The 58,123-nt window shown below is 43.4% G+C and overlaps 1 protein-coding gene across 1 annotated transcript; it reads left to right on the top strand.

The window, feature by feature from the left end:
- Window positions 1-15,680: 15,680 nt before the first annotated feature.
- On the top strand, window positions 15,681-48,758 carry LOC117507066 (E3 ubiquitin-protein ligase MARCH9-like). The gene is made up of 4 exons (XM_034166821.1): window positions 15,681-16,356; window positions 27,653-27,808; window positions 33,725-33,917; window positions 47,956-48,758. Exons 1-4 carry the CDS (start codon window positions 16,024-16,026, stop codon window positions 48,279-48,281), a joined length of 1,008 nt encoding a protein of 335 aa, XP_034022712.1. The 5' UTR covers window positions 15,681-16,023; the 3' UTR covers window positions 48,282-48,758.
- The last annotated feature ends 9,365 nt before the right edge of the window (window positions 48,759-58,123 follow it).

The raw sequence follows: 58,123 nt of genomic DNA on the forward strand, positions 1-58,123 counted from the left end.
ACATTGGGACAAAGAGTCACGATTCTTCTTCTGCACTAACTTTTATTCCTGAGTCAAGGCTGGTCCCCATGTGGGCAGTCCTTAGCCTGTCGTGAATCAGTGGCTATGTGATTGGCTGCAAAGTGAAGTAGGCGGGTATAAGTGGGTGTTGTACTTATGTTGTGTTCAAGGCGTTATGTAAGAATTTAATGATGTATTTATATTGCCATGCAACAAATCAGTGTTTCATCATGTCATTCCCATTCTGTTCCAAATAAATGGGAATACTACAGTTATAAAAAGCAGTTATGTTAAGATCAGATTGTAACACCAAACACAAGGACATTTTGGATGTGCATCGGCCATTTTGTAGTATGCATCATGGAACACTCTGACAACATCATGGGGAATTGCATAGTCTCAAGAATTACAACTTTTTGCTCAATAAGCCATGACATAATCGCAGCATGATCATATGTTCCTAAAATAGATACTGTTTCAAGTTACTGTGACAGATGAATGCCTGTATCATGTGACTCTGCAATTCTTCATTATGATGTACCTAATAATGGTTTTGATAAAAATAGTGATTTAAAAATTGTACATACATGTCTGACGAACAAATGTAAACCTGTATTTTGAATAAATAAATAGCTTTAGTGGTAACTTTCTTAACAGATAATACTATGATAAAATTTTGTCAAATACATGTTTTCATAGCGGTATTGGTGCTATGGACAGTGATTTTGAAGTAGACAAGAATATTCCTCATGAATGTTGCATGTAAATGTATATCTATGACTCTTCTATTTGTGTTATTCTGTCCCCCATAGAAGTTAAAGTGGATATGACACCTAAAAAATTAGGTAAAACTGATGTAAATATCAAAAATATACATACAGTATAGTAAGTTGAAAGTGGTTTTAATCATTATCACTGAGAAATAAAGTTTGTACAGCTTCTCAAAAGTGTGTTTCTTAGAAAGCGTGCTGGCAGCGTTCCACTAGTGGTCACGTGATGCCGTGACATCACAGCCTGTAGTGTCCCATCTTTGTCTGTTCAATTGACAACAGGAACAGAGAGACCTCAGCATGGACAGTGACGAGATCGAGAACTTTTCTGACTCCTCTTCAAGTGTGGATTGTTTCTGTGAGTAAATCAAGACTGACTCGGATCCTGAGGATGTCACAGCAGTGATTAGACCCTACAGATTCGAGCTGTATCTTTCGGACGAACATTCAAACCAGGAGCATTCTGGCAGCGAAAATGATGCCAACGTTGCTTATGGCTGAGCCGAAGCAGAGGCAAGAGATGTGCCAATTCTGATTGATTTTGAAAGGCTACAGAATGGTAAGGGAGGCTTTGATTTTTGTTGCTGCTGTTTATAACACTATAATTATAGCATTTTCGATTCTAGCGTCTGTTTACCGCCTTTGTTATTTTTCGGGACCCGCAATAGTGTAGCTACTACTTGCAGACCAGGGTCATTACCTTTGGGTTTTTGCCGTTTTCGAGTGCCAGGCATTGCATTCATCCGTGTTTAGTTACATTATTTTCATGAAAGAATAGGAAATAAACGGAGAAAGTTTTGAAAAAGATCGCCGAAAACATACAAAATTCTAGAAACCTACCTCCAATCTCCACCGTTTCTCTAATGTAGCAGATTTTCTGCGCTTCATAGGCTTTGCCGTGGACATTGATGTGCCGCGGGGAAAGATGCTTGGAACAGCCCCCGGCAACAAAACCTTCTTGTGATGTACATTTATCCCAAGCTGCTCCTTCAAAGCTGGGATGGCGTTGAAACACCCATCTTCAAAATGTGCACAGCACAACAAAGAACACATGGTCGGCCTCCATAGTGTCCCCTTCGTCAGACCTAATCTTGTACAACAAACTTGCTGAACCCACTTTTCGCGGCGATTTTTGTCCTGTGGAAACTTGAAAAGGCTAAAACCTTTCGCCCTTGTGTTTGTGCAATATGCTGCAACACACTGGTCAGGCATATCGACAAACAAGTCCCTGAGAGCTGTGTTTAATCAAAGTTTCCACCGCTAGAAAAAGTGTAAACAACGGCTGCGAAGAGCGCAAGCCGATATGGTCTACAGGCAGTGACGTATTTCAGGTTTGGTGCTTAGGGGGAAGCTGGTCATGGGGTGTGCAGATCTTTCAGTGGCGGGACGTTCAAATGTTGTATATAACGGGAGAACCGCATCCATTTTCCCCAAAATGCTTAGGTTGACCGAATTATATAACCTTTATTACATGTAATAAGACTATGTTGTCTTTAAGTGTTATATCCACTTTAAGGGTTTGTATTTTGCTTGTTTGGTGGGGAACACTGCTGCCTACTGGCCGTTTAGGGGTAGTAGCAGCCTGTTGAGTATTAGAAGGGCGCATTTCCCACCAAGCACCCGTAATGGACCACTACACAAGCCGTGTCTCTAACCTTCTGGCATTTCTTCTCTTTGAGAAAACATAATCTGTAAGTTTTTTCTAGACTTTTACATATGTTAGAGCCTAAGAAAGCGAAGTACATGATCCTTCGTTTGTTCTTGTATATATTTTACCTCTTATTTGGCAGAGGCTTCTCTGTTAGCTTGCCTACACCGCCACGTCAACAGACTGACCCATCAGACCTTGCTGCCCTTCTCTCAGGTCGTGACCTTCTCACAGCAGGGTTAATGGTGTTTGATAATAAGCCAGAAACCTACATAGCACAGAGATCTCTGTTCTACAATGCCACTCAAGACCTAAACCTGAAACACAATGAAGAGCTCGATTTACTCACAAAATGGCTTAGTGGTGAGTCTCTCCAGCACGCCCTGAGAATTAGAGCTGTTCATGTTAATAATCCAGAGGCAGGTCTTCAGCGTTTATGGCAAAAATGAGACAGGAGTTATGGCTCATCAGAAGTTATTGAAGCTTCAATGTTCAAACGCTTAGAGAGTTTTCCCAGAATCACTCCTAAAGACAGCCACCTTCTACAAGAGCTTGCCGATCTCCTTTCAGAGCTTCAAGCTGCAAAAAATGAAGGGTATCTACCAGGCCTTAGCTTTCTGGACACTCCAAGAGGAATAAGCCCAGTCATTGAAAAGCTCCCGTACAGCCTGCAAGAGTCATGGATCAAACAAGGATTCAAGTACAAGAAAAAATACAATGTTCACTATCCACCTTTCTCCTTCTTTGTCCAATTTGTGAATGACTATGCTGAGATGAAGACTGACCCCAGCTTCAGTATACAAAACTGTAACATTACTCACATTAAAGCAGAAAGACCAGCAGTGAGACGAGCAGGCTTCAGAGACCCACAGCAAACAAAACACAGATCAGTGTAAGCAACACCAAGTCTTGTTTTAAAACTTGCCTGGTATAGGTGTATCCCAGCTTAGCCCCTCACAAGAAAAGAAAAATGTATGCGATTTTAGACGATCAGAGCAATGTATCACTGGCTCGTTCCCCTTTTTTCACCATGTTTGGTCTGTGTGGAGAAGCCCTTCCATATACACTAAAAACCTGCTCTGGCACGATGGAAAAAATGGGGCATCGAGCCCATGGCTTCATCATTGAGGGTGTCAATGGAAAGGTGTCTATGATGCTGCCAATACTCACAGAATGTAACCAGAATCCAGACAACGGGGCAAGATACCCACACCAGAAGCTGCTGCTGCTCATCCTCACCTCAGTCACATAGCCTCACAGATACCAGCAATTGATTCATCAGCGGACATTCTCCTCCTCCTAGGTCGGGACATCATTCGAGCTGACAAGGTTCGATGCCAGGTAAATGGCCCGAACTAAGCACCTTATGCCCAACAGCTCGACCTCGGGTGGGGAATCATCAGAGATGTCTGTCTCTCAGGAGCTCACAGACCAACAGTGAACTCCTACAAGACACACATACTTGAAAATGGCCGCCCTAGCTTTCTCTCTCCCTGCGAAAACAGAATCCACACAAAAGAAAGGTTCACAGACCAACCCCCCTTTTGAGACCACACAAGGCAAAGAGGAGCTTGGCAGGCATATCTTTAAACTAACCACAGACGACGACAAGCTGGCACTCTCTCTAGATGATGTCATTCCTCTACATTATGAACAACGAGTTCACTAAAGATGAGGCGAATAATTGGGTGGCCCCTCTCCCCTTTCGTCATCCTCGCCAATGTCTGCCTAACAACAGAGAGCAAGCTCTCAGCCGCCTCATCATTACGCAAGACATTAAATCAGAAACCAGAGATGAAAAAACATTATATGGAGTTCATGAAAAACATCTTTCATAAAGGACATGCAGAAAGAGTTCCTCCCCTCAAACCCCAACAATAATGCTAACTTCCTAGCTTTGGTGTTTACCACCCCCAAAAGCCAGGAAAAATCAGAATAGTCTTTGATTCAAGCTCCCAGTGTGAAAACGTGTCCCTCAGTGAAGTGCTATACAAAGGTCTTGTTGGTGTGTCCCTCTGGTTCAGAGGTGGCTCATATGCTGTGATGGCTGATGTGGAGCAAATGTTCCACAACTTCATGGTCAGAGATGACCATCGGGATTATTTGCGCTTCCTGTGGTTCCACAATCATGACCTAGATGGAGAGGTGGACGAGTTCCGCATGACAGTTCATGTATTTGGAAATTGTCCATCACCTTCAGTCACCATTTATGGTCTCAAAAAAACTGCAGTGGAGGAAGAGAGACAATATGGAGGCCAGGCTGGGCGAATTGGAGGCTCGGCTCCGCACCGTGGAAAATTCTACAGCTAGCCAGGCCCCTGTAGTTGGTGCGGACCAAGGTAGCTTAGCCGCCGTTAGTTCCCCCCTGGCAGACCCCGTGCAGTCGGGAAGGCAGGCTGACTGGGTGACTGTGAGGAGGAAGCGTAGCCCTAAACAGAAGCCCCGTGTACACCGTCAACCCGTTCACATCTCTAACCGTTTTTCCCCACTCGACGATACACTCGCCGAGGATCAAACTCTGGTTATTGGCGACTCTGTTTTGAGAAATGTGAAGTTAGCGACACCAGCAACCATTGTCAATTGTCTTCCGGGGGCCAGAGCAGGCGACATCGAAGGACATTTGAAATTGCTGGCTAAGGCTAAGCGTAAATTTGGTAAGATTGTAATTCACGTCGGCAGTAATGACACTCGGTTACGCCAATCGGAGGTCACTAAAATTAACATTGAATCGGTGTGTAACTTTGCAAAAACAATGTCGGACTCTGTTGTTTTCTCTGGGCCCCTCCCCAATCAGACCGGGAGTGACATGTTTAGCCGCATGTTCTCCTTGAATTGCTGGCTGTCTGAGTGGTGTCCAAAAAATGAGGTGGGCTTCATTGATAATTGGCAAAGCTTCTGGGGAAAACCTGGTCTTGTTAGGAGAGACGGCATCCATCCCACTTTAGAGGGAGCAGCTCTCATTTCTAGAAATCTGGCCAATTTTTTGGGATCCTCCAAACTGTGACTGTCTAGCGTTGGGACCAGGAGGCAGAGCTGTGGTCTTATACACCTCTCTGCAGCTTCTCTCCCCCTGCCATCCCCCTATTACCCCATCCCCGTAGAGACGGTGCCTGCTCCCCGACCCCCAATAACTAGCAAAAATCTATTTAAGCATAAAAATTCAAAAAGAAAAAATAATATAGCACCTTCAATTGCACCACAGACTAAAACAGTTAAATGTGGTCTATTAAACATTAGGTCTCTTTCTTCTAAGTCCCTGTTGGTAAATGATATAATAATTGATCAACGTATTGATTTATTCTGCCTAACAGAAACTTGGTTACAGCAGGATGAATATGTTAGTTTAAATGAGTCAACACCCCCGAGTCACACTAACTGTTAGAATGCTCGTAGCACGGCCGGGGCGGAGGATTAGCAGCAATCTTCCATTCCAGCTTATTAATTAATCAAAAACCTAGACAGAGCTTTAATTCATTTGAAAGCTTGTATCTTAGTCTTGTCCATCCAAATTGGAAGTCCCAAAAACCAGTTTTATTTGTTATTATCTATCGTCCACCTGGTCGTTACTGTGAGTTTCTCTGTGAATTTTCAGACCTTTTGTCTGACTTAGTGCTTAGCTCAGATAAGATAATTATAGTGGGCGATTTTAACATCCACACAGATGCTGAGAATGACAGCCTCAACACTGCATTTAATCTATTATTAGACTCTATCGGCTTTGCTCAAAAAGTAAATGAGTCCACCCACCACTTTAATCATATTTTAGATCTTGTTCTGACTTATGGTATGGAAATAGAAGACTTAACAGTATTCCCTGAAAACTCCCTTTTGTCTGATCATTTTTTAATTACATTTACATTTACCCTGATGGACTACCCTGCAGTGGGGAATAAGTTTCATTACACTAGAAGTCTTTCAGAAAGTGCTGTAACTAGGTTTAAGGATATGATTCCTTCTTTATGTTCTCTAATGTCATATACCAACACAGAGCAGAGTAGCTACCTAAACTCTGTAAGGGAGTTAGAGTATCTTGTCAATAGTTTTACATCCTCATTGAAGACAACTTTGGATGCTGTAGCTCCTCTGAAAAAGAGAGCTTTAAATCAGAAGTGTCTGACTCCGTGGTATAACTCACAAACTCGTAGCTTAAAGCAGATAACCCGTAAGTTGGAGAGGAAATGGCGTCTCACTAATTTAGAAGATCTTCACTTAGCCTGGAAAAAGAGTTTGTTGCTCTATAAGAAAGCCCTTCGTGAAGCTAGGACATCTTTCTACTCATCACTAATTGAAGAAAATAAGAACAACCCCAGGTTTCTTTTCAGCACTGTAGCCAGGCTGACAAAGAGTCAGAGCTCTATTGAGCTGAGTATTCCATTAACTTTAACTAGTAATGACTTCATGACTTTCTTTGCTAACAAAATTTTGACTATTAGAGAAAAAATTACTCATAACCATCCCAAAGATGTATCGTTATCTTTGGCTGCTTTCAGTGATGCCGGTATTTGGTTAGACTCTTTCTCTCCGATTGTTCTGTCTGAGTTATTTTCATTAGTTACTTCATCCAAACCATCAACATGCTTATTAGACCCCATTCCTGCCAGGCTGCTCAAGGAAGTCCTACCATTATTTAATGCTTCAATCTTAAATATGATCAATCTATCTTTGTTAGTTGGTTATGTACCACAGGCCTTTAAGGTGGCAGTAATTAAACCATTACTTAAAAGCCATCACTTGACCCAGCTATCTTAGCTAATTATAGGCCAATCTCCAACCTTCCTTTTCTCTCAAAGATTCTTGAGAGGGTAGTTGTAAAACAGCTAACTGATCACCTGCAGAGGAATGGTCTATTTGAAGAGTTTCAGTCAGGTTTTAGAATTCATCATAGTACAGAAACAGCATTAGTGAAGGTTACAAATGATCTTCTTATGGCTTCGGACAGTGGACTTATCTCTGTGCTTGTTCTGTTGGACCTCAGTGCTGCTTTTGATACTGTTGACCATAAAATTTTATTACAGAGATTAGAGCATGTCATAGGTATTAAAGGCATTAGCTGCGGTGGTTTGAATCATATTTGTCTAATAGATTACAGTTTGTTCATGTAAATGGGGAATCTTCTTCACAGACTAAAGTTAATTATGGAGTTCCACAAGGTTCTGTGCTAGGACCAATTTTATTCACTTTATACATGCTTCCCTTGGGCAGTATTATTAGACGGTATTGCTTAAATTTTCATTGTTACGCAGATGATACCCAGCTTTATCTATCCATGAAGCCAGAGGATACGCACCAATTAGCTAAACTGCAGGATTGTCTTACAGACATAAAGACATGGATGACCTCTAATTTCCTGCTTTTAAACTCAGATAAAACTGAAGTTATTGTACTTGGCCCCACAAATCTTAGAAGCATGGTGTCTAACCAGATCGTTACTCTGGATGGCATTTCCCTGATCTCTAGTAATACTGTGAGAAATCTTGGAGTTATTTTTGATCAGGATATGTCATTCAAAGCGCATATTAAACAAATATGTAGGACTGCCTTTTTGCATTTACGCAATATCTCTAAAATCAGAAAGGTCTTGTCTCAGAGTGATGCTGAAAAACTAATTCATGCATTTGTTTCCTCTAGGCTGGACTATTGTAATTCATTATTATCAGGTTGTCCTAAAAGTTCCCTAAAAAGCCTTAAGTTGGTTCAGAATGCTGCAGCTAGAGTACTGACGGGGACTAGCAGGAGAGAGCATATCTCACCCGTGTTGGCCTCCCTTCATTGGCTTCCTGTTAATGCTAGAATAGAATTTAAAATTCTTCTTCTTACTTATAAGGTTTTGAATAATCAAGTCCCATCTTATCTTAGGGACCTCACAGTACCATATTACCCCATTAGAGCGCTTCGCTCTCAGACTGCGGGCTTACTTGTAGTTCCTAGGGTTTGTAAGAGTAGAATGGGAGGCAGAGCCTTCAGCTTTCAGGCTCCTCTCCTGTGGAACCAGCTCCCAATTCAGATCAGGGAGACAGATACCCTCTCTACTTTTAAGATTAGGCTTAAAACTTTCCTTTTCGCTAAGGCTTATAGTTAGGGCTGGATCGGGTGACCCTGGACCATCCCTTGGTTATGTTGCTTTAGACGTAGACTGTGTTTCATAATTATTGTATGGCCTTGCCTTGCAATGTGGAGCGCCTTGGGGCAACTGTTTGTTGTGATTTGGCGCTATACAAGAAAAAAGTTGATTGATTGATTGAATATGGCAGCGACGTAAGAGAGTTCACTGAGCGTCATTTTTATGTAGACGATGGGCTAAAGTAATTTGTCTCTGAAGCTAAGGAAATAGACGTTCTGCAGAGAACACAAAAGATGCTTGCTCAGTCTAACCTTCCACTCCATAAGATCTTGTCATACAGTCCTGCAATCACCAGTTGCTTCCCAAGTGAAGATCTAGCCACAGGCCTTCAGGGACTCGAACTTAGACAACATTCACCACCCATGCCACACAGCCTTGGGCTGGGCTTGAACCTATCCACTGATCAATTCTCTTTTCAAGTCGAGCTTGGCAATAAACCTTTCACTAAACACGGTGTATTGTCTGTCATAAACAGCTTGTATGACCCGCTTGGCGTTGCTGTGTTTGTCATCACTGAAGGTTGCACCATCCTGAGAGAGATTTCCACGGACATCAATGAGTGGGATGCCCCTCTACCAAAGGAGAAACAGGAAAGGTGGCAACAATGGAAATATTCTCTACAGCACCTTCTACAGCTCAAGATTCCCCACATGTACACATCCATCTCTCTGTCTGAGGCACAAAGAAAGGAAATGCATGTCTTCTGTGATGCATCCACCAAAGCTGTTGGGGCCGTTGCGTACCTGAAACTTACAAATGCTAGTGGACAGAGTGAAGTTGGCTTTCTCTTCGGCAAGGCCAAGTTGTCCCCAAAACCAGATAGCACTATCCCAAGGCTTGAGCTGTGTGCTGCTGTGTTGGCTATAGAGGTGGGTGAAATGGTCCAGGAAGAGCTTGACACTAATATAGACAAGGTAGACTTCTACACAGGCTCTAAAGTAGTGCTTGGCTACATTTTTAATGAAAAGAGACGCTTTTATGTGTACGTTCATAACAGAGTTGAGCGTATCAAGCGTTCTACGCAGACCCACCAATGGCATTATGGGCCTACTCATTTAAACCCAGCTGACCATGCCACACGAGCACTCCCTACTGAGCATCTGGCTTCCTCTACATGGCTCACTGGACCCGCCTTTCTTACTGACACAGGCCAGGGTCAAATCCAGAAAGGGTCTTTTGACCTCATCAAACCCGAAGATGATGCTGAACTGCATGCAGAGATTACATCTTGTGCCACTTCTCTGTCGAAAGGAAAGCTTGGAACTGTAAGGTTTGAGAGATTCTCTAGTTGGAATCATCTGTTAAAGGCCATCGCTAGACTGCCGCACATTGCGAAGTCTTTTAAAAATGCCACAGATAGTACATGTCGTGGATGGCACAAGTGTAACAAACACTTAACTCAAGACCAACTTCAGCAGGCCAAAAACACCATCATTAATGCAGTCCAAAGTGAGGCATATGCCAGCAACTTCAGCCTCATGGTACAGGGCAAGTCCATTCCCAAACAAAGCTCACTTAGCAAGCTAAGCTCTTTCCTAGATGTTAATGCAGTTCTTAGAGTTGGAGGTAGGCTCACTAACACTTAGTTGACAATAGACGAAACACACCCCATTGTCATTCCCAGTAAGCACTACGTAACTTAGCTCATAATCAGACACTTTCATGTACAAGCCTGCCACCAAGGCAGACACTTTGCTGAGGGTGATATCAGAGCTGCAGGTTTTTGGATAGTGGGCGGAAAAAGAGCAATCAGTAGTGTTATCTTCAGTTGTGTCACTTGCCATAGATTGAGAAGCAAGCCACAAGAACAAATCATGTCAGATCTCCCAGAAGACAGAATGTGTGTAGACCCTCCATTTACATGTGTAAGCCTTGATGTTTTTGGCCCATGGCCCGTCTCAGTCAGAAAAACTAGAGGAAGCCAAGCAGAGGCCAAGACATGGGCAGTTATTTTCACATGTATGAGCACTCGGGCTATTCACATTGAAGTAATAGAGTCAATGGACACTTCATCCTTTATTAATGCATTGCACCGCTTTGTGGCTATTTGAGGTGCAGTCAAACTGTTCAGATCTGACTGTGGCACTAACTTTGTGAGTGCTTGCAGCGAACTCCAAATTGACAAAAGGGGCTGCCACAACACTAAACACCTACCTGGGAGACAGTGGTTGCTGTCTGGCCGTTTAGGGGTAGTAGCAGCCTGTTGATTATTAGAAGTGCGCATTTCCCTCCAAGCACCCATAATGGACCACTACATGAGCCGTGTCCCTGGACCTTCCGGCGTTTCTTCTCTTTGAGAAAGCATAATCTGTAAGTTTTTCTAGACTTTTAAATATGTTGGAGCCTAAGAAAGTGAAGTACATGATCCTTCATTTGTTTTTGCATATATTCGACCTCTTATTTGGCAGCGGCTTCCCTGTTAGCTTGTTATCATAGCGGTTAGCATTAGGAATGCTAATGTGTAGCTGTTGCCCTTTCATATGGTCTTTCTTTTGCTATGTTTCTGATCCAGAGGCCATTGTTTACATGAGCTAATTGTAGGTGTAACTTTATTCAGTTTTATTGATATTGAATGCTCTTTATTCGTCCTCTGTATTTCAGTTTTACAATCAACACAAGTGGAAATGTGGTACATCAGTAAACACCACTAAATGGATAAGTCACCTCGGTTCTTACTGAAGCTGCATATGTTTAGCTCTCTGCATAGGCCGAAACAAAGTCATTTTGCCGAGGGCAGAAGATGTGTTGCATAATGAACATCTTACTTTTAAATAATTCTGTGATTGTGTAATGATTTCAACTATCTATAAAGCTATATTGATTAAACAGACTGTGACAATTAAAGTCAGATTTAGTTTATTTCTAATTGACTAAATTCACCAAAAGACAAGAGTATCCTACACCAGCCACTATGCAGGTGCAGACCCCAAGAAGGAAGCTCAGACTCAACACCATTTTTTAAACATACCATCTTGAGATTTTTTTTTTCAATTAAATTTATTTATTTTCATTTATATAGCGCCAAATCACAACAGAGTTGCCTCAAGGCGCTTCACACAAGTAAGGTCTAACCTTACTAACCCCCAGAGCAGCAGTGGTAAGGAAAAACTCCATCTGAGGAGGAACCCTCAAGCAGACCAGACTCAAAGGGGTGACCCTCTGCTTGGGCCATGCTACAGACACAAATTACAGAACAATTCACAAAAAGAATATATAGGAAATGCTGTTAGTGCACAGGACAGGAGGGTCTCCAGCACAAATACCACACTCATCTCTGGATGGAGCTGCAACTTAAACAGAGAAAAAATAGAATCAGGCATCAGAAAGACAAGAAATAAAGTATAATTTGCCAGCATTAAACAAGAAGAAAAACAGGAAATACTAAGGTGCTCACCGGCCACTAGCCCTAAGCTTCACCAAAAGACCCAGAATTTAGGTAAAGTTAAGGCTGTGGCACACTCCGAATAAAATGAATTAAAAGAGTAAAACACGTAGAACTATACTATGCCAGTATGCTAGCCATACGAAAGGGAAAAGAAGTGCATCTTAAGCCTGGACTTGAAAGAGATATGTAAGAATACATGATAAAAATATGAATACAATGCTCAAATACCCACATTGCCTTTTGGGGTGCCGAAAATGGCCTATTTTCATGTTTTCAAAATATTAGCATATTTTTCGCAACTCAACATTTTGCTCCAAACAGACTGATATGATTTCCCTTCATAGATATGCTCTAACACAGTGGTCTCCAAACTATTCCAGAAAGGGCCTAGAGGGTGCAGGTTTTCTTTGCAGCCACTGACTTCAGCAGGTGATTTCACTGATTAACATCCCTTTGAACAGGTGGGATGAGTTCATCAGAGAAATCACCTGCTGAAGTCAGTGGCTGCAAAGAAAACCTGTACCCTCTCTGCCCTTTCTGGAATAGTTTGGAGACCACTGCTCTAACACATCACAAATCATGGTTAAAATAATTTTAAGACCATAGCTGGTATCTTTGACTCATTTCTAAGCAAGCAGATATATGGACGACATGTAAAATTTTGGAATATCTACCATTTTCAGGGCCTTCTGGTAGGCAGATACACACCAGATACACTAAAACTGACTTCATATTCCCACTCTACACCAAACATTAGGCTAGAAAGTGTAGTTTCAAAGCTGGGAAGCTAATGACAGTCTAGTTATAAATGTCTACATTTGGTAGAAATCACAGTTTTCATAAAATGTGGAAAGTCCAAAAAATATTGATTGGGCTGTATCTGCAAAAGTTTTCAAGATTTGGACCTAATATTTGGCATTTCATCATTGCTCTGACAGAGGAACAATATATCAAATTGGCAACTCAGGATCAAGGGGTGACCTGGGAGCCCCTGGGTGACTTAAGATGGAAAGACCCAAATGCAAAACTCACTGACGCGGGCAAGAGAGTTAAAAAAAAAAGGCTTTATCTCCAAGAAACAGGCTAGGATTCACTACACAGGTGGACAGTCAGAGGGGCGCGGTACAGGCAGGTGACAGGATGAGGCAAGGTCAAAAAACAAGCACTGGTCAATGCACAAGGAGACAAAGGTCGTGGCCCAAAGCGAGAGCAAGGTCAAAAACAAAACACGGTCAAAACATAGCAGGGCAAAACAGAGCAAGAACAAAACGGCTGGAACGTGGACTAGAAATCACAACGAACAGGACAAGACATGAGGGACAGTGATGCTTAAATACAAGGCAGGGCAATCATGGTGTGGATGTGAAACAGGTGCATAGAGAGTTCATGAAGGGGGTGTGGTCAGAGGCGACAGGTGAGAGTGACTAACAGAAGCAGACTCAACAGAGTGACTGAAAATCAAACACAAACCAAATGCAATAAAAAATGAAATGCCTAACGCAAAGAAGAAGCAAATATCAAAGACGAAATAAAATACCGACATGCAAAGAACAGAAAGTGATCAACAACAAAATAAAGGCAGAGACCAAACTAGAACTTGATTTAACTGTCAAGCTCAGTGGAAGCGAGGCACAGACAGAGGCAGGACACAAAATGCAGACTCTCAGGCGAGTAACAGGGCTGGATTTTTAATGCAGGGAAGGGTATGCTACATGGAGCAAAGGTAACAGGTAGGGCGAGGCAAAAAGAGGTGGTCAAAAACAAGCAGGGTTCAGTATACAAGCAAGCAGGGTTATCAGGGTTGAGGAAAAAGGCAGAATCCGAAAAGCAAAGCAGGGTCAAAACACAGCTTAGCATCAACAGAAGTGAGACAGAGAGCTGGTGAATGAACAGAGTCAACACATGAGCAAGGCAGGAATGAACAGAAGCAGCTTAAATAAGGAAGGTGGTGATTGGATAATGAGACGCACCTGTGGGAGAAGGATCTGGAAAGGGGCGTGGCAGAAAGATGAGGACAGAGCAGGTGGAAGAGTGTGAGGGAAGGAAAACACAAAGCAGACAGAACTAGAGTGAAGTACTGAAAGATACAAAGACACCAGAGCAAGTGCAAGATAGTGACATGACGTAACAACCAAAGATAAATAAAAAACCAAAGACGGACTAAAATAATAACATGAAAAGAATTGCACAAAGAAACAACTATAAAAACTGAAAAGGGAGCAACCTGGAAAGAACCCACGCAAACACGGGGAAAACATGCAAACTCTACACAGAAAGGCTGGGAAGCGATCCCACAGCCTTCTTGCTCTGAGGCAACAGTGCTAATCACTAATTCACTGTGCCATCCAGCTGCAACATCAGAAAAATTTTTCACATCTTGAAAATCAACAACAAAGTGCTCATATCGTCAATAAAACATGTTAAGTAAACTTAAAAACAGCAGTCAGTGGCGATCTGTGGGGTTAAGGGCTTACCCCCCTCCCCCAAGATCACTGGTGTGATAAAATACGGGAAGGGTCTTGCATAAATACAGGTTTACTGATGAACACTGTTGCATTCAGAATTAGTGACTGTCCTCAGAAGATTTCCAGTGTTTAAAGTAAAAATAGTGTTTTTAAAAAACGATGGCTAGAGTCAGTATTTAGCTTACTGGATTGTCTTAGACTACTTGAAAAATCTTCTGGGGGCCCCCACATTTACCCCATGGCAATAAAAACAAAGTCACAGACGTGTAAAATAAAAGACAAAAAAAAAAAAAAAATCCCACAAAAAGTAATAATAAATGTATAACTACGGTTTAAAACAACAAACTTAAATGACTGTTGTACAACATGAATCCATACTTAGCCCAATACAGCGATAACAGGTAATAGGACATAAATACATTTTCCAATCTGGATGGAATCAAACCATAAATTAGAGCACATAGCTACATTATCATCAAAATATTAAGTGCCTAACACTGCTCCACAGCTTGGATTCTTGGTTGTGTTACAGTCCTTTATGACGCTATAGGTGTCGGTGAGACTGCCCTATGGGTCACGTGGTCTGTGCGTCACATGAATATCAAACACCTAACAGCAGCCTCCCCTGATTTGTGTTCTGCGTGATTAAATCTGCGCTCTGTAACCAACCACACAGATTAAGAAGATTTCATCTGAATTCCTGCAAAGCCGATAAAAATCAAGTCTGCACATCCTGCAGATTTATGAGGAATCGGATCATGCTGCTGGAGCCACAGCACAGCCTGAGGTGTGAGGTGACATTTTATTGGAGAACTTGCTTTGATTTGAAAAAGCTGACGTGATCAGGTTTTTTTTTAGGAGCCGGGAGGGAAAGTTGCAGTGTGCTGCTGTGGGCTCGCTGTTTGGCTCCTCCTGGTTTGTGGCGCAGAGATGATTGGGGAAAGGAACAAAATTTAAGTTATCACCAAGTGGATTTTTCCTTCCTTTTTTTATTTAATCTGCAATGGCTGGATTGTAACTTTGTCCCGTGTCGGCTGTGCTCGGGGGTAAAGGTTTGGGACAAAGGAGGCTCGGTGACAGCGAGGGAGCGCGCGACCGTCGGCGCTTTGACGGAAGGATGCTGAGACAACAAAGGACACCCACGTCACCTCGTGGAATGACTTCCCCTACTAGGTGAACGAGAAACTCAATAATAAATCCGATCTGATCCGATGGTTAAGTGGATTTAATGTCACACCTCCTCACCTCAAGTGGACTGGATGTGCAGGAGCGAGAGGATAGAACCAAGCTGCTCTGACTTTAATGTCGCGGATGAATCCTGAAAGAAGAAGCAGGAGAAAAAAACACGCTCCAATCCATGAAAAATAACGCTTCCCTATTGGCTGGATCACCGTGCACATGCTGTAACAACAGGATATGCACGAGCTATGGGCTGATCTATTAGCCTATCATGTTTTTCGCATGCATTTTGACAAACACATGAGATGTGGTCACTCCATCATTGATAAAATCAACAGTTCTGTTTAATATTTCGTGGTTGTGTTGGTGATGGATCAGCCTCCGCGCTCAGAGAGGAGCTGACGGCTCCTTTGTGTCCCTGCACACTTTCACCTGTGTAGTAAAGCCTCTGAAGAATGTTCAAGTATCGGATCCGGATGTTTTTCAATGAACTGAAAGTGTTGCTGTTGATGCGCTCTGGATCAAGCAGGAGGACTGACGCCGAGCAGGACGTGCGGACCGGGATGCGAGGGCTCGGTTTAGGAGGTTGTGGCTGGCCGCCGTTGAACTGCTCTCACCGGGACGATGAGGAGGAATATTACGGCACTGACCCCCGGCCCCGGAGCCTGGCGTTTGAAGACAAAGAGCCCAAAGCGCACGGAGGCCTGGACGCCGCGTCCCTCCCGAGTCTGTGTGAGAGCGGGACGCGCTCCCCGCAGTGCCGCATCTGCTTCCAGGGACCAGAGAAGGTAAACTTGCAATGAAGGCTGTACATCCCAGAGCCGGGTCAGAGCAGCGTTGCTCACGGGCACGTCAGCAGGGATAAGCGTGGGGGAACCACGTGGTGTTCAGCTGGAGGAGGGTCAACGAGTTCAGTATTAATATTTGAGTTGAATTAAGCAAAGACATGCAAGCTACATGGAAATTTAATAGAGCTTCTTCAAACCATGTTTTCATCTGGAAAAGTCCAAGATTTACTAAAATAGCTTGCAAGAAAATGTACATTTTATATGACCAGTATATGCTTTATTGCTAACATCCTTATTATTTAACCCTCAAGCCACCAAGTGGGGTCATTTCTGACCCCAGGCATATATTTTTGTGCACCTTTTTCTCCATTTTAATTGGCAAAAAGTTTCGTACCATGAATTTGTCAGTCTGTTTATCCTGCATTTGTTCATAGATTTTTTTGTGGCATGTATAATCCAAACTTGTGCGGGGTCACTTGACCCCAGGAAAATCTATGAGATTTTCGACATCGTAGCTTCAGATGGTATTGTTATTTGCCAACTTGTAATCATATTTTCAACCCAGTCTCACGGCACGTTGTGATTCAGCAGCGCGAAATATACATTAATCAATTGGTTCATCTTATTGTCAGGAAAAGTGCAAAATTTTCATCATGGGAGCACAAATTTATTCTCATTCATTACTTGATGGGGGGGGGGGGGGTCTAGAAGTGCAAAATTTAGAGGTGATGGTGGTTGAGGATCCTCGGTTCAAAACCCAGCCAGACTGGAAAATCACTAAGGGCCCTTGGGCAAGGTCCTCAATCCCCGAGTTGCTCCCGGTGTGTAGTGAACATCTTGCATGGCAGCACCTGACACAGCTGTGTGAGTGTGAATGGGTGAATGTGAGGCATAATTGTAAAGCTCTTTGAGCTTCAAACGCTCTATAAATGCAGTCCATTTTACAGCTGCACAGCATTGAGACTGATTCTTGATGCCTAGAGTGAGGATGAAAAGGATGATGGACAAATAATCATTTATATGTATAGACGTATTCCAATATAAAGTCAAAGGGGTCATAAATAACCCCACTCAGTCATATTAGTCACTAAAATAGCTTGCTCACTTGAGGGTTAATATATTACCATGTTGGTGATGATAATGTGGGTTGTTACCAAATGGTTGTGCAAACTTTGTTTGTTGTGCAAACAGAATATTTTAGTGACAGATTTGAGGTTGAACTCAAAGGCAGAGACAGAAAACATACAAAATGAAGAGCCTGCTGATTGTTCATTTCAGCTGACGTGGGCAGCTGAAGGTCTAAAATAATAATCGTTCCAAACAAATAAAGGAATAAAGGAGACAAATTCAAAGGTGAAAGTGTAAATTCAAAATGATAATGCAGAAAGACAGTCTGCCATCAGATCAATATGGATGTCTGCTGAGAGAATCAAAGTACAGGTGTGTGGATCAGCAGGAAATGCTGACCACATGTGGACAGGTGAGGAAATGCAGTTTCTGATCAAAAGACAGAAAACGGTGCAAAATAAAAAATAGATTTATTAATGAATTCATCTCAACTGACAGAACAATCAGCAACTGATACTGATCTGAAAGCAGCTTGTTCAGGCAAAAAAAAAGTTTTAGAAAAAGCATGAGGAACTGGTGATGTCATTACACTGATATGTTCATTGTCTGATTAACAAAGATCATGTTCATGGTGATGATGATGATTGTTTTTGTCAGCAGGGTTCATTCAAACCTTCTGCCTTCAGGATGTACACCCAAAGTAACTCCAACAGATCATTTAAGTGGCAACTGAACAAAAAAAATGTTTTTGAAAGAAAGTATTTTACAATAAGATATATGTCCAATAAGTATGTACATTTTAGTGAAAAATGAACTTGGAAAGCACAAAATTTTAAGCGTCTTGGAAAGTTTGTATCCAGCCTCCAGATGTTCAGCTAATTAAGGACTCTGACATCAACTCAAGACAGAGAGACACAAAGACAGAAATTATAGCAAAAAATGCAAAAACATGGACATTCCAAATGCCTTCTCTCATACTGACAGCTAAAACATATACCAGATGTCCTGATATTTAATTTTTATTTATTTATTTTTTGAAGGTGGGTGAAAACTGGGAAGCAATGGATGTCAATTATCCAATGATGGCAATAAATATCACCAAATTCTCTCTCTCTGTATTGTGTGTGTGTGTGTGTGTGTGTGTGTGTGTGTGTGTGTGTGTGTGTGTGTGTGTGTGTGTGTGTGTGTGTGTGTGTGTGTGTGTGTGTATATTTATATAACGGCTGAGTGGATCCTTGTCATTTGATTGGTGCTTTGTATGTCACATGACATGGATTAATTCATCCCATTTGTGTTGCATTGCATTCAGAGTGTGGTTTGGTTCCATTTAGAGTGCAAATTTGGGCTGCTACACACACACACACACAAAATCCACTCCGCTGTAAGCCGTCTGGATGTTTACATGAAATGCTGATGTGATTTTTGGCTGGACTGAGAAACTACACAAAGTCTTTTTTTTATGGAAGTCCGAAGTCAGTGCACTGCATCACTGGACTACACATCACAGTGGAACACCAAAATATAAGTCCCTTTTCTGTTGTTTACAAATTAATAAAATATCAAATGACAATGATCTATTTTAGTCGTTATATAAAATAAATAATGAATGTTTTCACATTCTTTCACTGGTACGAATATTTAATTCGGTGAACGCTGGAACAAACCATTCAACTCGGCTTTGCCTCGTTGAATGGTTTGTTCTAGCTTTCACCTCATGAAATATTCGTACCATTGAACTCATTAACATTCATTATTTGTATAATATATCCATTTTCTATACCCGCTTACTCCAGTTACAGGGGGCTGGAGCCTATCTTAGTAGTCATAGGACATCAGGCGGGGTACATGCTGGACAGGATGCCAGTCTGTCTCAGGGCATACACACACACACCCACAGACACACACACACACACACACACACACACACACACACATATATATAATAATAATAATAATAATAATAAAAAAATTTATTTATAATGCACTTTACATTTGACACCAAATCCCAAAGTGCTACAGTATAAAACAGAAGAACACAAAAGACTATAAATCAATGTAAAAACAAAACAGTAGCAATAAAATCAAAATAAGAGCAATAAAACAGTTGCAATTATTTAGCTAAAAGCTAGAGTAAAAAGGTAGGTTTTGAGACCTTTTTTAAAAGCATCCACCGTCTGTGGAGCCCTGAGATGGTCTGGGAGGGCATTCCATAGACGGGGAGCAGCCACTGAGAAGGCCCTATCACCCATGGTCTTGAGCCGTGTCCTGGGCACGGCTAGACAGTGCTGTTGGCCTGACTGGGTCCTAGTGGAAGTGTGTGGTGTGAGCAGTTCAGTGAGGTAAGTGGGGGCCGCACCGTGAAGACAGTGATGAGTGTGCAGGAGGACTTTGTATTGAATACGGCAGTGAATGGGGAGCCAGTGGAGGGAGAAAAGAATGGGGTGATGTGCTCGTGCCTGCGCAGGACCCTGGCAGCGCTGTTTTGGACATACTGGAGCTTTTGAATGCTCCTGCCAGAGATCCCGATGAGTCCAGCCTGGAGGAGACAAAGGCATGGACGAGCTTCTCTTCTCAAAGTATAGGTCCTTTTATTTTTTTCAAAAACTATATGGCTTTCATTCATATGTTTGTACGTCAGACATGCTTGAACCCTCGTGCGCATGCGTGAGTTTTTCCACGCCTGTCGGTGACGTCATTCGCCTGTGAGCACGCCTTGGGAAGGACTGGTCCTGTTGTGAAAGTGTAGGAACACGGACCCACAACAGGGGGCGCAAATGAACGGACAATGGAGGAGTCAAATAACACTGTTTTTACTGTTGTGAAACAGGCACAACAAACACAACCGATTACAATATTGAGACTGAGTTCAATTACAACGGTGTCGTGTGGGCAGGCTCGACGATAGGAGACGTCTGTCCAAGTCGAACCGGAACCAACCCGATTTCCTCTGCCACCGAACCCCGGGAATACTGGAGCCGCCAAGTCCCGAATTCCCAGGTGGCCACTGCCTCCGTTCGTCGGATCCGGTACTGCTGGCAAGGAACAGAAACAGTCAGGTGTGGATGCGGCTGCACCCAGCAACATGGAGGGTGGAGAGTCCACCTCCACCTCTCGTCAACAACAATCAAGAAGTGTAGGAAGGTGAGTACTTATCCAAATGTTGTCCGGTAGTCAGCTGTCCTACAAATAATCAACAAGAATTACAACTATAGTCACACGTATGTTTGGGCGGAGATTGTTACCTCTTTGATAAGGCGATATCTCAGCAAATGAGGTGGAGATGCCGTCCTGCTGATATACCTCCCTGTTGATTGGGATCAGCTGTCTCCAGTGATGGGTGACAGCTGTCATCCTGGCTGCTCCTGTAAGGCGGCAGCGCCCTCCGGTGCCTGGAGCCCGCACTCCAGGCAGGGCGCCCTCTAGTGGTGGTGGACCAGCAGTACCTCCTCATCAGCGGCCCACACAACAGGTCCAGCCCCCTCGTCGGAATTCCTTTGTCTGAGAAGTTGCTGAGAGACTGGCGCTTTGTTTGATCAAAATGTTTTCAAAACCTGTGAGCCACATCGAAGTGGACACGGTTCGAAAAATTCAGCTGGTTTTCGGTGAAAATTTTAACGGCTGATGAGAGATTTTGAAGTGATTCTGTCACTTTAAGGACTTCCCACGGAGCGGGACGTCGCGCAGCACTCCCAGGTGCCGTCGTCAGCCTGTTTCAAGCTGAAAACCTCCACATTTAAGCCTCTGTTGACCTGGGACGTCGTGAGAGAACAGAGAAGTTTCAGAAGAAGTCAGTTTCAGCATTTTATCCGGATATTCCACTGTTAAAGGAGATTTTTTTAATGAAAGACGTGCGGGCGGATTCGCACGTCGGCTTGCAGCCGCCGCGATGCGCCACCACAGGAAAAACACCTCCGTGTTGATAACCATTTGTAAAATCCAGGCGGCTTTTGATGGCTTTCAGTGGAGTATCTGAGAAATTGTTTAACAGTTGGGCATGTTCCAACTTGTCCTTAAGGCTTTCAACGGAGGTGTTTTTCCTGTTGCGCCGTGCTGCGCCGGCTGCAAGCTGACGTGTGAATCACCTCCAAAATTTAATGGAGTCTTCCATGGCCTAATATGTACATGTGGTGAAATTTTTTTGTCAAAATCTGTGCAGTAGTTTTGACATAATCTTGCTAACAGACAGACAGACAAATAAATAATTATTTTGTGGTCTGGACATATCTTTTTCATTCTGTTAAATTTTATGTTTATTTTATTTTTTTTTTCCCTCCAGAGCTATCAAGTCTATGCACGGTTTTCTCAGGCATTTGCACTGAAATACTTGCACTCATTGTACTTGTTACAATGACAATAAAGAATCTGTATGTGTAGTGTTTTAGTAAAGTACCACTGATTCCTCTTGTCTTTTCTTTAGTCTTGCAAAATGCACAAGGTGTAGTTTGTCTCTTTTGGGCTCCTTTATCAACATGGATACCTCGATGAGGTAGCCCACTCCCATATAGATATGAAAGGCTTATTCTAAGTTTATGAGAACACATTGCATTGTTTCATTGTTGCAGGTCATCCATTTCTGCTAAGAAACTCTCCTAAATCCTACACACTGCAACTTTAAAGCAAATGTTCATATTGTATGTTCATAATAAACACATATTTATTTTTGGATGTGTTTCATGGATGAACGTTGGTGGACATTGGAATTTAATATTGAAAATCCCATTTGGTATGACACCAAAATTGAATGGAGGTTCCAATTTTATGCCTGTTTGTCTTCCAGTTATCAGTCAGAAAGCAAGTGCCAAAAAGCAATGACAAATTGTGCATAGCAAAGATAACCAATGTGCTGTGAAATTTATTTAAAAAAGAATTTAGAACCGAAAAAGAAAAGAAAAAATCCTGACAACACCACAAAAAACACCTTTGATTCAAGTGCATGAACTAAAAACATGCTCCTGAGATTTGATCACATCTAATTTAAATTATGAAAAAACACTTCTAACAGGTTAAATTGAGTGGAATTGAAAACTAGTGTTGGCAGAGGTTTGTGCTCTATGAGTGCGCTGTTCCAGTTTTGCATTTGGCTAGGGTCAGTGTCACTACTGGTACTATGCTGCAGTACTTGGACCCTACAGAGGTTGCACTGGTAGTCCAACTCCTACAGGATGGCACATCAATACATGCCATTGCCAGAAGGTCTTGCTGTGTCTCCCAGCATGGAGGAGATCCCAGGACATAGAAGGTCCTCAACCCGTCAACAGGAAAGGCATCTGCTCCTTCGTGTAAGGAGGAACAGGTTGAGCACTGCTGGAGCCCTCATGCGGGCTACTGGTGTGAATGTCTCTGATCAGACAATCACAAACAGACTTCATGAGGGTGGCCTGAGGGTCCCATGTCCTGTAGTGGGCCCTGTGTTCATTGACTGGCACCGTGGACCTCAGTTCCTGGAGGATTATTAATTGATACCATTGACTGTCCCCCAATGCTCACCTGACCTAAATCCAATGGAACACCTCTGGGACATTATGTTTCAGTCCACCCAACACCACCAGGTTGCACCTCAGTTTAGTTTATTCACACACACATTATCAACTTAAAATACAGTATATATATGTATAGTAGACACATTCACAATGACTGGATATGTGAAAGGGTCACCCCAAGGAAGCTATTTAAAGGTTTCCAAACTGTCCAGGAGCTAAGTGATGTCCTGGTCTAGATCTGGGAGGAGATCCCCCCTGGACACCATCTGTCATGTCATTAGGAGCATGCCCCAACATTGTCAGGCATGCAAAGAAGCACGTGGGAGCCATACAAACTACTGAGTACCATTTTGAGTTGCTGCAATGAAATTTTGGCAAAATGAATAAGCCTGTTGCATAATTTTTTCTGCTTTGATTTTTGGGTGTCTTTGAATTCAGCAGTCTGGAGTTTGACAGTTTTCATTTCCATCAAACAATGTGGGATCCTTTCATCTCTAACACATTACCCAGTCCATATTGCATTTTGGTGAGGGTGGAATTGTGTTATGTGTCGGACGCAGCCCGGAGAACCGACCAGCGTTTGAAGGACCCAGTATAAAATAAGCAGAGCACGGTACAAAGGATAACAGAGTTTAATGAACATAACAGTGATGTGAAAAAATATAAAAGTGCGCGGTCTGGCGTGGTGGTTTTGCGGTGCGCTCCCAGCAGCGCCAACGGTCCGGGCTACGACTAGTTCGGACCCAAGGACCCCGCCGACACCCCCCAGGTGGCCGCGACAAACCGAGTCTGTGAAAGAAGAAATCATCATGTGAGTCCACACTCTACACACAGAGGGACCGCTCAAAGGTGTACAAACAGCAAACACTTCCTGGCTTAATTACTAATCAGCTTCCCACCCTGCAGGCATGGAACATCCAGTTCACAAAACTCCACAGCAGTGGAAGCTGATTAAACGACTACATACAGCTCAATAAAATAAGGTGTGAGGGACACCACATTTACTGACTGTAAAAATGTTAGTCACAAAATCTAATGTACCTCAGGAAGTGTGCTGACGAGCGTGAGACCTTACCCTCTCCTCTTTCACAGACCATGCATCAAACCTGGACGTTCTCTGCATCCACTGATGATGAGATGGCTCTCGAGACGACGATCTCACCCGTCTGGTCACAAGGTCGAGTTTCTGGCAAATACTGTGTACTCCAGTCTTAAATGCCACCATGTTCCAATCCATGTAGATGCACCACAGCTGTGAGTCCTGACGAGCCGCAGGTGATCAGCCTCAGGTGATCAGGGTGAGGTCCTGATAAACTCAGCTACACAGCCACTCAGTCCCAAATGCAAGCCACCTGGAAGGAAAAACAAAAGACAGGACAGAAAACAGAAACAAAAGGCAGCCAGGCCCCCCCAGCCATACAACAGTATTGTGTGTGAAGGGGAATATACTGCACATAGTGCATGGAGTCTACTCCATTTAGTTTGCACCAAGCCAAAAATAAGTTGAAATTCTGTCCCAATCTAGTGACTGATTTGTTTAATTCCACACTTATGTACACAATGAAAAAAAGTCAACACACTGCACTCAGATTGGCCTTCAAAACACAAAACTGCCATTTTGAAAACAGTGTAGAACTAGCTTCAGTGTTGTCATGGATACTTCATGTCACACTCTTGAGCTCAATAACCATAGGAGGCAGTGAAAACATCATGACAATGCTACACGTAGTGTAATTTATATGGACCCAAAGTTGATCATTATTACCAACTAGCATAAAATCAATCATGTTTAACACGTAGCAACTGGGGTCATGTAACGTTAAATGAAATCAATATTCCAGTCAAGGGATCCCAAGGCTGTCCCCTGAAATTTAAACTATGATGATGCTATAATTCTGCTGGAGGATGTAACAATGCAGGGAGCTCCAGAGGTGAAGGGGAAGGGAATCACTTGCATTTTGGTAATATTTAGCAGGGTTCTTGCCAGTGCAGTTGAGTGTAGGGGCCCCTGTGCTGTGATTTGGATCCCCTATGCTGTGATTTAACCAGCATAAGGGGGCTTTTCTGTTTTGTTTTGTTTTTTTTTTTTCTTTTTTAAAGGACACGTTTCCACGTTATTTAATGTCCCAGTTAGAAACACAAAGTGGCCCTCAAAATACAGGAAATAGTGTTTCAAAGGGTTATAAATTTCAAAATTTTTTCAAGGGGATACCCCCAGACCCTCCTACAGTGCTCACGCCTGCAGCACTTGTCACGCAACTATGCCCCACTAAGTTCCCCCCTATGCTGTGAAAAAAGCCTGGTGAGAACCCTGTAAGTGGGACAGTGTGGCATCAGATAACATCAATATTCCATTGAAGGGAACCTGTCATCTGGATTTATCAATCCAGTCAGACCATCTAGTACTGTATGTACACATCAACTGTACAACTACTATAAACTAAAATGTTCTTTAAGTTGCATCTTGAATGGTGATACAGACAAGTGCATTTGATTTCTTTATGCGATGCGTGATTGAACAAAGCAGTACTTGTAACCCATGAGGAAATGACATATTCCAGATTTTCAGGATTGATGCAACAAAACAGGAGGAGAAAGACAAGGCAGTTGGATTCAGCACTCCTCTCTCGAGGCCGAGTACATTCATGATGATATGAGCTCAGTGATGACTACTACAGCAGATTGCAAAAAATAGCTGCTTGGTAAGCGGAATAATATTCATAACAGGCCAAGATGAAAGTGAAGCTGGGCAATGCAGAAAACTTTGCATCTGCTGTGGAGAGGCTGTCAGAACACACAAAGCACGTGGAGAGAAAAGACAATACAAAAGACTGCTGACAATTAAACGTTGTGAGGCGACACTGATGTGAGCACTGGCAGAATGTGATGCAAATTTATGAATGACAAAGATTGAACAGAGCAATATGATTGTTTGTAATAAGTGGTGTATAACGTCTCATATTACTGCACATTAGCATTATGCTAAGTGCATGAAGGCAGGACTTTCAGTGGACACAATAATCAGATATACAGTATAGTGTTAGATATATTTTTGTGTTTATTTGTTATTTTGTTTTCTTTGCTATTTGTTTTGTATTAAGTGGCTATATTCTTAGTTTGATATACTTTTATTCTGATATTTGTCTAAATGTGCATGTCGAACTGGGTTGAACCAGTTTTACCACTTAGAACAAGAGATTCAAGTTACAGTATAAATCATATGTCCCGTTATCATGTGCAGGACCTCTCCTGAATGCCCACGGTGACCAATAAGGGAAGGATTTTGTGAAATAAGACCCGCCTTTGTCATGTTGTGCTTTATAAAAACTATTTTAGTCCATTGTTTGGGGTTCTGAATGTATGGATCTCCTCAGAGAGAGAAGTTCTTCAGAATCCAGGCCTGGTTTTCCACTCTGACTTTGAATAAATTTAAAAGTGCAAAATAGTTTGACTTTGTAGTTGGAAGGGACAGTATTACAGTAAGAACCGGGTAGAATTAACAGTAGCTCACAGTGTGAAATATAACAGAATTATGTTGTGTCATGGATGTCCAACTCTATTGACATTATCTCCAAAGGTCTACAGAAATCGGCAATGATGAGAACAGCATTGTAGGAGTGTTTTGGCCCCTCAGGTTCAATAACAAAATGGTAAAGTTGATGCAAGTTAACTGGATATGAAATGCGAGACGTGCATGCTTCATTTTACATGCAATACACCCAAAACCATATTTGTAAATGAAGGTTAACTGACAACGTCCATAAAATGTCACTGCCCTGATGTGTTATTAGAATGCGTACGCACAACACGAACATTTAGTTTTCATATAGCTGAATAAACATCCACAAACTCTAAGGCACAATGGTACCTTTTGCTTTTGTTAAAGGAATATAGGCTTTTATTGCTGTTTTGAGTAAATCAATTTTCCTGTTTAAATTTTAGCTGAGAGGCTAAATTATAACGAGTCATATTTATTGTAGAACAGCTGACTGTAGGATAGGAGTTTGATTACCAATATATAATCATTCCAGGTGTGTACTTCACACTGCCAAGAAATTATGTAAATGGGTGATGCAAATGAAGTGTGCCTAGGCTGGGAACCTGGCATCCCACCAGGGGGAGTCATAGACTCTCATCTACTCCTATTATAGTATCTATCGGACCTGATGCCAGTATGCCTTACATACAGTAGGATTTAATTCTTCTTCATATTTACAGCACTTTGGAAACATTGAAATCTTGTATTAATAAACAGTAATTGTGTGAAAACATAATTACTGTTGATGATCAATAAATGGTAAGTGTTTGCATTTCTGCAGAGCTTTCTGATGCGGTCACTCAGAGTGCTTTATAACAATGCCTGACACACACACACACACACACACACACACACACACACACACACACACACACACACACACACACACACACACAGAGAGAGAGACCAGGGTTTAGCTAAATCATACCCACTGATTAATACATCTAAACTGATCAACACAGTCATTAATGCTAGCAAATGTATGACACATGGAACAGGCCATAGTGAAAAACGTATTTTCATTCTGAATGTTTTTACTTAACAGACTGTAGTTCAGTAGATAAATACTAACACCGTCATTGTGAGACTTTGTTTTCATTGTCACCTTTCTAAAATTAAATCTTGTAACCATCACATAAAATAAAACAGAAATAATCAATAACATTTGTCTTGCATTTTTCTACGCTGTCGTACCTGTTGTGTTCTGCAGGGAGAGCTGTTGAGCCCGTGTCGCTGTGATGGTTCTGTGCGCTGCACACATCAGTCCTGTCTGATCCGCTGGATCAGTGAAAGAGGATCCTGGAGCTGTGAGCTGTGCTACTTCAAGTACCAGGTCCTGGCCATCAGTACCAAAAACCCTTTGCAGGTAAAAGTCCCCCTGAGCCCCTCCAATAGTTTCATCTTTAGTTGGGGACAGTTGTAACTAATTTTCTCTGCACTGGTTCAAAAATACAACAGTAATTCCAACCTTTAGGCATGTTTCATGCCAGATGGGCTTCATGTGCATGCCGGCTGCATACCATGTTGATTTTTATTTTGACGGCTGTGTGGTAATAGGTTACAGCTTGCACACCAGCAGCAGCACCAGGAATGTCCCAGATGTCACGACTCTCTCGAGATTCAGAGTGGTGTCTGATTTTCACAAGTGAAGTAAGCTGAGTGGTTCACAGCAAAATGATCTGTAGGAGGTCATATTGACATCATACCAATAACATTAAATAATTAATACCTTTTACTGTAGTTTCTGTCCCTAGAGTAGAGGTCACAGACATGAAAAATGTTAGAATAATGTTTTTTCCAGCGATTGAAAAAAATAACTGCTATCCAGTTATAAGAACTCAATGTTCTGGGCTTCACGTTTCCAAACACTCCTCAACGATACCCAGAAAGAATTCAATGACCCACAGGATCTGTATCTAAAAAAGGAAAAACTGTTGGTTTAGATGTTATGTTTATATGTATTTATTTATTTATATTTTTATTATATGTATTCTACCAAGTGGTTTGTGCACTTGGTTTCAGTGTGTGTGTGTGTGTGTGTGTGTATGTTCTAACATGTTCAGCTCAAGTGTATGCTCATGGAGATGCTGTCCAGTGACCTTATGTAAACTCAGTCAATGAGCCAATGCAAAAAAAAAAAAAAAATGCTTTTAACACCCTGTAAAATCACTTCCAAAAAACAGGCCACAGAAGCGGGGTGGGGGTGCATTGTCGAATGTAGCAGCACTGCAAAAGTAGTATATTACAAATGCTAAAGACAGGTGACACTCTGATTGACAACACGTCCTCGAGTAACGTTGTTGTCTGTCATTTGGCTGCCGCTGGTTGTTCAGGTTCACCACAGTGGATCCAGTACGGATCCATATTGGGATTTGACACAGGTTTTTCTTTTTTTTTTCTACTCCAGATGTCCTTCCTGATCCACCTCCTCTGCTCTTGATTAATAAAGACAATAAATCCAGCTCTTTTAGACCCAGCTTTGTGTTCAGTTTACATGCCATTTTGATAGGAAATACACCCCCCGAATGTTCCCCAAAAGCATTTCTGTTATATATTTGCGCCACACCATCAATGTAGGACCCATTGCCTTTAGTCACGGGCAATTTTGGTGCCAAATATAAGTTCATCCAATCAGGGTGTCATCTTTTATTCCCTTTTAAACCGCTGTGCACCAGGTGAAACCAAATGAGAGATGTGAAAGGATTTGTGGTGAGAAAATGGACCTGCACCTACAGAGCAAAGCATAATGCTGGAAGTTGCTATGACACTAGGATGTGTGTGAATGTTGTGTCTTTAAAATCTTCTGTATCCACTATGAGTGACCACTATGGCTGGATATTCACATGCAAATTCCTGAAATTGTCAAAGTGCAGAGACATATGGACTGCACTGCTTTCTAAATTAACAACTGCTCAGTGTGTCTTAGCTGGAATTTTGCTTTTGTGCATGCTGGCGCAGTTTTGGTGAGCTTATTTTTTTCTTTTAAGGTTGGAGTGTGCAATTAGTGTGTGTAATGTGTTCAAAGCAGGGGTTGTTATGCTTATTAGAGGTGTATTATCTGCAGGCTACATTTTTATGTTGCCTGCAGATAATACTGCAGTATTCTTGTCACTGTAAAACGCCCACTCAGACTGAAAATAAATGTCAACTGGTCACTTTTCGTTTGTCTCTTGTAGATAATGTGACCAAGGGGTGACGATGGCCCCAGCCATGCTTGACAGCATTGTAAACAATGCCATGCGAGCACCCTCTGCTAGACAAGCTATTTAACAACACCATTTCCAACAGCTAAAGTGTTTTTGTGCATTGTATATTCAGTAAAATAAAAGTTTTCATATCGACAAAAACAATGTTGATACGGATATATTCATGAAAGGCTCATATCAGCCAATATTACTGGCCAACTGATGTATCGGTGGGCAGTACGGTGGCTTAGTGGTTAGCACTGTTGCCTGACAACAAGAAGGTCATGGGATCGATTCCCACCTGTGGCCTTTCTGAGTGGAGTTTGCATGTTCTCTCCATGTTTGTGTGGGTTCCCTCCGGGTGCTCCAGCTTCTTCTCACATCCAAAGACATGCAGGTTAGGTGGATTGGAATCTTTAAATTGTCTGTAGGTGTGTGTGTGTGTGCGGGGGTGAATTTGTTTGTTTGTTTGTCTATATGTGGCCCTGCGACACACTGGTGTCCTGTCCAGGGTGTACCCCGCCTCACACCTTATCACTGCTGGGATAGGCTCCAGTCCCCCGTGACCTTTAATTGGAGCATGCGGTTGAAGATGTGTGTATGTGTGTGTGTGTGTGCGTGCGTGTTGTATCAGTCAGGCTCCAGTTGGTTAATTGTACATTCAAGCAGTTTGTGAGCATATATAGAAGACAGCACAAGACTACAATTAAACACACACACACTTTAGTTGCACTTCTACAACACATAATCAAATGAAATGCAAAAGAAATATAAAAAGGCTGTACAATGTTGCCCTGCCACATCTCATATAACGCTGTTTTGTTCAATAGAAGAACGCTGCCTGGAAAACGTCTGGGCTCTGTTGGTCTGAAGAACCCATGCACTGCACCTTCAGCTTAAGGTGCACTGACATGAGCATGCCTTTGCTTCACAACACATCACAACGGATGTGTGGAGAGTAAACTCTTTTTTAACGGGTGCAGACTGAATGCCAGAGGGGCGCCGGTGCATGCTATTGCACACAGAGAATTTTGAAATGTTCAAAAAATCTTTCACGCCACAAATGGCGTGCTTTGTGGCGTGATCTAATTTCCAACACTACGTCCAGCTCGTCAAGTGGAGTAAACAAGAAGTGAACAGAGTGAGTGGTGACATCAGCAGATCGCATCAGAGCTCGTCTGAAGGATTATAACAAGAAGTTAAATCTCTCATAAACATACTTTAACAGTTGCACACAAGAAGGAAAGAACACACAACTGCTTTATCAAGCCATGATAATGTAAACATGACAAATAATTACCTTTTTAAATGGCTCAAAATGCTTTCTGCAGGTAGTTAGGCGCGTATGCGTGAACGGATCTGGCTGCAGCCTCCTCTGTGATTCAGGAAGTGATTAGAGCCATTTTCAACGGCCAATTTGCAGAAAAAAATGATTAATCTGCCACGAAATAATTATTTTATATATGCAGCATCCAGCACAGAGCGCATGGCAGGTGGTAGAACTAAGAATGGCGTCCAGCTGGGAACACAGCGAGTGGGATCATCATAACATTCGTGCTATTGCATGAAGCAAAGGCATGCTCGTGTCCTCCGTGCACCTTTACTTTGATAACTCATATTCTCTACAGCAAAAATTAGACTGCTGTTGTTGACCTGCACTTTTTCTATCTCCTTTTTCTTGCTTTATTGCAACATCATCATCATCATCATCAACAACAAGTCATGATTGTGCTTGAAACAGCTTGTTAAAGCTGTGATTGCTTGCAGCCCTCCAGTGAGTGCATATTAATGTTGTTACATGGTTTTGGAGGTGTATTGCTCAGTGCTGACTAAACCACAGTAAGTGGGTCAATAAAGCAATAATCTGACAGATGACATAATCAGCCTTAACATGAATTTGTTGTAACCAGGTTCTTAATGAATAACATCAAACCACTGACCAAAAATCTGACAGAAAAGTATATGAAGCTTCTTTGATCCTAAACAGGAATACTTACCATTCAAAGCAATTAACAAGATAACAGTGTGACAATCAGCATCAATGAGCCTACAGTATTGTGCAACAATTAGTAGATCAGTTTTAAGGGAACTGGGTGAAGATGAAGGGTGCACACTGCACAAGCCATATGGAAAACCATGGAAAGTGCATCAGTTGTGATCAACACGCAGGATTAAAGGTCAGTATTAGGATCAAAGATCAGCATCAGAATCAAAATTCAGAAATTGTTATGTGTCGGACGCAGCTCGGAGAACCGACCAGCGTTTGAAGGACCCAGTATGAAATAAGCAGAGCACGGTACAAAGGCTAACTGAATTTAATACATAACAGTGATCATAATAATAATAAAAGGTGCGGTCTGGCGTGGTGCGCTCCCAGCAGCGCTAATGGTCCGGAGCCAGAAGCTGTTTCGGACCCAAGGACCCCGCCGACACCCCCCAGGTGGCCGCAACAACCGAGTCTGTGAAAGAAGGAACCATTATGTGAGTCCACACTCTACACACAGAACACTTAAAGGTGTACAAACAGCAAACACTTCCTGGCTTGATTACTGATCAGCTTCCAACCTGCAGGCATGGAACATCCCGTTCACAAATCACCACCGCAGTGGAAGCTGATACATGACTAACATACAGCTCAATACAATAAGGTGTGAGGGACACCACATTTACTGACTGTATAACTGTTAGTCACAAAATCCAACGTACCTCAGGAAGTGTGCTGACGAGCGTGAGACCTCACCCCCTCCTCTTTCACAGACTGTGCATCAAACCTGGACATTCTCAGCGTCCGCTGCTGATGAGATGGCTCCCAAGACGACGATCTCACCCGTCTGGTCACAAGGTCGAGTCTCTGGCAAATGCACACTGTGCACTTCAGTCTTAAATGCCAACATACTCCAATCCCTCCAGATGCACCTCAGCTGTGAGTCCTGACGAGTCGCAGGTGATCAGGGTGAAGTCCTAACAGCCTCAGCAACACAGCCACTCAGTCCCAAATGCATGCCACCTGGGAGGAAACACAAAAGGCAAACAAACCAGCAGCCAGGCCCCCCCAGCCATACAACAGAAATGCTGATTAAATTATCAGGATAAAAGACCAACAATTACTTTCAACGATAAGGATTAGGATCAAGAAGCAGCAATCGGAATCAGAGGTTGGCGTCAAAGATTAGCAGAGAGAAGGAATCAGGATCAAAGGTCATCCGGATCAAATGTGAATAATCAGGATCAAAGTCAGGGCCATGCTGAAAAGAGGACAGGTTCAAAAGACATTGATGAATTCAGCATCAGAGGTTAGCGATCAAGATCAAATAGGAGTGATTAGAATAGAATACCTTTATAAAGTAGACTAAGGACTGCAATTTGTTTTGTGCTTAATTTAAATTAAATTGTAATGAGGGACCTTGACAGAGGTATATGAAATACTGAGTGACTTTTCACTTTAAGTAATAAATAGTTTAAACACAAAGTCATTGGTTCAAGGCCCCCTTTGCTACATTCTTCATGTGCATCCATGTCTGGTGCAAAACATGCTTCAAATCAACATGCAGATCCGTTCCAGGTCTGCTGTGGTGACCCTGAACAAAAACAGGAACAGCCAAAAGACAAGAGAGATTACCAATATTATTATTTAAATGTCTGGTTTGCATGAAACTGAACTCGGTGCAGCAGCACATTGCTTCACTTGTGAGAAAAATATGATTATAAAACAAATTAGAAAAAACAACTAATAAATATCAGCAATGTAACTTGCCATAAAAAAGGGGGAAAGGGGCTCTATGATAAAATTCATTACCAGGTAAAGTATATTCTCAAATTCAATTTCAAACGTACACATTGTGCACAACAAGTCAGAGCAGTGGGGCACAGTGATTATGTTCTCAAACCATTTGGGAAATATGTGGGAATGAAACAAGGCCATCTGGATGCACGGTGCTCTTTAGAGGTATATTTCTTTGTGTAACAGAGTGATTTGCAAAGATTTTGTCAGGTAATGGGACAAACTGCACTGGTATCACACACATCCAAGCCAGCTTTTTAAAGTTTCTGCCTATAATACGGTGTTTCAGGCTATTTTTCTTTCTGTGTATCTCCAGTGGCAGGCCATCTCTCTGACTGTCATTGAGAAGGTGCAGATTGCAGCCATTATCCTGGGTTCTTTGTTCCTCATTGCCAGTATCTCCTGGTTGACATGGTCCTCTGTCAGTCCCTCAGCCAAGTGGCAGCGCCAGGACCTTCTCTTCCAGATATGTTATGGCATGTACGGATTCATGGACATAGTATGTATAGGTAAGACACACATACCCCAGCTCATTGTTGCATTAAGTCTAAAAAGTCAGACCCACCATTGTAAATGCATGTACTGTGCCCTCCAAAAGTATTGGAACACTTGATATTTCACACATTTTAATTTGTTTAAGCCATTTCAAACACACAAAATACAAAAAAATATAAATTTCTTAAATTATCTTCCTTAAACTCAAACCGAAAGTAAATCTCTACACGTTGATATAAAATAATTAAAAATATAAAACCTAAAACGACAGCCAATCAGAGTCGAGCTGCACCGTGATGTTAGAGGCTGGTCTCTCCAAAACCTCTTCGTTTTGTGTACATGTTAATATACATGTTTCTCATATATTATGTAAAAGCTAGCAAGAAATAAACACTTCTAAAACTGAAAATGCTGTTTTGGAAGCTAATAACACCTCTGAACAAGACATTTTAATGAACATTTGCGTGGTGACATCACAAGCTGGTAGCTGCAAAACTCCATTTCGTTTGTGTAAATACAGTGAGACAAATAAGTATTAGATACACTGTCAAATTTAGCAAGTTTTCCCACCTACAAATAATGGAGAGGTCTGTATTTTTTATTGCAGTTACACTGTTGTGTGGGCCGCTGAAGAGGAGGTACTGCTGGCCCACCACCACCAGATGGCGCCCTGCTTGAAGTGCGGGCTTCAAGCAGGAGAGGGTGTCATAGCAACCGGGAGTGACAGCTGTTACTCGTCATCAGCATCAGCTGTCACTCATCCACATCATCACCACCACCTTAAAGGCCGGACTGCAACTCCACCTCCCCGCCGAGAAATCAACTACCAATCAGGTAATTTTCTCTGCTGACTCAAAACATTGAGTAATAATCTGAACTTCTTTGCAGCCGTTTTCCTGTGGTGTGTCCTTATCTGTGGGATTGGCGTTTGGTGTGATCAGCGACGGCTTCGCTTCACACCCCATCCAGATAAGTGGTTAGACAGGAGCTGCACGAGTGTGTGATTGGAGGTGGAGGTGCTCCCTCCTTACTGAATACAGACTGTGGGATTACTGAGTGTGCGACCTCACACTCATCAGGACTGTCTCTGTTCTCTGCCAGCAGTACCGGGTCTGACTGCTGAAGACAGCGGCCACCTGGGGCGCAGGGCTTGGCGGCTCCGGTGTTCTTCAGCTCCGTTGGCAGTGGAAGCTGTGTGGATCCGGCTCTTCTCTCGCCAGGCGTCTTCTATCGTCGAGCCTGCCCACACGTCACCTGGTGTATGATTGACAGTCACTATATTGTTATTGTCTGTACGTCGTTGTGTGATTCACAACATTAAATTGTTACTTTTGGCTTATCCATTGTCAGTTCATTTACGCCCCCTGTTGTGGGTCCGTGTCACGACACTTTCACAACAGGATTTCTTGGCCAGTGTCATGGATCCTGAGGGGCGTCAACCATCGCTTGAACAGCCAATGGAAGAGCGAGGTGCACAGGCGCCAGCAGGAGGCGTGTTGGGTGAGCTGCAGCACATCTTAACCGCCTTTACCGCTCGGTTGGACTTAGTTACCGAGCAGAGCAGTGTTCTCAATCGTAGGATGGAGGCTCTCACCGCCCAGGTGGAAGCGCGTGCTCAGGGCGCTGCTGCAGCACCTCCTCCTGCTGATCGAGTGCCAGAAACAGACATTCCGCTGGTCGTTCAACGAACCCCCCCACCTTCCCCTGAAGCATACATAAGCCCTCCGGAGCCGTACGGAGGCTGTGTGGAGACGTGCGCGGACTTCTTGATGCAGTGCTCGCTCGTCTTTTCACAGCGTCCCGTCATGTACGCAGCAGACGCCAGCCGGGTGGCTTATGTGATCAATTTGCTTCGAGGAGAGGCACGCGCCTGGGCTACGGCGCTTTGGGAGCAGAATTCACGGCTTCTAACGGTTTATACTGAGTTTGTGAGGGAGTTCCGACAGGTGTTCGACCACCCTCATAGAGGCGAGACCGCTTCAAGTGTGCTGCTGTCGATACGGCAGGGGCGTCGGAGCGCAGCGAAGTATGCAGTCGACTTCCGCATCGCGGCAGCGCGAGCCGGCTGGAATGCTGTTGTGCTCCGCGCCGCCTTTGTAAACAGACTGTCTCTGGTCCTTAAGGAGCACCTGGTGGCGAAGGACGAGCCGCGGGATTTAGACGGGCTTATCGACCTGGTTATACGGTTAGACAACCGATTAACGGAACACCGACGGGAGCGAGATGAGGGGCGTGGTCAGGCACAAGCCGTCCCTCTTCCTCCCGGGTCCGAAAGGAAGCCAACTTCCCCACGCTCCACTGCCAGGGCTCTCCACGTGACAACAGCTCCCCCTGCTGACGTTGCTATGGAAATGAGCAGGGCCAAAAAATGATCAGATCAGAGACAAAGGAGGCTGATCCGTGGGGAGTGTTTTCTCTGCAGCTCTACCGAGCACACACAGAGAGAATGCCCCAAACGGTCAAAACAGCAGCACTCGTCCTTAGAGACTGGGCTAAGGGTGGGTCACAACACCCACGTGGGGAAACCCCGACGATCTGCACGAATCCCAGTCACGATCCTGAGTGGGGATCTAACCCTTCACGCCCCAGCACTGGTGGACACAGGGTCGGAGGGGAATCTGCTGGATAGCAGATGGGCAAAGGAGGTTGGGCTCCCTCTAGTGGCCTTACCGTCACCATTGTCGGTGCGGGCGCTAGATGGCACCCTTCTTCCACTAATCACACACCAGACACAGCCAGTGACATTGGTGGTGTCTGGGAATCACAGGGAGGAGATTGTGTTTTATGTAACACCTTCTACCTCCCGAGTAATTTTGGGTTTTCCATGGGTGTTAAAACACAATCCCCGGATTGATTGGCCGTCTGGGGTTGTGGTTCAGTGGAGCGAAACCTGCCACCGGGAGTGTTTAGGATCCTCGGTTCCACCCGGTGTGACAGCTAAGGAGGAGGTTTTAGTCCCCCCCAATCTGGCGGCGGTGCCAGCCGAGTACCATGACCTTGCTGACGTCTTCAGCAAGGATCTGGCACTCACACTGCCCCCGCACCGTCCGTACGATTGTGCCATTGATTTGATACCGGGCGCTGAGTACCCTTCCAGCAGGCTGTACAACCTCTCACGTCCGGAACGCGAATCAATGGAGACCTACATCCGGGACTCGTTAGCTGCCGGGTTGATCCGGAACTCCACCTTCCCGATGGGTGCTGGTTTCTTTTTTGTGGGCAAGAAGGACGGCGGACTCCGTCCATGCATTGATTACAGAGGGCTGAATGAGATCACGGTTCGCAACCGATACCCGTTACCTCTGTTGGATTCAGTGTTCACGCCCCTGCATGGAGCCCAAATTTTCACGAAATTGGATCTTAGGAATGCTTATCACCTGGTTCGGATCCGGGAGGGAGACGAGTGGAAGACGGCATTTAACACCCGTTAGGTCACTTTGAGTACCTGGTCATGCCGTTCGGCCTCACCAATGCGCCCGCGACGTTCCAAGCATTGGTTAATGACGTCTTGCGGGACTTCCTGCATCGGTTTGTCTTCGTATATCTAGACGATATACTCATCTTTTCTCCGGATCCTGAGACCCATGTCAAGCATGTACGTCAGGTCCTACAGCGGTTGTTGGAGAACCGGCTGTTTGTGAAGGGCGAGAAGTGTGAGTTCCACCGCACTTCTTTGTCTTTCCTGGGGTTCATAATCTCCTCCAACTCCGTCGCCCCTGATCCGGCCAAGGTTGCGGCGGTGAGAGATTGGCCCCAACCAACGAACCGTAGGAAACTACAACAGTTCCTCGGTTTTGCAAATTTCTACCGGAGGTTCATCAAGGGCTACAGTCAGGTAGTTAGCCCTCTGACAGCCCTGACCTCCACAAAAGTCCCCTTCACCTGGTCAGATCGGTGCGAAGCCGCGTTTAGGGAGTTGAAACGCCGGTTCTCGACTGCACCGGTTCTGGTGCAGCCCGATCCCAAGCGCCAGTTTGTTGTTGAAGTGGATGCCTCTGACTCAGGGATAGGAGCCGTGCTGTCCCAGAGCGGGGAGTCCGACAAGGTTCTCCATCCATGTGCCTACTTTTCCCGCAGGTTGACCCCAGCTGAACGGAACTATGACGTCGGCAATCGGGAACTTCTTGCGGTGAAGGAGGCTCTTGAGGAGTGGAGACACCTGTTGGAGGGAGCATCGGTACCATTTACGGTTTTCACGGACCATCGGAACCTGGAGTACATCCGGACCGCGAAGCGTCTGAACCCCAGGCAAGCCCGCTGGTTGCTGTTCTTCGGGCGTTTTGACTTCCGGATCACCTACCGCCCCGGGACAAAGAACCAACGATCTGACGCCCTGTCCCGGGTGCATGAAGAGGAGGTCAAGACCGAGCTGTCAGACCCCCCTGAAACCATCATCCCTGAGTCCACTGTCGTGGCCACCCTTACCTGGGACGTGGAGAAGACTGTCCAGGAGGCCCTGACACGGAGCCCGGACCCGGGGACAGGTCCGAAGGACAAACTGTATGTCCCAGCAGAGGCCAGGGCTGCGGTCCTTGACTTCTGTCACGGTTCCAAGCTCTCCTGTCACCCAGGGGTGCGAAGGACCGTGGCAGTGGTCCGGCAGCGCTTCTGGTGGGCATCTATGGAAGCCGACGTCCGGGAGTATGTCCAGGCCTGCACCACCTGTGCCAGGGGCAAAGTCGACCATCACAAGGCCCAAGGCCTCCTCCAGCCTCTGCCTGTGCCTCGTCGCCCCTGGTCTCATATCGGCCTGGACTTTGTCACGGGCCTCCCACCGTCCCAGGGCAACACTACCATCTTAACGATAGTGGACCGGTTCTCCAAGGCGGCCCACTTCGTGGCCCTCCGGAAGCTCCCGACGGCCCAGGAGACTGCAGACCTCCTGGTCCACCACGTCGTGCGTCTGCATGGGATTCCAGCAGGCATTGTCTCAGATCGTGGTCCTCAGTTCTCCTCCCAGGTCTGGAGGAGTTTCTGCAGGGAACTGGGGGCCACCGTCAGTCTCTCCTCTGGGTACCACCCCCAGACGAATGGGCAGGCAGAGCGGACTAACCAGGAACTGGAGCAGGCCCTCCGCTACGTGACATCCGCGCACCCGACGGCCTGGAGTGACCATCTGGCCTGGATCGAGTACGCTCATAACAGCCAAGTCTCGTCTGCCACCGGCCTCTCCCCGTTTGAAGTGTGTTTGGGGTACCAGCCCCCATTGTTCCCGCTAGTGGAGGGAGAGGTCGGGGTGCCCTCGGTCCAGGCCCATCTGAGAAGGTGCCGTCGGGTGTGGCGTACCGCCCGCTCTGCCCTGCTCAAAGCTCGGACGAGGGCCAAGAACCATGTGGACCGCCGGCGTGCCCCGGCCCCTGCGTATCAGCCTGGGCAGGAGGTTTGGCTTTCCACAAAGGACATTCCCCTGCAAGTGGAATCCCAGAAGTTGAAGGACAGATACATTGGACCTTTCCCCATACTCAAGATCCTCAGTCCAGCCGCAGTGAAGCTGGCAGCTTCAGCTTCACTGCGGATCCACCCGGTTTTCCATGTGTCACGCATCAAACCACACCACGTTTCACCCCTCTGTACCCCCGGACCGGCGCTGCCTCCTGCCCGGATCATCGACGGGGAGCCGGCTTGGACCGTACGCCGGCTCCTGGACGTCCGTCGGAAGGGTCGGGGGTTCCAGTATTTGGTGGACTGGGAGGGGTATGGACCCGAAGAACGCTCCTGGGTGAAGAGGAGCTTCATCCTGGACCCGGCCCTCCTGGCCGACTTCTACCGGCGGCACCCGGACAAGCCTGGTCGGGCGCCAGGAGGCGCCCGTTGAGGGGGGGGTCCTGTTGTGTGGGCCGCTGAAGAGGAGGTACTGCTGGCCCACCACCACCAGATGGTGCCCTGCTTGAAGTGCGGGCTTCAAGCACGAGAGGGTGTCATAGCAACCGGGAGTGACAGCTGTTACTCGTCATCAGCATCAGCTGTCACTCATCCACATCATCACCACCACCTTAAAGGCCGGACTGCAAGTCCACCTACCCGCCGAGAAATCAACTACCAATCAGGTAATTTTCTCTGCTGACTCAAAACATTGAGTAATAATCTGAACTTCTTTGCAGCCGTTTTCCTGTGGTGTGTCCTTATCTGTGGGATTGGCGTTTGGTGTGATCAGCGACGGTTTCGCTTCACACCCCATCCAGATAAGTAGTTAGACAGGAGCTGCACGAGTGCGTGATTGGAGGTGGAGGTGCTCCCTCCTTACTGAATACAGACTGTGGGATTACTGAGTGTGCGACCTCACACTCATCAGGACTGTCTCTGTTCTCTGCCAGCAGTACCGGGTCTGACTGCTGAAGACAGCGGCCACCTGGGGCGCAGGGCTTGGCGGCTCCGGCGTTCTTCAGCTCCGTTGGCAGTGGAAGCTGTGTGGATCCGGCTCTTCTCTCGCCAGGCGTCTTCTATCGTCGAGCCTGCCCACACTTCACCTGGTGTATGATTGACAGTCACTATATTGTTATTGTCTGTACGTCGTTGTGTGATTCACAACATTAAATTGTTACTTTTGGCTTATCCATTGTCCGTTCATTTACGCCCCCTGTTGTGGGTCCGTGTCACGACACTTTCACAACATACACTTCAACTGTGAGAGACAGAATCTACAAAAAAAAAAAATAATCAGAAAATCACATTGTATGATTTTTAAATAATTAATTTGCATTTTATTGCATGAAATAAGTATTTGATCAACTGCCAACCAGCAAGAATTCTGGCTCTCTCAGACCTGTTAGTTTTTCTTTAAGAAGCCCTCTTATTCTGCACTTTTTACCTGTATTAATGGCACCTATTTGAACTCATTACCTGTACAAAAGACACCTGTTCACACACTCAATCAATCACACTCCAACCTGTCCACCATGAACAAGACCAAAGAGCTGTCTAAGGACACCAGGGACAAAATTGTAGACCTGCACAAGGCTGGGATGGGCTACAGGACAACAGGCAAGCAGCTTGGTGAGACGGCAACAGCTGTTGGTGTAATTATTAGAAAATGGAAGAACTCAACTTAACCTTTATTTCTAAAGCACGTTTAAAACAGCAGTAGCCAACAAAAGTGCTGTACATAATTTTAAAAATTGGCACTAAGTTAGCCCCAATTGTAAGTAAATAAATTCAAAATAACAGTAAAATTACAACAGGCAATAAAACAAAAGACAAAGCAAAATGAGTATAAAGTAGTAGGAAATACAGATGTAATCGCTCATTTAGGAAAAGCCAGAGAAAAGAAATTGGGTTTTAAAGAGGATTTAAAAGTCTCTAGGGACAGGGACGATCTAATATTAAAGGGGAGACTATTCCAGAGCCTGGGGCAGCCGTTGCAAAGGCTCTGTCACCTCTTGTCTTTAATCTGGTTTTAGGCACCTGCAGCAACAGTTGGTCAGAAGACCTCAAGGTTCTAGTTGGGGTGTAAGGAAAAAGAAGCTCTGAAAGATACACTGGGGCCGGCCATTGAGTGCTTTTAAAACTATTAAAAGAAGTTAAAAATCGACACGTAACAAACCGGAAGCCAGTGAAGACTAGCCAAAACTGACGTAATGTGGACAAACTTTTTCTTTTCTCAGGAGAAGACAAGCAGCAGTGTTCCAAATAAGCTGAAGGCAGTTTCGAGAGGTCTGATCCAAGCCAAGTTACAGAGAGTTACAATAATCTAGTCTACTTGTGACGAAGGCATTGATAACCTTCTCAAGGTCAGTTCTGGAGAACTATGGCTTGGACTTGGCTAGGAGACGGAGTTGGAAGAAACTTGTTCTAACAACAGCACTGATCTGCTTATCAAATTTAAAATGGCTGTCAAAAATCACTCCAAGGTTCCTCACACAGGAATGAATGTTGGAACCCAGGGGACCTGGGGCATCAGCAGAGCAAGCTGTGGAAGTGCTCCATCAAACAGGATATCCTCTGTCTTGGATTCATTAAGATTTAATAGATTAGCACTCATCCAAGATTTAACCTCACTCAAACAATCCAATAATAGCTGCATTTGGTCATTGCTTAATGACCTTAGTGGCAGGTAATTCTGGACATAGTCGGCAAAGCAATGGAAAGATATTTGGTATTTTTGAAAGATACCGCCGAGAGACAACATGTACAAAAGGAAAAGAAGAGTACCTAGATTCTAGGTACAAGAATGGAGCACACAGCCGGTGTTAAGGCTGGTGTTAACCAGCAACAAAATAGTGGCTCCCACTGAATCAAAAACTTCTCAAAGGAGACAAGGAGGAATGGTGTCTAAACAGTTGCCCTTGGGGCAACTGTTTGTTGTGATTTGGCGCTATACAAGAAAAAAGTTGATTGATTGATTGATTGATTGATAAAGAACAATTTGTAAGACACAATGATAAAAGATGATTAAGTCAGAAAGTTTGGAGAAGCTTGAATTGATCGAGGGTAGCAGAGCACAGAGAAACATCGGAGTATCTGATGGACCTAACACCTAAATGAGCTGGTCTAAGGGCAGACAGTTTTGTGATTAAAAAACTAAAAAAAAAAATTATTACAAAGTGTAGGCATTGGCACAAGAGGGGAGACATCACTGGGATTAATAAGAGAGTTCAAAACATTGAAGAGGACATGAGGCTTATGGCCATTATTTCTGACTAAAGTAGACAAATCGGTTGCTTTGGCAGCTTTGACAGCTTTCTGATAAACAAACATACAGCCATGAAGAATTTGTTGAGATACAATGAAATGATCTTTTTCCCATTTTCTCTCAGCGCGTCTACATGCTCATGTGAGTGTGCGTGTTGACTCGTTTAACCACGGCTGTGAGAGTGATTTAGAGTCACCCTGCTCAGTGTGCAGCTCTCGTTGGAGTGACATCTCTGCTATTTTGGCATTGTGGGATAGATCGCCCACAGATTGAGCTCGCCGGACTACTTTCACCACCCTGCTAAGAGTGTCACTCTCGTTGGAGCGACAACACACAGAATGTGTCTCTTCCCCAATAGATCTCTTTCAGTGCAGCTTCTTGTTCTGACTTTAACACGAAGTTAACACCCACGTCTTTCACTGCCAACAGTAAATTGTAATCAAACAATTCCAATCCTATCTTTCTGAACTCTTCCGCATCAAAATCTTGTCAGTGTTTACAAGGTGCTTGAGCAATAACAGGTGAAGTTGCTCATAAATGTTTCTTAGATATTTATTACGGCCACTCTTAAAACTTCAGTTATCTTTATACTTTTATTACTGGTAAATTTTAGAATTGATTTAGATGAGATATACTCATTATCTCACCGGAATATATCACAATTATCTGGGAACTACTTTATGCGCAGGAATTCATCAAGCACGTCGGCCGCAGGCGCGTACTAACACAGAATATACAGAAACTGGAAAGTTGTTTGGCCATAACGAGAGCGTCGACTTTTAGCTTGCCGTAAGCTAAGCTAGTGGCGCGTGTGAGAGTGTGGTTTAGAGTGCCTTGATCTGTGCATGTGGAGTTAAAAACAGACAAAATCTCATCAGCGCTGAGACCACATTCTCCAGCAAGTGTACACAAAAATGAATCATTAAAAACAGCGGAAAACTGTGTGGCAGTCCAGGGGTTAATCGTGTACCGGAGGCACTCGGGGGCAGGTGGTTTATCTGCCGAACAGGGAAGCATCAATGTGAACAGCACAGGTAGATGATCAGATATACACATAGTAGCACAGAAACACAAGATGACTGTCAGTCTTCCTCAGTCTGGGGCTCCATGCAACATCTTGCCTCGTGGGACTACATGGGAGGACCTGGTCAATGACCTGACGAGAGCTGGGACCACAGTCACAAAGACTACATTAGTAACACACTACGGATCATGGTTCTAAAATCCTGCAGGCCACGCCATGGTCCCACTGGTCACGCCAGCACATGTCCAGGCCCATATGAAGTTCGCAGTGACCATCTGGATAATGGTCTGAGGGAACCAGTGCTGAGTGTGAGTGTGGAGGATGGTGGAGGCCAAGTCCAACAGACTGTGGCGCGACCCTGTCAGAAAGTTTTTAATCCAGTTACAGGTGGGGAGGGGATCTGTAATTTCAGCCTTTTGGTGTATGAGAATGTCGGTACAATGGTGTCAAAATGCGAGCTGTAGTCCACGAAGAGCATCCTCACATAGCTCTTCTTGTTCTCCAGGTGGCTTAGCGCTGGCATCCTCCGAAGACCAGTTTGCCTTTAAGCAAACTGGTGGGGGTTGAGGGAGGGAGGCAGTCTCTGATGTGCTGGGAAATGATCGCTTCAGACACTTTATGATTATAGACGTCAGGGCAATGGGTCTGTAATCATTCAGGCTGTCTATAGCAGGTTTTTTGGGGATAGGGACGATGGTGGAGGCCTTCAGACGTGGGAACGGTGGCATGTGCAGTGGTGGGCACAGTTCCGCTAATCTGCTAACCGCTAATTATCAAAGCTAATGTTTTCATTATCGCATTAACTTTTCAGATAATTTTGAAAACCATCATCGGACCATTTATCTTCCGATAAGTTTTGGTCCAATAATTTTTAAACCACTAACATATTTTTTCAGGCATGGTGAACAAATCTTAACAGTTACAAACATCTATTAAGTCTAAAATCAGTTGAGTACCTACCTGTTAAATGTTTTGTAGTAGATGTGCAATTCTATCTTCAGAAGAGAGCTGGTTCCAAAAGAAACCACTCTATCCTCTGCAGGCAAAGGCAAACTGGTGACAGAAAAGAAAAACGCTCATTTCTTTTGACCCCATACTGTTACACTGGCAATATCACCCAAGTCATTGAGAGGCATACAGTTTTAACTTATGGTTAAAATTTTAACCAAACTAATTTCAGACAAGTCATTTAAATTAACATCACGTCTGTATGTTTATAATGTAAGAATATCAGATATATGTTTTAGTTTTAAAGTAATGCACTCATTTTGAAGGTTTTAGTGTGGACATGCTGTGTCCAGGTGCATTATGGGTATTCCCAGTACATTCATGACAGAAGAAATGCATTTGAGACGCTCTGATCAGGCTCCACATGGACAACTGCATTAAACTCTTCGTATATTGTGCCTAAAACTCTCGTGAATATATTCTCTGGGTTTATAGACATTGTTATTGTGTTTGTTTTATGTAAAAATACCAGAAGAAGCCCTGGTTGCTTCTCCGTTATTTTCAATTGGAATCATTGCAGTCGATTCCTGTTTGGTATTTAGGTCCTGCTTATGCCAAACACTGTCGGTCGTCTTTGTTCCAGAGTGATATATATAATGTCTGAAATTCAGTTTGCATTTATTAAATTCCACGCATCTTAAACATAGCAAACACGGATTATCTGGAATTTTGTTTTGGCAAGTTTTCATGGACTCTACTGCCATCTACTGGCCAGTAGTGTTCATGGCAGTATGAGCGTCTGGACGCCAGTAGATGGCAGTGTTCTATTTATTATGACCCCGGTTATATCAGACGGTTGTCAAATCAGTTCACAACTTGACTTTTTGGCTTTTTGCAAATAGCTTTTTTAACCAATAAAAAAGGCATATTTTACAAAAGCACTTTTATATGTAAAGACCAACACACACACCTCACATTAATGTGTTGGTTTTTACATGAATGAATGAGTCAACCAATCAGTGTTAGCGGAGGCACATTTTACGTAATCCCTTTGGCATCTGTCTGTGTTTGTTACAAAACTTCCGAATTAGTGCATTATTTTAAAATAAAAGATATATGTTATATTTTAACTTTGTACAAATGACAGAATTGACATTGAGTTATTCTATCAGTATTAATTTTATTTATAAATCAAAACCATAGGTCAGCACTACTTTATTTTCCAAGACCTCCGCCTCACAGCGACACTACTGTTGAGTAGAGTTGAGCTTTGCTGCTCCTCTCAATTGCTTCACTGCTGCAATTTATGTAGTAAACAGGAGCTTCCAGCAGTGGGCAGGACGCTCAATGACAGAAGTGCTGACTCATTGTTTAGGTCTGTGGTCGCCATTGATGCTACCAGAAGCGATCGTGGTGTTAAAACTCAAAATCAGCTTGTTTGTAGTTGCAAGTGTACCGGAAACAATACTGGAAGTTATCGGTTAGCTGCAGCTTCCAATAAATTTTTGGGTGGTTTATCGTTTAGCTTTATAAAATATAACTTTTCAGTTATCTGATTATCTGTTATCAAGGCTAACTTTTTGGTTAACTGTGCCCACCACTTGGCATGTGTCAGGGAGAGGTTGAAGAGTTCTGTGAGGATCCCTGCTAGTTGGTCTGCACATACTTTAATCACCGCCCTGGGATACCGTCAGGGCCAGCAGCTTTCCTGGAGTTCACTGCTCTTAGGTTTTTCCTCACCTCATGCTTGAGGAGAGAGAGAGAGTTGAGGTGCTGGAACCAGGGTGAGGCAGTGACTGCAGGTGTGTGGTAGTGGTCTTGAACCAGACAAAGAAGCTGTTTAGCTCCCCTGCCAGTGTGCTGCTGATGCTGGAAGATGTTGGAGGGGGGTGGCCTTTGTAGTTGGTAAGGGCCTGGATGCCCCTCCACATCTGATGCGGGTTATTGTCCATCAGGTATCCCTCTATTTTCTTTTTATAGGAGCCCTTGGCCTGTTTGATACCCCTCCACAGGGATGGAGCCACACCTCATACAGAGAGAAAAAAAAACAGAATCAGGCATCGAAAGACAACAAATACAGTATAATTTGTCAGCATTAAGCAACAAGAAAAACAAAAGAAATACTAAGGTGATCGCCGGCCACTAGCCCTAAGCTTCACTAAAAGATCCAGACTTTAGATAAAGTTGAGGCCGCTGTACATTCCGTTTCCTAGTAAAATGAATTTAAAAGGGTAAAAAGCATAGTAACATACTATGCCAGTATGCTAGCCATACGAAAGAGAAAAATAAGTGTGCCTTAAGTCTGGATTGAAAGTCTCTACAGAATCTGACTGTTTTATTGATGCAGGGAGCTCATTCCACAGAACAGGGGCACGATAAGAGAAAGCTCTATGACCTGCAGACTTTTTATTCGCCCTAGGGACATTAAGTAGTCCTGCACCCTGAGTATGCAGAGCCCGGGCTGGTACGTAGGGTTTAAGTAGGTCAGCTAAGGAGGGAGGGGCTAGTCTGTGAACAATCTCCCTTTCCCCGCACATGCTCTTTGGTGCCCCCCTAAGGGGGGCTTGGACCATAGGTTGGGGAAGAAAACCCTAATATGCCTTATATGAATATTGTGTTCATATTTTAGGATCATCATAATCAGCAGGTTTTTTTCTTTCCATTTCTTTGTATCGACTGAAAAAATAACAAACCCGATGTCTTATTCATGAATCCTAAACAGGCCATTGATTTTTTCTTTTTTTCTTTTTTTTTTATTCAAGTGGAAATCTGAGTGAACTGTTCTTTCATTGAACTGTACATTCCAGACACCAACATTAGCACAAAAAACTCCCATCAGACTCAACCTCAGTCTGTAGGTTTGGCAACTATTTTAGTGTCGTGTGAGTGCACGTCTACTAATCTAGACATTAGAAGGAATGAAAGCACTACTACTGCAACCAATAATAATAATCATAATAGTAAAGAGCAAGGAGTTCATAGAATTAACACAATAACACAAGGGCACATTTTTGATGTTTGAGTCATTGTATCACCATCTAGTTGACCTTTATGCAAATAAATTGTCCCCTTTATTTTAAGCTAGAACAAATTGTTTTGTAAATTAAAGAAACACACTATATGGTGTTTGCAGTGGCATATTTGTATCTTGTGTCTTTCCATTTTTGTTGTGCTTGCTTGTTGTTTGATGGCCCTAAACGCCACACAAAACCACTTAGATTTTTTTTTTTCATTTAAGGTTAATGTTGTTAGCCATTTGTTAATTTACTTCTTTCCTGAATACAGTTTAGAAAAAAACATATTGATAAATCCCACAGTTGTGGGGTTTATCAATAAGTGATCAGTAATGGTATAATGTGATCTGCAACCTCACCACTAGATGGCACTAAATCCTGCATACAATAGTTTTAACCTTGTTTCCTGTCTCTCACACTTTGCCCTTCATGTTTAGGCCTTATCATTCACGAGGGATCGTCTGTTTACCGGATCTTTAAGCGCTGGCAGGCTGTGAACCAGCAGTGGAAAGTGTTGAACTATGAAAAAGCGAAAGACTTGGGAGAAGCTGTCAGTTCCAGCAGTAAGGGGGCTGCTCGTGCAGAGAGGAGCCCTTCACACCCTGCGGGTGTCACACACAGCGGACAGAGGACAAGTCAACATGTTAGGACTATTCTGAGCCACTACTGTGGCTACACCATTTTACATATCCTCAGCCAGTTACGACCCAACAACCTCCATGGCAACAACCACGAGGTGGTTATGAGAGTGACCACTGTATGAGGCTTTGCGCATTGAAGTGCTCCAGAACTGGCTGGGGATTTTGGATTTAATAGAACAAGTATTTTCAATCTGCAACACAAACACTGCCTTTAATTTACAGTCAATTTGAGATTCTCCCTGAGGAAATAAAAAATATGCAGAAAACTCACTATGGAAACATGTTACCTCTGAGATGTGGGCAAAGGGAGGACAGACCAGTTTTACTTGATTGTCTAATGATGATTACTGAAGCTATGGCCCATTTTTTAAAATGTCAAACCATTAAATTGTAAATTGTTGATCCTAATAGACATTTTTCAAGTAAAAACAATTTTTAATCCCAATAATGTGACCACCACAACAATCCCCACCCACCCTGTATCAACCTAATTTATGCAGTTATTCCTGAGAGTCAGGTGTAATCTCATAAAACTCTTTGTACTCAGTGCAATACAGATGGATCAGACATTTAAAAAACCCAGTGCTGTACCTTTGATCCATGACAAAGTGGTTTGTAATAGACCCTCAAAGTCCAATTCGTGTTTTATAATAAAGACTTGTTCATATCAACAGAAAACCTTGTACTTTGCTTTGTCTCATTTAACTCTATAATTTGGTTATTTGCACCAAAAAATTATACATTTAAGACAGAAAATTGTGAAGCAGCACTTTTTCATAGGAGTTTAATGCCTCATATCACCCATCCAAATTGTTTAATATATATATTTGAACCAGGAACCTTCTGCACATGATAACACAAAACCTTTTTTGTCACTCATGGTTAGTGGTTGGATGAAGCCATTCATTGTCAAACAACTGTGTTTACTGTTTTTAAATCATAATGACAACAGAAGCTGTCATTATGATTGCAAAGTTTGCATACCCCTGTTCTTAATACCGTGTATTGCCCTTTTTAACATCAATGATAGCTTGGTGTCTTTTGTGGTAGTTGTGGATGAGGCCCTTTATTTCCTCTGATGGTAAAGCTGCCCATTCTTCTTGGCAAAAAAGCCTCCAGTTCCTCTACATTTCTGGGCTGTCTTGCTTGAACTGCACATTTGGGATCTCCCCAGAGTGACTCAATGATATTGAGGTCAGGAGACTGAGATGGCCACTCCAGAACCTTCACTTTATCAAAGTCAAAGTCATAGTCAAAGTGAACTTTATTGTCAATCAAGCCATGCAGCAGTACATTACAGAGAAGACTGAAATTCCGTTTCCCCAAACTCCAAATCTACAGTAACAGAGGCTAAATTAGACATACAACTAAATATAAACTGGACATGAGACATCACTAGTACATAAAGTGCAAATAAATATCAGTAACAGAACAACAATCAACACAACATATAGACAACAGTGAGCATACATTTCCAAGACTGTCACAGTGTTTCAGAATGTAGTCAGTTGAGGTGTGTTACTGGAGTGCAATAGTACTGAGTACAACAACATAGGTGCAATGTGGTAAAAGAGCAGAGTGCAGACTAGCAGCATGATGAATAACTTTGTGATCTGAGTTTCCCAGGTGCGGGTGGGGAACAGCTCTGTATGCCTGCTTAACATTAGTATACACCTGGTCAAGAATGTTTTCTCCCCTTGTTGCAAAATCCACGTTTGTGATAATGAGGGAGTACTGTTTTCAATTTGGCTTGATTGAAATCGCCCGCGATTATGTTGGCAGCATCCAGATTTGAGTCCTGCATCGAGCTCACAGACTGATACAATGTAGAGTGCGTCCTTTGTGTTCGTGCTGGGTGGCAAATACACAGCTGTTATAGTGACGGCTGAAAACGGCACTTGACTGTTAAAAATTCTATGTCCTCAGAACAGTGGCTTGAGATGACTTTAATGTTAGTACACCAGTTGTTGTTGATGAAAATGCTGCTGTAGCCAATGACAGGTCCACTTGGCCTTGTGTTTTGGATTGTTGTCATGTTGAAACGACCAAGTACATCCCATGCGCAGCTTCAGGGCTGATGAGTGCAACTCTTCCTCCAGTATTTTCTGATAACATGCTGCATTCATCCTGCCATCAATTTTAACCAAGTTTCCTGTGCCTTTGTAGCTCAAACATCCCAAAACATCAATGATCCACCTCCGTGCTTCACAGTAGGAAGGGTGTACCTTTCATCATAGACCTTGTTGACTCCTCTCCAAGTATAACTTTTATCGTTGTGGCCAAAAAGATCCATTTTGGTCTCATCACTCCAAATTACTTTGTTCTCTGTGCTGTTTGGCATATTGTAAGTGGGATACTTTGTGGCATTTGTGTAGTAATGGCTTTCTTCTGGCGACTCAACCATGCAGCCCATTTTCTTCAAGTGCCTCCTTATTGTGCACCTTGAAACAGCCACACCACTTTGTTTCAGAGAGTCCTGTATTTCAGCTGAAGTTATTTGTGGGTTTTTCTTTGCATCCCGAACAATTTTCCTGGCAGTTGTTGCTGAAATTTCAGTTGGTCTACCTGACTGTGGTTTGGTTTCCATCATTTTCCTCTTCTTGATTAGAGTTTGAACACTGCTGACTGGCATTCTTAGGTCCTTGGCTATCTTTTTATATCCCTTTCCTATTTTATATATTTCAGTTACCTTTTCCTGCAGATCCTTTAACAATTTTATTGCTTTCCCTATGACTCAGAAACCAGAAATGTCAGTGCAACATTGGATGAAAGATGCAAGGGTCTGTCAGGAGCCCAGAAAGTCACTGACCTTTTATACACACACTGATTACAGGCAAACAGATCACAGGTGAGGATGGTTAACATTAGCAGCCATTGAAAACTGTGTCAACTGTGTACATGTTATCAGGCCAACATCACCAGGGTATGTAAACTTTTGTTCAGGGTCATTTGGTTAGTTTCTATTGTCATTATGATTTAAAAAGAGTAAACACAGTTGTTTGACAATAAATGGCTTCACACAACCACCATGAGTGGAAAAAAGTTTTATGTTATCATTCAAATGGCCAAAAAAAAAAAAATCTAAAATTCTGCCAGGGTATGTAAACGTATGAGCACAACTGTGTGTGTGTGTGTGGTGTGTTGGTGTGTGTGTGTGTGTGTGTGTGTGTGTGTGTGTGTGTGTGTGTGTGTGTGTGTGTGTGTGTGTGTGTGTGTAAGAGCTATATTACAGACGATTATATATTACAGATGAACTGCCCAGATGTCCAGACTGTCATTGCTGATGTTGCAGATCCATTATTTTTCTCAAGACAGAAATTCCATCAAATAATCCACATCCTGAGAAAATAAAATAAAACCCATTGTTGCTGGTTTATGCTTTCCATGGATCTGTGTACTGACAAAAAGCAAGAGCACAACATATAATCTGGAATAAATTCTCATATTTGTATCCTGCAGGTCTACAAATGAATGTAGATAAAAGGAATTACTGAGGAATCGGTCCAAAATGCATTATTGTGCAAAAGGCGTGTTCCATAAAATCACACTAAAATAGGAAATTACAGTGGCTCATTAAGGATATTGGAGGTAATTTTGTGGACACCCAGAGGGATCCACACAATTACACTAACATTTTGATTTTCATTATTTTATTTTCTGTGGCTGTTTGGATTAACCAATTTAACAGTTCTGCCTTATAACAAAATGTTTCTGGTAAATTGCACACAAATGGGCTGAGAACAATTTTGAGCAAATCTTCTAAGAAATACAGTAGAAAAGCAAACAAACTGTGGCAGAAATATAATAGCCTCCTTGTTAGAGCTAATAAAAAGTCACTGTGATTGCTATTCCCAAAAGAAGGGAAGTCTGACCTCAGAAGTCTCCTGATTTTTCCACACTGCACCACAGAAGTGGGAAGATTGTTGCCTGTGTTCCAGTGTGCCTGTTCCAGCTTTACACCACCTGTAGTCCTGGAATTACATTCTTTGCTGTTTGATTATTTTATTTTACGTGACGCAAACTGACAGGTGAGAAGGGAACTGGTGGAGACCTGGTGGAAGTTGTGGTGGCCGGGTGGTAAACGGTAAATGGACAGCATTTCTGTCGTGCTTTTCCATAAGGTGCAGATGCTCGAAACCTTTTACAGTTACACACACATCAGTGTGCTGCCATGCAAGGTGCTCACATGGGCATCAGGACCAACTTTAGCATGAAAGACCTTGTGAGTTTCCTGTCTGACAGGGAATCAAACCAAGTATTCTCTGGTCACAAGCCTGCATCTCTAACTTCTGTTGTTTTGATGGTGAGAGGAAACACTTATTCAAACATTTGTTTTTATAATTTATCAGGCAATTCAAGCAAGCATGCATGTATCTACATGTATATGATTATCAGCACCAGTGTTATATAGTGGTGTAGCCTACGTGACATGCAGCGATACGCCGTATAAACACTAAGAAAGCCCAGAACTTCCGTATACCCACTACAAATTGCCCTGTGATATGCAGAAAATTTCAAAAATTATGATTAGGGTGAAGGTTGTGCTTAAGCTTCTGTTGGTGTTAATTTTATTGTTTCATTTAAATTTCATGTGCCAGTATGTTAATGCTTTTTAAATGATATTGTGTTACAGTTTTTGGCAATCGCTTTGACACTAGTGTCAGAACCATGATGTCATTTTTCACAACTCTAGATACAAAACTTGGGGGAGGTGATGGTCTAGTGGTTAAGGCATTGGGCTTTAGACTGGAAGATCCTTGGATCCAATCCCAGTCTGACTGGAAAATCACTAAGGGCCCTTGGGCAAGGTCTTTAATCCCCTATTGCTCCTGGTGTGTAGTGAGCACCTTGTATGGCAGCACCCTCACATCGGGGTGAATGTGAGGCATTATTTGTAAAGGGCATTGAGCGTCTGATGCAGAGGGAAAAGTGTTATATAAATGCAGTCCATTTACCATTTATTTATTTACAAAACTCAAAACGGTCACCATTTGTATCACAGGCTGTCCAACATTCAAAACATTGCATTGTGTATTCATATCTTTAAAGAAATCTTGCACTCAATCATTGGTTCAAACAACACATTTATCAGGAAATGCCATATAGGGACATTTCTTTAGAACACACACACACACACACACACACACACACACACACACACACACACACACACACACACACACACACACACACACAGTTTCACTGTTTAGTTGTTTGTACCTTTCAATATTGTAGTACAAAATATGTGATGTTTCATCCTGTGCTACATGTAATGTCACTGTAAAAGGATTAATAGAGAGAATACCACACACAGTGGGATTACTCAACAAAGGTGAAATTTCTTGATGAATGCAAACTAAATCTCAACATACGAGGGTAGGCTGAAACGTTCTAAGGCTCACCAAGAAGGAGAAATGCCATTTCAATAAAACTTGGCATGCATTAAGTTCAACTCTTCTGATGACTGTGTTATTTTCTTCCAGGTTGTGAGGTAGTTTGTGGTTCATAGCCAAGTTTGAAAGTTCGTGGTAGAGGGAAACGGCAAAAATGGACAAAATCTGGCATCACGGTGTGATTAAGTACCTGCATAAGAAGGGGTTAAAGCCCAAGGACATTCATGCGGATATGGTTGCTACATTAGGGGATGAAGCTCCCTCCATATCTACAGTGCAGAAGTGGGCAGCTGAATTTAAGATGGGCAGAGAGAGCCTTGAAGACGACCCAAGGTCTGGGCGGCCTGCAACAGCCACAACCCAGAAAAACATTGACCTTGTTCATGAAATGGTGATGGACGACAGACGATCGATGGTTAATCAGCTGGCAGATGCTGTGGGAATATCCCGTGAGAGAATTGAACACATTCTGCATGAAGAACTTGGAATGTCAAAAGTGTCAGCTCGGTGGGTGCCACGTCTTCTGACGCCTGATCAGAAACGCACCATGCTAGTCATGTCGAAGGCAAACTTGGTGCAATTTGAAGAGGATCCAGCCAATTACATGGAATGTTTTCTTACCCAGGATGAGTGTTGGGTTCACCACTTTGAACCAGAGACAAAAAACAATCAATGCAGTGGAAACACCCAAGGTCACCACCTCCAAAGAAGGCCAAGGTCTTTTCGTCTGCGGGGAAGGTCATGGTTTCAGTTTTCTGGGATGCCAAGGGCATTGTGTTCGTGGACTATCTTGAAAAGGGACAAACCATAAATGGACAGTACTATTCTAACCTACTGAGACAGTTACGCGAGGCTATCAAAAAGAAGCGACCAGGAAAGCTGATGAAAGGGGTGCTGTTCCATCAAGACAATGCCCCAGCTCACAAGTCAACAGTGGCCATGGCCACTATCCACGAGTGTGGATTCGAACTGGTAGATCACCCACCATATTCCCCTGACTTGGCACCCTCGGACTTTCATCTGTTCCCAAACCTGTAAAAAAACTTGGCTGGGAAGCACTATCGGAGCAATGATGAGGTGATGGCTGCCGTTGAGGACTATTTTGACTCTCAAGATGAAAGCTTCCATGTCAAGGGAATCGAAGCAGTCAAGCACCGCTGGAAGAAGTGTGTGGAGTTACAGGGAGACTATGTAGAAAAATAACCCTGAATTTGTTCAATTCGACAACTGCATCATAGTCAGCCTTAGAACTTTTCAGCCTACCCTCGTAGGTTGAATGAAACCAACAATTACTGTAACAAAAACATCCTGCAAAACAAACCGCCATGTTCCTTACCCAGCTACTGTACAGTAAGAAAAAACAAAACAAAACAAAAGCTAAACAAAGGATCAACAATCACTCGTCATCCCCATCAACCCTGTCTTGTGGAGTGGGCCATGGGTTCTCATCCACATAGATGTTTTCGTTTGCCAAACATCTTGGGAAGTACCTTCGCGCATGGTGAACCCAGGCCTAACACTGGTCTGCTGTAATGTCATCACAGGCATTGTTCATGGCCTGAAGAAGGGTAACTTGTTGATGCAGATGCCGATCATACACTTTCCACCTCCATGTGAAGAAACATTCCTTAGTGGGGTTAAGGAAAGGAGTGTATGGTGGCAAGTATACAGTGAGGAACTGTGGCTGGGCCTGAAACCATGCCTGCACCAGATGAGCGGGGTGGAACCTGACCTTGTCCCACACAATGACATAAATTACAACCCCAATTACAAATGAAGTTGGGATGTTGTGGGAAATGTAAATTAAAACAGAATACAATGATTTGCAAATCCTCTTCAACCTATAGTCAATTGAATACACCACAAAGACAAGATATTTAATATTTAAACTGATAGACTTTTGTTTTTGTGCAAATATTTGCTCATTTTGAAATGAATGCCTGCAACACATTTCAAAAAAGCTGGGATGGGGCAACAAAAGACTGGGAATGTTGATGAATGCTCAAAGAACACCTGTTTGGAACATTCCACAGGTGAACAGGTTAATTGGAAACAGGTGAGTGTCATAATTGGGTATAAAAGGAGCATCCCCAAAAGGCACAGCCATTCACAAGCAAAGATGGGGCAAGGATCACCACTTTGTGAACAACTGCGTGAAAAAAATAATCCATCAGTTTAAGAACAATGTTTGTCAACATTCAATTGCAAGGAATTTAGGGATTCCATCATCTACAGTCCATAATATAATCAGAAGATTCAGAGAATATGGAGAACTTTCTACATGTAAGCGGCAAGGCCGAAAACCAACATTGAATGCACGTGACCTTCGATCCCTCAGGCGGCACTGCATCAAAAACCGACACCATTGTGTAAAGGATCTTACCGTGTGGGATCAGGAACACTTCTGAAAACCACTGTCAGTTAACACAGTTTGTCGATACATCTACAAGTGCAAGTTAAAACTCTACCATGCAAAGCGAAGCCATACATCAACAACATCCAGAAATGCTGCCGCCTTCTCTGGGCCCGAGCTCATTTGAAATGGACAGACGCAAAAGTAGAAAAGTGTGCTGTGTTCTGATGAGTCCACATTTCAAATTGTTTTTGGAAATCATGGACGTCGTGTCCTCTGGACAAAAGAGGAAAAAGATCATCCAGATTGTTATCAGCGCAAAGTTCAAAAGCCGGCATCTGTGATGGTATGGGGGTGTGTTAGTGCCAATGACATGGGCAACTTACACATCTGTAATGGCACCATGAATGCTGAAAGGTACATCCAGGTGTTGGAGAAACACGTGCTGCCATCCAAGCAACGTCTTTTTCAAGGACGTCCCTGCTTATTTCAGCAAGACAATGCAAGCCACATTCTGCACGTGTTACAATAGCATGGCTTCATAGTAAAAGAGTGCAGGTACTAGATTGGCCTGCCTGCAGTCCAGACCTGTCGCCCATTGAAAATATGTGGCACCTTATGAAGCACAAAATACGACAACGGAGCCCCCGAACTGTTGAAAAATTGAAGTCGTACATCAAGCAAGAATGGGAAAGAATTCCACCTACAAAGCTTCAACAATTAGTGTCCTCAGTTCCCAAATGCTTATTGAGTGTTGTTAGAAGGAAAGGTGATATAACACAGTGGTAAACATACCACTGTCCCAACTTTTTTGAAACGTGTTGCAGGCATCCATTTGAAAATGAGCAGACTTCATTGGAATTGGGGTTGTACACCTCTACAGACTAGAGTTAGCTCATCAAGAAATGCAACAAGGAGCTCTGCATTGTATGTACCAATCAGAGATCTACACCCTACCACACCATCTTCTGATGTCGCCGCACACATACTGATGTTGGCCCTGTGTTGTCCAGGTACTTATATGGTTTCCCGCTGGCCAATTAAATTTCACCCTCTCCTCCTTGTCTTGGCCAGGTTGAAGCCTGCCTCATCCACTAAAACAAATTTGTGATGATTTTCATCTGCATCCAGGGCCATCATCCTCTATGCACAAAAAGACATGTTGGAAAGAGAATTATTGTACAGTATTGATTTCAGTACAATGATGGGGAATTTTTCACAAACAGGCATCATGAAACTGAACATACTCAATCCTCAGTTGCTGCATTTCTTTCAAAAGGCACACGGTACAACTGTTTGAGGGACACCTGGTGTCTTTTCAGCACATGTGCAATGGTCTGAAAACTTATGGCTTCCACATTCCTGAAGAGATCTTCATTGTCCAGGATGTTCTGTCTGATTTCTCTAAGCCGAATGTCATTTCTGGCCCGGACCATGTTGACCACAGCCCGCTCCTGTTCCTCAGTGAGCAGTCTGCCTCTGCCTACACTATTGGGTTGAGTCTCAATTCTGTAGGGAATATGACAGGAAGAACATGTCATCATACTGTAGAACACATTTTCATAGTCATATTACCTACTCTGTGCTGCACATTGGCATGTAGTCTACAATCATTTGACAATTACAGTAAAAGTAGCCTACATTACTGTAATGTTTACTGTTGTGCATGCTGAAGGCTTACTGGTTCTCAGTGCAGAAAGTTCTAATGATTGAGGCCACGGTTGATCTTCTAAGGTTTGGTTGTATCATTCTCGCTGCCTCAGTCATTGTCATGCCATGAATGATGACATGATCTACAACCATTACTCTAATCTCACTGGAGACTTTGTCGTTGCTGTGTTGGTCTTTGTCCTCAAACCCGTTCCCCATAACATTGGCAAAAGTGTTCGAGTTTTGAAAAAAGTGCATTTTGATCATTGGTTGTGAGTTTTTTATCTCAAGTTGTGAAATGTGACATCAAGGTTCTGAAACTAGTGCCAAAGCGATTGACCAAAACTGTAAATGGCCAAAAAAAAAAAAAAAGGTTAGGGTTGTAATGATGGGTGCAACAGTTCAAGGTTTGTGTAAGGTGGTGTTTCAAGAACAACTGGTAAGGGTGAAGGCCAAGCTTGTTTGCAGAGCAAAAGGTTCCCGTTTAAAAGCCACCCCTGCCCATTCTCCATGTAATGTGGCGTTGTATCAGGAAGGACATTCGGTGTAAAACATGTCTAATCAACAT

This window comes from Thalassophryne amazonica, chromosome 3 (assembly GCF_902500255.1).
Source record: "Thalassophryne amazonica chromosome 3, fThaAma1.1, whole genome shotgun sequence".
NCBI lineage: Eukaryota > Metazoa > Chordata > Actinopteri > Batrachoidiformes > Batrachoididae > Thalassophryne > Thalassophryne amazonica.

Bases quoted from the DNA above. Each gene is read 5' to 3' on its own strand.
- LOC117507066 (XM_034166821.1), top strand. From the start codon at position 16,024: ATGTTCAAGTATCGGATCCGGATGTTTTTCAATGAACTGAAAGTGTTG. The intron at 27,809-33,724 runs GTAAAAGTCCCC...GTGTATCTCCAG, and splicing joins GTACCAAAAACCCTTTGCAG to TGGCAGGCCATCTCTCTGAC. The intron at 33,918-47,955 runs GTAAGACACACA...CTTCATGTTTAG, and splicing joins CATGGACATAGTATGTATAG to GCCTTATCATTCACGAGGGA.